General features: G+C 40.1%; 1 protein-coding gene across 3 annotated transcripts; it reads left to right on the top strand.

Moving 5' to 3' along the window:
- Positions 1–18,080: 18,080 nt before the first annotated feature.
- On the top strand, positions 18,081–65,164 carry Atl2 (atlastin GTPase 2). Of its 3 annotated transcripts, none has more exons than XM_052186432.1 (13): positions 18,081–18,225; positions 36,493–36,737; positions 46,233–46,367; positions 46,620–46,724; positions 49,939–49,989; positions 50,250–50,306; positions 51,782–51,874; positions 57,254–57,392; positions 58,234–58,361; positions 59,876–59,932; positions 60,667–60,738; positions 61,651–62,082; positions 64,353–65,164. In XM_052186432.1, the coding sequence occupies exons 1-13, from the start codon at positions 18,108–18,110 to the stop codon at positions 64,470–64,472; spliced, it is 1,752 nt and encodes a 583-aa protein (XP_052042392.1). In that variant the 5' UTR covers positions 18,081–18,107; the 3' UTR covers positions 64,473–65,164. The 3 variants fall into 3 exon arrangements, with proteins under 3 accessions (XP_052042392.1, XP_052042393.1, XP_052042394.1); XM_052186433.1 differs by lacking the exon at positions 64,353–65,164 and adding an exon at positions 63,849–64,346; XM_052186434.1 differs by lacking the exon at positions 36,493–36,737 and having other exon boundaries at positions 18,141–18,225.
- Positions 65,165–72,089: the final 6,925 nt, after the last annotated feature.

Below are 72,089 nucleotides of genomic sequence, written 5' to 3'. Positions count from 1 at the left end.
TTCAACAGATAAGTGTGTGTGTGCTGAATAAATAAGAGTGTAAGAAAGCGTGCAAATGGTATTTTCACAATGTGAACTCACTCCTCTGAGCAGCCTGGGTTTGTTGCCTTACCTTAATCCTCAACAGTACCCGGCAGCTTCCATTTGGCTTCAGTATAATGGCTAGCATTCCCAAGCAAAGGTAAGCATTCTGGATTTGCTCTCGGCACAGTGGATCAGCTTTCCTCACACCTGAGCTTTGTATGGACAGAACTGCCCAGAGCATGGCTACCTGCTCATCTGGCTTCTTCCAAGTTGCTCCGGTGAGGCCGCTCACTGTTAAGTCTGCTCATTGTCAGTGATCTGCAGTGTGCTAATGCTTGAGTATAAGGTATTACTTACATCTACTATTTGTGGTCATCTGCGTTGTTTCCTGCTAGGGGATATTATAAATAGTGCTTTGATGTCCATCCTTGTACGCAAGTTTTGATGAAAACACATGGATTTCTGATAGTTAGAAGAACAGATTGCAGGATCATAGAACATACAGGTACCTATTTGCATCCAAGGAGATTGGTTCCAGGACTCCGTGAGGAAACCCAAACCTAAAATGCTCAAAGTCCTTATATAATGTATGCAGGGCTTCTTATCCTTCACCTCCTTCCTCCCTCCCACCTTCCTCCTCTTCCTCCTGCCATTTCTTCTTTCATTTCAGATAGGGTTTCTCTTCGTAGCCTTGAGTAGCTTTAAAGTCACAACATAGCTCAGGATGGCCTTAAGTGCCCAGCCATATTCCTGCCTCGGCCTCCTGAGTGTTGGCATGGCAGGTGTGAGTTGCCTTTATACATTACTTAAATGCCTAATACGATGCAAATATTATGTATTGGAGATTATGTTGTTTGGGGAATAACATCAAGAAAGAAGGTCTGCAGCATGTTTGATACCAATGTAATAATTGGTCAATACCAATAAATGTTGGATACCAACACATTAATTGTTCAAAATGCTTTTCATCTGTGGTTGCCTGAATCTCCTAGTGCAGACCACACACATCTGAGAGCTGTCCATGTATTCATAAGTACTTCTGGCTGTCCCAAGTTAACTCATTGGTTTATCCTTCTGCCATTGGCACATGAAAGGTCTAGTTGTCCCACATCATTGTCAACACTTGGCATTATCTGTCTTCTCATTTTAGCTATAGTGGAATATAACCTATGCTAGGTTTGCATACTTAAATTATGATTAATTTGTTATAATTTAGTAGATGTATGTATGAGACGGTACATAAGCAAATTGGAATCACAGAGATACAAGACCAATTTCATATGCAGTACACTCCTGCAGTATGCTTTATTTTCTCCATATGGATGACATCAGCCAGCTATCATGATAGCAAGCTTCTTGAGGCAATGGTTTGCCATGGGCATAGCTGATAGTTCATACAGTCCTTAGCACAGTACCGGGCGTTTGTTTGCTGCCCAGTAACTTCCAGTTGAGTTGGGCTCACTTCAATGATGGAGGAAATAATTAAGATCTATGGAATATCTCAACGTTCCCAGTTCCATGCCCAACCCCCACTCCCACTTCAGGTGCTTCTTAGGGCGAGGATAAGACTGAGAGAGAGGTGTTCTAGACAATGCCCAGCTCCTCTGTGTTTCCTCAGAGCCTTCACTCCAAATGCTTAAGCTCTTGGTAGAACTGGCTCTTTTATTCAAGACTTTTCCTGGAGTATGTATGCCACACCACCAGGAAGTAGAGCAGACGACTGACTGTCACCTTGGCATTAGGAAGGAGCGTCATTCAGGTTTTGCATGCTTCAAGGGGTGCTTTGGACTCAAAACGTCTGATCTCATTACACTGACCTAATTTCCCTATGGCCAAATCCAGTTTGATAGAAATGTCTCCAAAGGCCCCAGTGATCTCTAGGATATGCAACTCCCCATTTTTCTGATCTGGAAAAAAAATTTGTCCTAATTTTAAAACACTATTTCGGTCATCTTATAAACGAAAGGATCTGTTCTCTGTCCGTGTTAACGTGCAACAGTGTGCAGTATATGGTATGGGGGAGTGTGTGTGCGTGCATGTACAGGCATGTATGTGTGTTCCTGTGTGTGAATGTGGGTGCACACATGGCACAGAATGCATGTGGTTGTCAGAGGACAACCTCAGGTGCCAGTCTTTACCTTTTAATTTGTTTGAGACAAGGTCTCTCTTGTTCTTTACTGAGCCTTAGAAGATAGTTGGCATGAAAGCTTCCAGAGTTTTCTGTCCCCACCTATCTCCCTTCGAGGACACTGGGGTTACAGATGTCCACTATCTTGCCTGGTTTTTAAATGGGTTCTGAAGATTCCAGCTCAGGCCAGGCTTTCGTGACAAGTGCTTTATTCAATGAGCCTTCTCCCCAGTCCTTATGCACAGTCTTATTTATTTTGAATATGAGATATTTCTGGATTGTGATACTGAGAACTTATCATTTTGGTTCTAATTTAGTTTGGAATTAGCCACCTACTGAAATATCCTTTCTGACCTTTCCTGCCTTCAGAAAGAAAGAAGAGTTTTAATGGGCATCATCACGAATGTGAGATTTACAAAAGGTAGGAAAAGTGGACTTTGAGAAAACTGAAAACCCTAATCTCTTTGAGACAGGGTTCAGACTCCTCTTGGGCCACCTGCCACCAGGCCTATCAAGATAGGGTAAGCGTGCCTGTGTTTAGGGGCTGGTCGACTGACTTAGGAATTCCTGAAAAGAATATTGTGGCAAGATCCATCAAGCACAGCAGATAGTAACTGTATACTGTCACTAGTGGGAACGGGCTTGTTCTACAAGCTGACGGCGTGATCAGCAGGTAATCAGATCCAGTGTTCGGGCCTCTTGTGACACAGGATTGTTGCAGACTAGACCAAGAAACAAGGGGAGGTTTCCTTTCCTCTTTCTCTCCCATCAGGGTTGGCTTGCTTCCCAAGGTGTGAGGAGAGAAGTAGCTGGTTGTGAATTTCAGGACGGTTTTCCTCGGGGAATGGCCTTTAGGCCTCAGATGGCTTGTTTTTTGTTTTTTTTTTTCCTCTTTCATCTATGTGTTGACTTTTTGAAATCAGACTGAGCTGCCTGGACCCTTGAGTGTATTATATTCAGGTCCACTGAGCAGCCCCATGGGTATTTTTGATTATTTGCCAACAACACTGAGCTGAAGAACTTCAGGGTGGCCCAGGCAAGCAGCAGAATTGAAAATGCGGTGTGTGGCAAGCTGACTATTGGAGGCCCCGCTACTCTGTTGCAGAGGGTGATCACTGTGTTGGTGCGGAGGCCCAGTAGGTGTTATCTGAATTTTCAAGAAAAGACAGACACCTGTATTTTTGTTTTAAATGTCTTTAGTTTTTCTGATTTTTAGCTGTTACTTCAAGTAATTAAAAGAGATTGTTTCACAAGCCAACTCTTTAAGCACAAAATAAAACAATTCTTGACTCACTTGGCATTTCCACCTTGGGCCTACGGACTAAACTGATTTTCTAAAGGAAGAAACCTACTGCTTATTCAAGTCCAGATGTGGGTGACTTTATATGAGGAGAAACTCAGGAACTCTCTAAACACTGAGATTGAGGGGAAACTTAGCATAGCCCATGGCTGGTATTGATGGCTAATTCACCACTGCTGTGAATTAGGCTTAGCATAACCAGAGAATGGCCATTTTGCTTGCCAACACTGAGCTAGGGATAGGCATGGACAACAGCTCTGAGCAACAAGATTGGGGGGAGCGCTAAGGAGTTATTTAGAAACCTTTTATTGTTCAGATGGCAAAAGTTTCAAAACAGAAAACAGATGTTCATCTGCTTGTTCTTTGTGTCTTTATGGGGTATTTAAGACTTTGGCTGCCACTTTTTACCTGCAGAGGACAACTGTGCAGACAAAAGTCAGCCCATGGAGGAATGGGAAACACAGAGTGGGAAGACACTGCTGCTTTCGTCACGTTGCCGAGCAGCCGTTGAGCAGTCGGAGTCCACTCACGCTTTGAACTTGCTGTTCTGTCTGAGCAGTTACAGCTCCTTTTTTGCCCATCCCTACTTATTTTTTATTGGATCTCTATTACTTTTGTCTTAAATAATACTAACTAAAACATGTATTATCAATTATTTTAGTTTAAACACTGAATAATCTAGGGTGTTCCTTAAGATTAGGTCACGTCCAACACAAGCCTTTTAGAAGTGCCTGGGAATGGTAATGCTGCTTCTGTGCCATTAGAAGCCTCTGTGGGTCATAACTGCCTTTGGATATATTCATTTCCTTTCTCCTACCATGGGGAACATGTGACAGAAGCCACTAATGGGAAGACGGCTTTATTTTGGCTCATGGTTTCAGGGACTGTAGTTCATCACAGGGAAAAGGCATAGTTCATGGTGGTGGGAAATTGTGGCTGGTTCTCAGTGCAGTGGATCAGGAAGCAAATAGACTTTAGGGTAGAAGGGGAGCTCAGATGTAAGCCTCAAAGGGCTGCTGTCCAGTGATCCACCTCTGTCACCTCCAAATCTTATCTCAAAAGTCCAACAACCTCTCCCCTGGCCTCGCCAGTTGGGGACCAAGTTCCCCCAAACACGTGCAGTGGAGGCCACTTCATATTCAAACCACACGGTAGAGGAGCCCTGCTCGAGGCCTGGAAGGGTGGACAGAGTTCTCACCAGCAGGAGAGAGAGTTCTCTGTGTGTATTTGTGCCTGAGTGTATGTGTACCAAATGTGTGCAGGGACCCGTGAAAATCAGAAGGGACCCCTACAACTGGAGTTATAGACCATCGTAAACTGACACCTGGATGCCAGGAACCAAACCTGCTCCTCCGGAAAAGCATCGGGTGCTCCCAGCTGCTGAGCCACCTCTCTAGCCTCTAGAGCAGTGGATCTTAACCTCTGGATGGGAGTCGAAGATATCCTGCATATCAGATATTTACATTAAGATACAGGAAAGTAGCAAGATTCCAGTTATGAAGTAGCAACAACAACACAATTTTGTGGTTGGAGGTCACCACAACATGAGGAGTTGTTTTAAAGGGTCACAGCATTAGGAAGGTTAAGAACCACTGATCCAGGATTTTAAAAAGGATACTGCAAGTTTTCTATTAAGAAATAACCCAACTTTCCCATAAAGAACAAGTTTTCTATTTACAGTCATGGGGAACTTCCAAAGTTTTCCTTCATTGGCCTGAATGGGCTAAAAGAAAACAAAAATGTGTGGGGAGAGCTCCAGTATCAGGTGCTGGTCTCGACTTTCAGATGTAAATATGGTCATGGCAGATGGTAAAACCACTGTTTTCCCATTATAGACACGGATACGTTTGTCCCTTCATAACGTAAGAATAAGAGGAAACGATTTTACCCACATTGAAATTCATATATATACATACATACATAGGTATATGTATGTATGTATATATATGCTATCTGGTTGGTACAATTTTGAATGAATAAGGTCCAAAATACATCTATATATCTAGTAAGTAAAGTATTTACTTCCAATTCCGTTTTGTCTTTGCTTGCCTCTTCTCCGTATTTATGTGCAGTCATTGTTGTCACGGATCTACAGTTTGGTGCTAAATTGATTAAACATCCAACAGCCTCAGGTAAGGACAGGTAGGATGAGTGACAGTGAGTGGAGAAGAGACTCAGTCTCTCTAATGCTCCCTCGCAAGGAGTGAGAGCCCTCTGCTTACAGGAATTGGCTTCTGAGACTTCCGGGCACTCCCAGCTAGGAGTTTGGAATAAAAAAGCTATGTATCTAATCATGAGAATGGGCGTCCTTAGACACAAACAGAACTGCTTAGGAACAAACTGTAGCTCTGGATATAGCTCTTATCAGCTGTGGTACACGGTGGACCAGAGGCTTGAAGGACATCAACTCCTGCCTGCTCCGCACAGCTGCTACCTCACTCAGCATTTAAATTATGGCTCTGTCTGGAGAACTGGGTCTGCAAAGAGTAGTGGAGCGGCTTCCCTGAAGAGACAGAGCACATTTAACAAGAGCGCTTTCTCAAAAACCATGCTCGAACCGTCTACACCAATGAGAGCGGATAGAAGTTTTCCCAACTTTGGCAGTAACCCTGAACATTTTTCTTTTTTTGAAAATACATTCTTTTCTCACATAATATAGCCTAATTGTGGTTCCTTCCGACTCCTCCTGCTTCCTCCACACCTCCCCTCCCATCTGGATTCACTCTTTCCCTGTCTCTCATTAGAAAAGAACAGGCTTCTAAGAGATAATAATAAAATATAACAAAATAAAATATAATAAGACATGCAAAAACTATCACATCGAAGTTGGAAAAGGCAAACAGAAAAAAAAAAGATCCTGAGAGAAGGTACAGTAGTCAAAGAACCACTTGCTCAAGCACCCAGGAATCCCATGAAAATATTAAACCAGAAACCGCAATTGATATTAGGAGGACCTGCCGCAGACACCGTGCATGCCCTGCGTACCCTGCCTCAGTCTCTGTGAGTTCACATGACTCTTGATCGTGTTGACTTAAAGGGCCTTATTTTGTTAGCATCCTCCACCCTCTGGCTCTTTTATTCTTTCGTCGTCGTCCTCTTCTACAGGGAGTAACCAAGACATTTTATATAATAATACGACGTAGTGAGCCTATGTGTGATGGCTGCACCTCCTTTAGTCTTATAGAAATGAAAGGGATGTGAGCAGTCTGTGTAGTTTTACAAGTTCTCATCATAAACCTGAGAATGGACTCTGGAGGCCTTGCACTGCTAGCTAGTTCCTGGGTTTCCTACCTAATGGCTTTCCATGAATTAGAATGTGTAACGCAGTCGTGCTGGGAGAGAACCGGCCTTGAGATCCATCACAGGTTTCTTTAAGGGAGCAGAGGGGATGGGGCGGCTCCTGGCAGCCTGGCCCCGGTGTGGGGTCCACAGAATCATGACAGACACTCATTGCTAATCCAGAAAGCATCCCTCTCTGAAACAGTGTGAGCTCTGTCTTGTGAGAAGCTGGCTAGGTTGACTACACTGGAGGAGCAAGGAATTTTTCTTACGGATCTGTTACTAACATCATAAGCTGACCATGGCGGCAAAACAAACAAAAACAAACCTAAGGGAAACTCTCTAGGTGTTCAGCCATGGTCTTTGACGCCACGGTGGAATGAAGGCAAGCCTTAATTGCATGTTTATTTGGACGGGTCGTTTATCCTAAAGGGCACTAAGTCCTAACTCGGAGAGAGGGTTTTCTATGGAGAATAGTCAACCCAGATAGATGGGACTACTGGTGTTAGACACCCAGAGTTCTTCAGGCTGCTTCAGGGTAATTGAGTTTGAGCGTGAGCTCCTGAATTCTACTCTTAGCTTCTTCTCGGCAGGACGGCCTTGGAAAGCACTTAATTTTCCCTTGCTTTATGTTTCTCCATATAAAATGCAATAGAACCTCTGTTTTAGAGATATTGTGGGACATAATATGAAAAGCAAAGTATTGTTATGGTAATCTGCATTTTCTGGTGATCCTTAGATGTAAGTAAAAGTATTAATGAAAGAGTCCAAGGAATTTTCCTTATGGTTCTGGTAACATTAAGACTCTTCCTGGAGCGACAGCTTTAGGAACATGGCCCCAGACAGTGATTGCTTCCTCTTGTGTCCACTTGGAAGGGGAGGACCTGAGAGATGGAGGTCTGGATCCTGAGCTTTTGTCTGGGCCTTGCTGGGCTTTGCTGTGACTTGTCTAGTTAGGCCTTGTATGCACCTAGGGAACTGGTGGGAGCTCTCCTGCCTTTGCTTTGGTCTTGGTGTTTCCTAGGATCTCCTTTCCTCTCACGGAGGTCAGGGCTGGAGCTCACTCTGGTTCTTGGCTTTGATTAGACACTATTAGCAGCATCATGACCTCTGATTCTTAATTCTGCTACCTTCCTGGTCCCTTGATAGCACTCTGACCTCTGGACCCCACACAAGGCATGCTCAGGAGTGATAACTGAGGGCCATTTCATTAACTACCATTCACTGCCTCTTTTAATCTGCTGCATTTTCCTTTTTTTTTTTTTTTAACCAGAATAAGACTATGTCTTGCAGAGCATAAGTTCCTTCCTCAAGTTCCACACAGAAGAAAGGCTCACAAATTCCCATTTATTTCTATTTTCTCCCCAGTCTATTTAATAACATCTTCTAGGATATAAGCCCAGAAAAGGAAAAACCAGAACACAATGTCCTTTGTTCTTGGGTTCAAAGGTGATATGCACACCTGTCAGGTCAGAGGTTAAAAGTATCTTACAGTGCCCAGGTGCAGAGTTATGAATGTGGGGAGTGGAAAATAATATTTTAAAGACATGATACAAAAACCAGTACATAAGAAATCCTCTCCGTCACTGTATGAGTCAAGTTGTAAAAAGGATCTTGTCTTCATCGATGACTAAAAATGAAAATTCTCTCCCATCGGTATTGGTAAATTATAGTATTGACAACTATGACTACCTCATAAATCTCAACCCCAGATGTATTCCAGCTTGTCACTAAAAAGGAAATTTGTTATGTCCAGATATCTGAAACTTCTACAGGAAAGAGACCCTGGTGAGAGAGGTCTCCCCAACTTTGACAGTAGTTCTAAAAAAATATACCATACAAATAATAAAACATTATGAAGTCCAGGCTTCCAAGGAGCAATAAGCAAAAACTCACAGGTTATGCCATAGGATAAAATAACCTCTTTCTACCTTCTTTTCAGAGAACTGATATCCCCAAATTGATACAGTCTGAGGAACTACCTGGAGCTTCTGTGGTTAAGAAATCAGGAAAATGTTTAAGAAAATATTTCAAAAGTGAATCAGCTGAAAAATTACTTTTCTGCATGTATAATTGTGATATTTGTGGTATGTGTTGGCTGTATGAAATGCGGGGTGGGTTTTACTTTTTTAAAAAAGCCTGAACATTAAATTTCATAATTTTACTTAAAGAAGTGCTTCATGTGTTTATAGATACAAATTCTGAATCTGTTCCTAATGGGAGCTGCCTGACCCATAATCCACTGACAATGGTCACTTGTGGTTATTAGGGCACACCTGTGGGGACATGTCATGCAGGTGAATGCTACATATTACTACTGTCTTCAAAGAGAATGTAATTAAGGAGTGTTTTGCTTTGTTGTCTTTTGACACAGTATTTCCCTTTGTAGCCTAGATTGGCTTTGTAGATGCTCCTGTCTCTGCTTTCTGAGCTCTGTGATTCCAGGCAGACACCACCACCATGCCTGGCAGAACCATGGCTTTGGACAGCAGATGCCGTCGCCTGAACCCAGTGTTTCTTGTTAGGATGCATCTACTTGCTTGTTTACATCATATTATTTATAGAGTGGCATTAAGCTATGTGTTTGTTATCTTTTGCTGTATGGAAAACTACAACTAGCATTTATATTTTACTAAATATCCCCTTGGACAGTGGTCAGGACAAGACTGAGAGGTAACTATTTGCTGAATCTCTCAGCAGGCAGTGGCATTACATGGCACTGTCTTTGGTTAATCAAAAAACTGTTACACGGAATGGAAAGAAGGTATGTATATTCTAATTGACTATAGTAGAAGACAGATTTCAAAGATGCCAGGCAAGGAGAGACATGCCATTAAACTGGCACAAAGTCCTGAGGTTAGGTGAGATTTAACCACCAAAGCACAGTGATGAAACGTCTTTAGTTGGAGCAAAACCAGGATTCAAACAGGGCTGCGAGGGCAATGGATTCTAAGGACATCGTGGCTATAGAACAGTTCTGTAAACAACCAGCCAAGAAGTCCTTAAGAGTTAATTACGCTTGGGTATGAGACAGGAAGATTTGACTGTCCTGCAGTTGTGAATGGAGTATGTTGATGATAATGATATGAATGTAGACATTATCTTAACGATAAGAGATACAGATCTACAGTTTCTCTGTGAAGTCTGAGTTTCCCACCAACTTCAAAAGCATCCCCTAGTGTGGACAGGCAGGCCATGGAAGCACAGTAGGCATTGTCAGCACTGGCTGTCTGAAGTAGAGACCCGTTCAGTATCCTGTTCTCAGAGCATTTGAAAGCACAAGACCATGTTTGCTTCACGTCGTAAGCACCATTTTCTCTGTCGTGGTGGTTATTTGCACTCGTTCATCACTTTTGAGAAAAGTGCTAGAGAGTGTAATGTAGCTCTTAGAAAGCTCTGCCAGGCATTATTTTGTATGAAGATCATGATGTAAAAACCACTGTTATGTGCCCTTCCAAAAAATATTCAGGCAGTTCCAGTTGATGGATTTGATTTTGGCTGTTCTCTACACTGAACTGTAATACTTAAAGATTTAAAATATCAATTATGTGTTTGTGTGTCCCACGGCACACATGTGGAGGTTGGCAACAACTTCAGAGAGTGGGGTGCATTCTCTCCTTTTACCGTGGGTTTTTGAGGTTGAACTTAAGTGTTCATGTTTGTGTGGCAAGGGTCTTTAACCCTTGAGCCATCCTGCTAGCCCTAAATTGTTAATACTCTAGTGACTACGAGATCCTTTGGTATCCTGTGGAAGTCATTTGTTGGAGAGAAGATCCCTGGTTCATCCAGGAGAGTGCTAATGGATGCCGTCACTCTGGGCTTCATTTGCCCCCACTGAAACAGTCCTGTAGGCATCCAGAACCCATGCCATTGGTGACTGGATCAGTAGAGTTCTTCAATGTCATGATAATCTGTTTAAAAACATGGGTAATCCTAACAGATAGACACAGGTTGGGTCTCAGCTCTTTGGCTTACTGGTCATGTAAACCTGAACAAGTTCTGTAACCTTTTAAGCTTCAGAGTCTTCTTTTGTGAAAGGCTGAGTTTGATGTCAGTGGTTCTTGCCTCATGGGATGATTCTATAGGAAAAACAATAGAGATATCTCTCATTTATTGACATGAATCACCAGCGGGGCGAATGCATTATGTTACCTGTGATCACGGTGAAGACCTTCACAGCAGAGGACCTGAAGTCAGAGAGCTTAGTTATCTTTTCAGGTGCAGAAAGTCCAGAGGCAGAGCTGATGTTCTTCTCATTGTGTCTAATGGCTAGATCTCCATTTATTGCTGTGAAACTGATGTGTCCTAGTTTAAGGCATTAGACCTCTAGATGAATATGGGCTGGAGGAATCATTGGCTTTCTCTTGCATTCACAAAGGACAGAAGTCCCTTGTTCTGGACAAAAATGGACTTCTAAATCTTAGAAGCAAGCACAGGTAGAAAATGCCCTATTTGGGAGCTGAAGGGATGGTTTAGTGGTTAAGAGCACACAGTGCTTTTTCAGAGGATCCCGGTTCAATTCCCACCACCCACACGGCATCTCACAATGACTATCTGTAACTCTAGTTCCAGGGAGTCTAATGCCTTCACACAGACAAATGTGTAGGCAAGACACCAATGCACAGAAAATAAAAATAAATAAAAAAAGAGTAAATGAACAATAAAAGTTACAAAGAAGAGAAAAGCATGCCTAGCTTCCAGTCCCAAGAGGATCAGCCTCAAGAAGAATAGATCCCCAGGGTGGTGCTATAGAGGGCTGGGGGCATTTAAGAGATGGAGCTTGGTGTGTGTCCAGGGGGGTGAAGTGGGGTTAAAGGCCCCCAAAGAGGCCTTTGGGACTGGCCCGTAAAGGGGATGTAGAATTCTGGTCCTTCCCTCTCCATAATGAAGTGAATGGTCTTGCCCAGTCACACACTCCGTAAAATTGCCACAGGCCCCCCACTAGCTCTCTGGAAGCAGCAAGTCGGCCTGATCATGAACTAGAATCTCCAAATCTTTGAGCCCAAATAACCTTTTGTCTTCATACATAGATTAATTTAGTTATCTGTTATAGTAACAAAACAACTAAGAAACACATATGCTTGATGTTTATTCACATCTGCTACAGCAGGAAATCCAGTTTCTGTCGCCCCTATGAAAAATTTCCTGTCTGGCCACTCCATGAAATGTTTAATCCCAAAGGAAGCCTTTTGTGAAGCTAATCATCTTATTAGGAACAGTCATTGTTCATTTTCTGGAATTATTCAGTGACTGCTAGCCCCTGAGGTCAAGGGAAGTCTCTTGAAGAGTCCATCTTGGTTGGCCAAGTTCATGGTCTCCCCAATGATCCCCCAATGGTCCTCCATGCTTCGAATGCTACCTGTCCCCAAGGCCATTCCTTACCAGCATGGTATTGCTTTCATCTTTTGGACCGTGAAGTGACTCTGCCAATATGCAGAGCTCCACATATTCAGGGAATCAGCAAGCCCATTTCCTATAAGCTACATATCTTCAGGAGCACCAGTTTGTAAGTGTGTGTGGCTGAGGGTCCTCCAGCAAGCATGTCACAGAAAAGGTCACCAGGTCTACAGAGAATTCAGTTGTTCCCAATGCAGGCAGTCTTTTATTCTGAGAGAGAGAGAGAGAGAGAGAGAGAGAGAGAGAGAGAGAGAGAGAGAGAGAGAGAGATCAATTTAATTTCAATTTAATTTATTTGAATAACAACAATATCTAATACTTTTTCTATCCTGGCCATTGCTTTATATTTTTTCTGTCAATTCCCCCAGCCTAACCCTACCTCATGTCTCTGATATCAAGGGAATGATTTCCACTAATGCTGTTCAGATCTGTACATCTTACAGGGAGAACCTTTCCTTCTCCACCTTTCCGGTTTCTTTTCCTATGTACTTCCTCCCTCCCCTCCTTTCTTTCTTTCCCTAGGGTCTCGAGCAGCCCAGACCGATCCTAAGTAGCTAGTAATTACCTTGGATTTTGGATCCCTCATCTCCTCCTGAGTACTAAGACTGCAGGGTATATGCCACCATGCTTGGTTTATGTGGTCCTAGGGTTGGAGCCTAAGGCTTCGTTCCCTGTCCAGGAAGTTTACAAGACAGCAGGTTAAAGCCACATCAGGTCTTTAGTCTCTTCTCCCTAAGAAGTGAAGGGGAAAGTTTTCTTTAGGAATCATGGCCCCTTTTGGTAGGCATTTCATACATAAAAAACAATACAGGTTGGCTGGTTTATTATTTAGAGACAGGGTATATCATGCAATCCGGGCTGATCTTGAACTACTGATCTTCCTGCCTTCCAAGTGTTCGGATTATAGATTGAGATGCCATGCCTAGTTCTGTATATGCATATTTATTTATATTTACTTTGTGTGTATGTGTGTGTGCCTTAATGTATGTAAGAGCACTACATGTGGATAGCTACCTAAGGACATTGTATTCTTTAGTACTGGAGTTACAAGAAGTTGAGAGCCATCTGATGTAGGAACAGAACCTGGGTCCTCTGTAAAATAGCAAGTACTCTTGACCATCTCTCTAACCCCATATATATTTATATATAGAAATATATTATATTTAATATATTTATATTATATTTAACATATATTTAATATAGTTATATAATTATATTTATAGATTTAATTTATATTTTATTAATATAAAATTTATACTTTATTGATATTAGTTTATAAACTTACTATATTGCAATCTAATTGTAATAAATTAATACTATATTTAATATTGTATATTAAATGTATTTAAAAAATAAAAGTTTGACTCATCTTGATTCAGGCGTAGTGACTGAAGACAATAAAGGGGGTAAGTTTGGGGCTCTAGGTAAGTGGAATAGCAAAAAGGGGTTTTCTTAAACAAAAAGAATGGGGAAGGAAAAAGAAAAAAAGAGAGATGCAGGGGGTGGTGTGGAGGGGTGGAGGGGAGAAAGTGAAAAAAAGAGAGAAAGAGGGAGGGAAGAAAAATACAAGGGCTAGCAGAAGCCTGGACTAGTAGATCCCTTAGAACGAGTGAGGGAAGAGGCCATGCAGCCTCTCGCTATATTGGATGTCTGTATCATTCGAGAATGATTACTCTGCACAGCAGAGGGTGAGCTGACACGGGAGAGAACTCAGGTCAGAATGCTCTCAGGTAGCCACGTGCGGTTAACTGTATCAACTTTAATCTTGCAAAAGCAATGCTTTTATTTTGACAGTAGAAGTGACTTCCTGAAGGCTTGAATTCTTAACTAGCCTGTGAATTAACAGCTTCTTCAGTCTCTGTGCCTCTCATCTGATGGGTAATTGACAGTAGATAGGCCATTTTGGAACTATCCTTTCAAGGCTTTCCCCCCTCTCTTTGTCTAATCTCTTTGAAAAAGCATTGTGTTCTTGGGGATAATAACGTCTTGATAAGAGGAGCTTTCCAAACTGTACATCACAAAGACAGAGCAATGGAGCTCCGCAAGTTGCTCGAAGAGTCTGCCACAGAGGGGCGGAGGGTGCCAGTTACCCTTTGGGTTGTGTTGCTGGTTCAGAGTTCAGAATTAGAACATGAGTCCTCAAACAGAGCCAGGAGTATGAGGATATCCCCGTGTCACCTTATTCCCTTTTCTCTTTACCATCTCTTTCCATGTTTTTCTGTCTACAAACATGTTTTACATGGCTGGATCTTTTATTATTTTGCATTAACCCAACATTATGAATGTTTTCTCTAGTGCTAAGTTTTGTGTGTGACAGTGATTCTTCATAATGTTGTAATAATATATGGAATGTATATTTGTATTAATCCTTAATTTGTTAGAAAGATACTATTTTACTCTGTAAAATGAATATTCATTTTGTTTGTCCTTTGAATAGCTCAGGTGTGCTCACCTATGGGGATGTGTGGAGGTCAGAGGGGGGATACTGTGTGTCTTTCTTAATTGATCCAGCATCTTATTTTTGGAGACAGTATCTCACTGACCCTGGAGCTCACTAATTGGCTAGACTACTTGGTCAGAAGGTTCCAGTATCTGCCTGTCCCTGCTAATTTTTCAGATCAGCTGGCAAGTTTATGTAATACATGTGTGCACTGTAACACACAACTTATTTCTGTGGGCGCTGGGGAGCTGAACCCAGGTGCTCATGCTTGTGCATGAGTATATATGTATATTTGTATATGTGTATGTATACCTGTGTGTGTATATATATATATATATATATATATATACACTTCTGTGCACATTAGAAATCCTGAACCTATATCAACTCTTCACCACGAGAAGACATTTTTAACTCATTTGCTTTATCCTGTAATAAATCTAAAATAAATTCAGTTTTAATCATTGGTGTAGTCAGGCTTTCCAGTGCTGTGACAAAACACTGACCAAAAACAACTTGAGGAAGAAATGGTTTGTTTCAGTTTACAGTTTAACTATCTGACAGATAGGGAAGTCGGGGGAGGATCTCAAAGCAGGAGTTGAGGCAGGGACCAAGGAAGAGTTACTGGACGCTAGCTACTGGCTGGCTCCCTATGGCTTGCTCAGCTGGTCTTCTTCTTCTCCTCCTTCTTCTTCTTCTCCTCCTCCTCCTCCTATTTATTTATTTATTTATTTATTTATTTATTTATTTATTTATTTATTATAAGAAAGTAGACTGTCAGACAGCCCAGAAGAGGGTGTCAGATCTCATTATGGATGGTTGTAAGCCATCATGTGGTTGCTGGGATTTGAACTCATGACCTTCGGAAGAGCAGTCGTCATTCTTAACTGCCAAGTCATCTCTCCAGCCCCTAAGCTGGCTTTCTTCCTTTCCAGGGGTGGTACCCGGGGCCTGGGTCCTTCAATCATTAATCAGGAGAATGTTCTACGTACTTGCTTACAGGTCTCACATATGGAGACATTTTCTCAGTTAAAAGTTAATCCAAGATGCCAAGTTGTGTGTCAAGTTGACATAAAAACTAGCCAGCACAATTGCACTGAGGCCGGCCAGGTCACCCATGTAGTACAGCAAGCACACGGCAGTGATAGCAGTAATTTACAGATAGATTATTTACAAGTTCAACCACTTAACACGTAAAGTACTTTAAGCAGTGCCCAGAACAGGAAGTAGTCCTTAGATAGAAGATCGTAGTCTCAGAATGCTGATTTGATCCCATGAAAATGCTTTAGCCTGGCACTGTGGAACCTGAAAGTTTAGCAGCATTAGGTGAGTCAGTAGGAGACTCAGAATTTTAACTCATCTGTTCACCAATTTACCCATCCTTGAACACTCCACAGGGGAACGAACCCGTTTCGTTTGTTTTATCATTTGCATCTTTGGTATCCCAGAACAAGATGACTGTGTGGAATCAAAGAATGAAGGAACGAATGACTGGAGAACAAGGCAGAGAAACGGAAAGAAAAATGGCAGACTTTATGTTGTAAAAGCCTTTGTCCACACAGTTTGGACTTTACCCTGAGCAGAGCAACCAGGGTATTTGTATGTAATCTTATTTGTATGTAAGAAATCTCAATCCTGCGGCTGGATGAAGAATCTACAGGAGAAGGAAAATGGCTGTTACAGGGAACTGGGGGAGATAAGGGACTGAATGAAGGTGCCGGCTAGGGTGGTGCTGGAGAGGAAGTGAGTTAGGGAGAGATTCAGTGGTCACAATGACAATAGAAGACTTGTTGAGTGGAAAGAGGAGAAAGAATCCTGGGCTGTGTCTGGTTTGAAATCAGAGAGGTGGCTTTTTAAACGTGGACTTGAGGTGACCATGGGTCAGTGTTCCTTCTGTGACCACCTGAGTTAGGTTTCCCTATATTTACTGGAGCCAGGAGGTGTGGATCTGTCTTGGGCTGAGCCGTGGAGATGTCTGTGTCTGGGAGTCGCCCCCCCCCCCCCCCAAGGCTAGTTGGCCAGCAGCACAGCTTTGGGAATGACTAACTTTCCCAGGATATCTGACAGGCTGCACGCAGTGCCACGTAACTGCTAACAGTAAATGGGAGCTTGGTCTTTGCAGGCAACAATCCTCATCTTGGCATCTTTTTTCATGCCCAAGGTAGTACCTGCTCACTGCAGAGTGTACAACAATATCCAATAGTTATCAAGGAGGGAAATTATGAAAGAAAATCTAAGGTCAGGTGCGGAGGTCTATGCCTTTAATCCCAGCACTCAAGAGATAGGCAAACTCCGAATTCGAGGCCAGCCTTGTCTGTAAAGTGGATTCTAGGATAGCCAGGGCTGTTGCACAGAGAAACCATGTCTTGAAAAACCACCACCACCACCACCACCACCACCACCACCACTGCCACTACCATCACCACCACCATCACCACCACCACACCAAACAAAAAGCAAAGCGAAGCAAAGCAAGCAAGCACTTAGGTTGCTCAGGAAAACATAGAACCAGCACACCGAGAACTAGTACAGAAGGAGCTCACAATCTGTGTCACCAAAGACAGAGGTAACAAGACAGTCCAACAAAAGCCCATCTGGAATGACACCCTCCAAAGTTTGATGACACTAACGTTTTTTCCTAGAGATTTTGTGGAATTAAAGGTTGCAAAGTTTAGGCTTAAGAGACAAGAGTTCAGGACAAGACAGTCTTTTGGATACCTGGTCTCCCTCTTTTACCAGAGCAAAGCAATTTTTCATGCAGCTGTGGTTGTGGAACAAATTCATGAGACTAGGAACTGTGTTCCACAGATGCCTCCACAGGTTGACATTTCTGTTATAAAGTTTCTCGAACTTTATACGTGATGTCACTGGATCCCAGAAGACGGATCATCACAGTTTGGAAAGGATGTGTTAGAATTCCTTCTCTGATCAGTGCGGTTTTTTTTTTTTCAATTTTTTCAATTTTTAATTTTTTTGTTTTAGATATGCATAGTTGAGAGGGTAAAGTGGCCTCAGAAGCCGATGGGGAGCTAATGCAAATAAATTGTAGGATAGTGGTGGAAAGAGAAATCCTTTCTGTGCTGGGCAAAGAAAATATCAAGAGAAGCCAGGCACTGGCTTCTCAGGGAGAGGGTTGGGGATAAGAAAGCTGGGAGGGAAAGGATGCGAATGTAACCTCACGTGCAGAGTCAACGTTAGAGATGCGAAGAGAATTGGGAAAGGAGGGACTTGGTTTTCGGGAGAAGCCCTCTCCGCCCTGCGGCAAGGGGGTGTGGCACCATGAAGGTAGGGGCGGGATGGCACAAGCCGCAGTGGGGTCCCCCAATTCTTCCTAGAAGTTTGAGAGCTGCGGAGCCCCGCGGCAGGGTGACGGGGCGGAGGCGGAGCGAGGGCGCGGATGGGCGTGGCCGGGCCGCGTTGGGCCGCGCAGTCAGAGGGCGGCGCTAGGACCCGCAGGCCGCCCCGCCGGCTCCCGGGAGGTTGATAAAGCGGCGGCGGCGTTTGACGTCAGTGGGGAGTTAATTTTAAATCGGTACAAGATGGCGGAGGGGGACGAGGCAGCGCGAAGGCAGCAGCCGCAGCAGGGGCTGAGGCGCCGGCGACAGACTAGCGACTCGAGCGTCGGGGTTAACCACGTCTCGTCTACGACCTCCCTAGGTACGGGCCGGCGGGGCCGGGAGTCGGGGAGGCTGCGGCCGCTCGGGCTGGCGGGCACCGGTCGCCCGGTGGGGTCGAAGACCGCGGCTGGCTGGGCTCGGTTCTCGCCGCCGCGGCCGCTCGCTCTCTCGCTCGCTCTCTCGCTAGCTCGCAGGGCCTAGCTTCAGCCGCGCCCCGCGCTCCACCGCGCGGCCTGAGAGGGCAGCCCGCGGGCCTCGGCTCTCACAGCTGGCGGGTGAACGGGCAGCCCGGCCCCCTGCCCGCCGCCGCCGCCGCCGCCGCGTGGCCGCCGCGGTGTCCGCCCCGACCCGAGGGGGCGGCCTTGAGCCGGGGCCGCGGGGCCGGGACGCGCGGAGGTCGGCGGGCGGTGCGGGGTCGGTCACCCGGCGGGCACTCGCTGCCCTCGGTGCCTAACGCGTGCCGGGAAGGGAGGGACGAGCGGGACGCGTTGGGCCCCGCAGCGGCGGCGGCAGAGGACGCGGGAACCGCTGGCACCTGGCTGCCAGGTCGCAGAGCTCTCTCCACACTCTCTCACACACACACCCTTCCCGATGGGAGCCGCAGTCCGCAGGCCTGGGCTGGGGCCCGGGCTCAGCTTCCCCAGCTCTGGGATCCGCCAGACCCATTCGCACGAGTTGTGCTTGGATTGGCCAGGGTTGCAAGGCTTGGCTTCGGTTGTCAAACTGGGGTTAGGAGCTCTGGGGCTGCTCGTCCGTCATTCGCTTCAGGCTCAAAGTGTCTGGTTTGAAGTCACCTGATCCGTCGTTCCTGGGTTTTGCTGAATGTGAGCTCCTACTGTATGTGTACACGGCGCCCCTGCCCCCTCGAAGACGTAGTTGCGTTGGCAGCATGGTGTTGTGTGTTGCTCTCACTCACAGCACCCCTATTTTTAGGAGTTTAGCATTTGATCTTTCACCGTGGTGCGAATTGAACGCAGGAAGTCCTTATTGAGAGTTGTGATGGTTAAAGGCGTAAAGTTTGTTTCAAAGGCTTACGGTTAGATACATGAGGTCAAGATAAGCGTAGAGTAAACACACCGAGTATGATGTTGTTTTTGTATTTCCTTTTCCACAATCAGATAAAGGTTTTACTGGATGAAATTTTAAACATTTTGATTAAATAGTTACCACAGACACTTTATAGAAAACTTTAGACTACATTTTATCATTTATGGTAGCTCTTAGACATATGTTAGAGGTGAGGATAAATTAGAATTTTCCTACGAGAGAAAGAAAAGGAAATGAGGGTTGTTACCTGTCAACTACAAACTCTGGTTAGAACTGTTTACAATGGTAGCCCTCTGCCCTCTGTCCTTGGAAATAGTTCCAGAGAACCTTTTTTCAAACTTTAGGTGGCTGATTTGTTTTGGAATGCTTGTGTGTGTGCTTGTGTGTATGTGTGTTTGTGAAATTTGAGATGTAGTGTCAAAATACTTTATGTAAGCATAGGAAAAGCATACATTTGATTCAGTCATGGTTAAGATCATGTTTTTATGCAGTCGGGCACTGACATGTGATGAAAGTCTTGGGACTGTTGTTGCTACCTCTGGCTACTTTGTGGGTTCTTGCTTCCACACTTCGCTGAGCCATTTCTACAGATAAGAGAGAAAAGAGATCTCTGAATAGAGTCGGATGGGAAAGGGGCAACGTTATCGTTAGACCACTTCGGCTGATTGGGGTGTCCTTGGGGCAAGTTTGATCCTTGCTGTCCGGATATCTAATTTTTTCCTCCTGTTTCTTCTTTGTGACCAACTGTGTAACAAACTGCCACCAACAACAAACGACCAACAACCCACACTGCCTCGTGGGGCCCTGGCATTTATAGACATCCGAAACACTCCTCAGAATTCCAACCATCACACAATCACAGAAACTGTCTGCAGCTGGGAAATCCTAGTCAGCTGCTGTGGACAGTCTGAAAAAGCCCCATATCGCACACCTGGGATTAAAATGAAAACAGTCTTAAAGATTTTTGCGTTTCTTACAGAAAACAAAACTCCAAAATTGTCACTATCGACTGTTGATAAGTAGTGCTTGCCTAACATTTATTAACTATTCTGCTACTGCTCAGAGATACTGATCTTTCATTTGGTGGCCATGTGTGGAAGACTTTCACTTAATAGCCATTCCTATCAAATGACTTCTAAGGCAGGCCCTACACCTGCTAGTTTGCTTCTTAGTCACGCCTGCATTACAAACTAAATTGTATACTTGTGTGAACTCATGTAAAAAAGAAAACAACCCCAATGTGTGGAAAATCAAACCGGGGGTCTTCCAAAAACATTAGGGTGAGTGCTGTATGTTATGCCCATCTCCAGAGTGGATTTAGGATCCAACCCTCACTGGGAGAGTATGACCGCCCTTCTGAGTTGATGGGGTTCTAGCGTTCTTTCTGTAGGTGCTCAGTCTGTTGGGTAAAGAGCTTTTGAGATTCTGTGGAGGGGGAGAAGAAGCTACTATACAGTAAAGGGATATACAGTATAGGGAAATACTATAGCAGAGAAGATGAGACTGTAGCTGTAGGTGCGGCCCACAGAGCTGTAGAGGCTTGCAGGGGCTTTTGTTTGTTTGTTTTAAATATTTATTTTTAAAAATGTGTATGTGTGTGTGCATGTGCTCTTGTGTATGCTCTGAGTACAGGTGCTCACAAAGGCCAGAAGTGTCAGATCCCCTGGGGATGGAGTTATGGGTTATTATGAGCCATTTTATGTGGGCTTTGGGAACTGAGCATGGGGTCTCTGAAAGAGCAGTATGTTGTCTTCATTGAGCCATTTCTTCAGCCTTTCTTTTTTAGTGGGGCTTTTAACTTTATGGTAAAATTTCTGATTATTCCCTAAAATAAAATTGTCACACCTTTTCCTAGATCACACCTTTGCACAGCTGGAACTAGGCAGCTCTCTAGGGTGACTAAGGCCAGCCAGGGTGACGCTGCTGGAGTAGGGGACACTAACTGTGAGACACACAAACAGTTCTTGTTTATGTTCAGTTGGTACATAGGCTTGACTACACATGGGGGCAAAGGTCTTTCAGGTAAGCGCTCAAAAACCAGGAATGTTAGGCGCAGAAACAGAAATAGCTTTACAATGTTGATTTAAGGACTTTATAAGGAGGGTTTTCTCTGGGGAAAGTATAGAGAAACAATTTTTATTTCTTTTCCTACTCCTTAAATGCAGTGGTATTCTGATTTTTCTAGGCATTTGAGGGTTTTAGATTCCAGGTATGTTACTTCAGAGAAATCAGGCACAATGAATTCATTTCTGAAGTTTTGTTTCATCTTCTATTCTCTTTTGTCACCAAGATATGGAATCCTAACATTGGATGACAGGTACTATTTGGTACTTAACAAAGTACTTTAAAACACCCGTATTTTATTTCTTAAAGCTCTCTATTTTGGGGACGGAGTTCAGTCACTGTTCCCACTGAAGGGTGTTTCTGTTTCAGAAACTGAAGTACTGTTTCTCCAGTCACAAAAACTTCTCAGGTACTTGATCAGTTCTTACCAGGTTTAGAGTTGGTGAGGGCCCTTTAGTGGATTGCCACATATGGTTAGAGAGGACCGACTAAGGCTGCTGTGTAAGTAAGGTCAGTGGGCTGGACTTTCTCGTTGGCTCTCCGTGTGGTGCTAAAGATTGACCAGGACCTCTGCCCCCAGAGCCGAGTGATTTGTTCTAGAACTGTAGTAGTCATCCTTGAAATGAGAAGCAGACAGAGCCTGAGGTAGACAGCCCTCCTTGTTCAGGCTGTGAGGGCTGTGGGGCTCCCAGGTGCAAACTCAAATGGCTGTTCAGCAGTTTTCACTGTCTGTCTCTGTGTTTGTGTATGCACACATTAGATAGGATTTTGTAGTAAAGTATTGATTTTCATCACTCTAGGATAAATGGCTATACAATAGATGATTTTTATGGGCATATGACATTTAAGTCATGAAAGACTAATTAGTAATCTGTCACTTTTCCAGTTAGATAATACGCACTTTTGACTAACATGTTTTTCCATGTACTCATGGTTTTCTGGCCAGTACAAGTAGAATAAAAGGGATTTACTTTCTAACTTTAGTTTAATGGAGATTATTTCATAGAACTGCATCTCTGTGACTGAAACTAGTGTAATCAGTTAGTGGCTTCCCAGGTAGCTTACTGTAGACTCTAGGTACAAAGATGGCTATCTAGGAACTCTAGCTAGTCCTTTTTTGTTGTTGTTTTTGTTTTGTTTTGTTTTTGTGGCAAAATTTCCAATTGGAATGGTGGTCTTTAATTGTAGAGAGGGATAGTCATATAGAGGAGAGGAGTTACTATAAACTGTGACTGAAGCTCTCATCTGTAGTATTCATAAGCTCCATATAAGGAAGCAGATGATAGAGTATGTTTGCTACTTCTTTAAATTTTTTTTTTTTGTTTTGTTTTGTTTTTTGTTTTGTTTTTCAAGACAGGGTTTCTCTGTGTAGCCCTGGCTGTCCTGGAACTCACTCTGTAGACCAGGCTGGCCTCGAACTCAGAAATCACCTCCCTCTATCTCCCAAGTGCTGGGATTAAAGGCGTGTGCCACCACTGCCCGGCTTTTTTTTTTTTTTAAAAAACACTCCCTCCTAGTCCACCCTCTGACTTCCTCATCCTCCCACCCCACCAGACTTATAAACTCCCTGGGGCCTCCAGTCTCTTGAGGGTTAGGTGTATTTTCTCTGAATCCAGACCTGGCAGTCCTCTGCTGTATATGTGTTGGGGGCTTCATACCAGCTGGTGTATGCTGCCTGGTTGGTGGTCCAGTGTCTGAGAGATCTTGGGGATCCATGTTGAGACTGCTGGTTTTCCTACAAGGTTACCCTCCTCCTCAGCTTCTTCTAGCCTTTCCCTAATTCATTCACTGGGATTAGCAGCTTCTGTCCATTGGTTGGGTGCAAATATCTGCATCTGACTCTTTCAGCTGCTTGTTGAGTCTTTGAGAGGGCAGTCATGCTGGGTCCCTTTTTTGTGAGCGCTCCATAACCTCCGCAATAGTGTCAGGCCTTGGGGCCTCCCCTTGAGCTGGATCCCACTTTGGCCTGATTGCTGGAACTCGTTTTCCTCAGTCTCCTCTCCATTTTCCATGTTTGTTAGTTTTTAAGACTTGCTTGTGTGTGTCTTAGCTTGCTTCTATTGTATTAATACATAGATCAAAAGCAGTTAGGGGAGGAAAAGGCTTGTCTGGCTTACATGTCCTGTTCACAGTCCATCATTGAGGGAAGCCACAGCAGGAAGTCCAGCAGAGACCATGGAGGAAGACTGCCTATGGCTTAGGGCCGTGTTCTCCAGGGCTTGCTCAGCTTGGCTTTAATACCACCCAGGACCACTGTCCAGGGATGGCACCACCTCTAGTGGGCTGGGCCCTCCCACATCAGTCACTAATCAGGAAACTCCCACAGACATGCTTACAGGCAGTACGGATGTCTGTAGCTCCGCCAGGTCCCAGGATGAGCAGTGAGTGTGCCTGCCCTGGAGCACCACGTGCAGTGAGTGCTGGTCTCCGACTGTGGGGTCAGGATCGAACTCAAGCGCTTAGGTTGGCGGTAGGCACTCTTACTTGTGGCCCTTCCCAGTTTTAGTGTGGGTTTTATTAGGCTTTGAAGATTGTGAGGGTTTTAGCGAAATATATGGCATAGACCTTAATAGGCAGCAGGCTGTTTCTTTTACAAAACAAGCAGTCTAGAAATTTATAACATTCTTGAAATTCTAATTTCTAAGAATTTTAAATCTAAAAAGGCGTACAAGTATGTAAAAGCAAATGGAATCTACTGAAAAAATCCAGAGGTATTAATCATGTTAAACAAAGGAATATGGCTACTTTTGTGTAGTTAGGAGGAACAAAGATTGGCTTTTCATGCTGGGGTGGTAGACGAGGTGGTGCACATCTGTAATCCCAGCACTAGGGAGGCAGAGGCAGGTGGATCTTACTTAGAGTTTGAGGCCAGCCTGGTCTACTAATTGAGTTCCAGGACAGCCAGGGATACACAGAGAAACCTTGTCTTGGACCCCCCCCCCCCATACTCCCAAATTGGCCTTAAATGACTGAATAATTTTTGGAGAAACTTGGTTGCCCAAAATGTGGCTCAAAACCCTGGAGCTCTTGCTCTTTCCCTTGTTTTTGAGCAGATGTATTTATTTACCACAGAGATTCCTGTCGTGGACCCTACCATTGTCTTAGAAGGAATCTCTCTCTCTCTCTCTCTCTCTCTCTCTCTCTCTCTCCCTCCTCTCTCCCCTCTCTCTCTCTCCCTCTCTCTCTCTCTCTCTCCCTCCTCTCTCCCCCCCCCCTCTCTCTCTCTCTCTCTCTCTCTCTCATCTCTCTCATCTCTCTCATCTCTCCTGTGTTGAGACAAGTCTGAGGTTCTCTCTCTCTCTCTTTTTCTTTCTCTCTCTCTTTTTTTTTTGAGACAGGGTCTCTCTGTTTATTCCTGTCCATCCTGGACTCACTCTGTAGACTAGGCTAGCTTTGAATGCACAGAAATCCATTTGCCTCTGCCTCCAGAGTGCTGGAATGAAAGGGTGTGCTACCTGCCAGCTAAGGCAAAATTGACTTTTGAAATGTTTTGTTTTTTCAGATTAATTACATTTTATCTAGTTTGAAGGATAGTTTTTTTTTTGTTTTTTTAAGATTTATTTATTTGTGTGAGTACACTGTTGCTGTCTTCAGACACACCAGAAGAGGGTATAAGATTTCATTACTGATGGTTGTGAGCTACCATGTGGTTGCTGGGATTCGAACTCAGGACCTTGGGAAGAGCAGTCGGTGTTCTTAACCACTGAGCCATCTCTTCTCCAGCCCTGAAGGATAGTTATTTGTTGGGGGTGAGGGACCATTCTCTTTATAGCCAATTTCATACCAGACATTTTTTCCTGTGTTGAGACAAGTCTGAGTTTTTGAGGTACAGAGAGATAGGGCAAAATAGAATTTTGTGTCTTAAATTTCCTTATGTCTTGAGATTTGTCCTGTTAACTCCATTCTGAATTTAAGCCCATGTGTGCATGCATGATTCCCTTACTAGGTGGGTATTACAGATTTGTTATCCTTTAATTAAAGGCCACAAAGTTACTTTTTGGGCCAAGAAGGGAACTGTTATTTGTCCAAGTCAAGGAACCCTTTTTTTGGTTTTTGATTTATTCCTCCTGACTGTGTTATAAAACTTTGTTGTCATTGTGCAAGTATTAAATTTGGAAGTTCTTAGGATAGCATATTCCTGCCAAGTGGGCAGGACTAATGAAGAAAAGTCTATGCCATATAGTAAACACTTTCAAGAAAACATAGTACTCTTTATAAAAATACAGAATAATTTTAATGTTAGTCCATTGTCTAGGCCAAAGAAGAGCCTTGATGATCGAGCCCTCCACCCCCAACCCCCCAAGGTGTCTCTGTGTAGCTCTGGCTGTCCTGGAACTCACTGTGTAGACCAGGCAAGCCTAAACTCAGAAATCCGCCTGCCTCTGCCTCCCAAGTGCTGGGATTACAGGTGTGCGCCACCACCGCCTGGTGATGATCGAGCTCTTGTTGATGTCTTTGACATTTTCACTGTCCCCTTGGCATTGGGCTTCTGGTCCCTCTCAAGCTCTTCTGATGTTTTCTATGTGAGCTCCCTTTTTTAGATCCTTGACAGTTCTTACTCAGCCCCGCCACTCTATCCCAGCAGAGCATGCTGATCTTGTCAGTCCTCTGCTCCAGAATTTTTTTGTGGCTTTCCGTAGGGATAATGTCCTGTATTCTTAGCCTACAGTTTTAAAGGTAGCCTTGACTTGACCTCTTTGGGGGCAGAGAGATGTCCTTATTTCTAGGATGTCTTCATTGACAACCTGATTTTAAGTAATGACTAATGGGGAAAAGAGTGCTACCACAAGGTCCAGAAGCTTAATTTAAGTGGTTTTTAAAAAAATCCTAAAATGCATCTGGTACTCAAGTATATTGTTTAAAGAACTGGTCAGTACTTGATGGCAGTTTTTTGGAAAAAAAATTTGCATCCACACATAATATATTTTACATTTTCCCTCATCTAGTTCCATAAAATGCATAAAAGGATTTTATGCCATAGTGTTCTTTAAGTGGGAACAGCAAAAATGGTATGGCATCAGTGCTGGTTGCTATGGAAACAGGATAGAATTTAAATGGAAGATAGTATGTGAATCTTACAGGAAAAACAACTCTTTGTTTTCTGGTTTGAGTATAATGAAGAAGGAAATAAACTATTAAATACTCTCCAAAGCATTTTTAAGGTTCTCAGGGTAGCATTACTAATGGGGAAAAGTATATAGTAATTGACACTGTTAATACATCCTTTTCTGGAGTCTGAATCCTCCCTCTACCCCCATTTACATTATATTTTAGTTTTGTAGAGAAAAATGTAATGTTATAAATTCCTACTTGTATTTTTATTTTAGGAGCAAATTATGAATTAAACTGTTTTCCAGTGCCTGATTTGCTGATATTGCTTTCTCCTTCAATAAAACATTTAATTGAAGTTCAGGTCTCTTTTTTTGTCAGTGTTCCTGTCTTGAGTGTGTCAGTCTGGGAGGCAAGTGCCAGTTGTCTGCTGATCACTCTGGAGCAGTTGTTTTCAGTCCTGCTCTAGAACATGTTAATGTTTTAAAGCACTCGTTCATCTTTTCTTTATAAGTAGAATTTGTTTAGTTCTTTGTCTTTAGTGCTTCGTAGAGACTCAATACTTAAACTGACTTTGGTTATCCAAGAATATCAGCAGTCTCCAGGAAGGATAGCATATTATAGCATAGTCTGGAAACTTCTCCCTTTTTTGACCTTGTTTAAGTATTATTAGAGACTAGCTGTAGTAAGATTAAATGGGTGACATTTATATACAAAGCTTCAGTAAAATATTGTGACCTTTATTATTCCATATGTTTTTAGGACTGTGAGTTTTGGCATCTTGAAGCTAATTACAAACTCAGTTTTCAACTACCCCCTCCCCTTAGATATAAGGAATCAGAATATGCATTTTAACAAGATCCTTAGATTTGGAGTAACAGTTTGAGACTGACTGCTGTGGAAGACAAGTCATGATCTAGTTTCCTTCTCATGTAGCTTTAGAATAAGTGAATTAGATTACATGACCTATAAAGTCCTTGGCATTTAATTTTAAATGTTGAGGCTAGTTTTTAAGCACGTGTATTAGTAATTCAATGTCTGTATGAATTATCTTCTAGGGAGTATGTGTAGATTTATGTGTATTGATGCTTAAGATACTCTTAGGTCTAGAAAAATGCCCTTCTTTCCTCCCCTCTTCCCCCCCCCCCCCAGAAAAAAACCTTAACTGAAAGAGTTCTTTAAGAAATTGTGATGCCGGGCAGTGGTAGCACATGCTTTTCATCCAAGCACATGGGGGCAGGCTGATCTGAGTTTGAGGCCAGCCTGCTCTACAGAGCAAGTTCCAGCAGAGCTGTGGCTGTTATACAGAGAAACCCTGTTTCGATGAACAAAACAAACAACAAACAAGTTAGTATGAGTAGCTTAGAATTAAATAGGAGTTATTCTTTTTTAAAGTGAGCAAGAGATTTATTTGTCACCATCAGAAACCTTAAAATGATGTTTTTAGGATCCTATAATTAGTTCATGAGGACATATTTTAAATCAAAGAGTGTTAGAATTGGTGGACAGCTCCAGTTTTTATATATTTATTTTTTAAGCGCGCGCGCGCGCGCGTGTGTGTGTGTGTGTGTGTGTGTGTGTGCGCGCGCGCGTGTGCGCGCTTAAAAAATAAAGCGTCTGTCTCTCTCTGCCTGTGTGTGGTATGTTCAGGTGAGTGTAGGTGCCTGTGGAGGCACAGTGGCGTTGCCATTGGGGCCCAGTCCGCTCAGATCTTCAAGCTTTCAGCTTGTCCAGCTCCAGTTTAATCACATTGATTTGATTTTTCTGAACATTGTCATAGAAGTGAAAAATAGGATTAGAATGTTTTTGTTTTGCAAAATGATTTTTAAATTGTTTTTATTTAAATTTTAAATTTTAAGTAAAAGTATTGATTATATTAAGAAATGAAAATGAGGAATTAGGCACATCTGATTAAAAATCCACATATTTGGTGGTATATTTGATAAGTTTTGACAAATGTATAGTTTATAACCTAAAATGATATAGAATAATACCTCAAAAAGTTATTTTTAAGTCTTTTTGTATTCAACATATTCTTATCATTGTTATTATTATGTTATATATAAGTCATTATTATTATTAATTATTATTATTATTATTTAGTCAGTATGTTTATTCTCAGCTCCTGATAACTACTAATCTTTCTGTGATTGTAGTTTGGCTTAATTCAAGAATTTTATAAAATTAATTCATATAGTAATGTATGTGTGACATCTTTCACTTAGCATACAAAGTGACTGTTTAGAAGTGCCTGTGTTTTTATATATTTATACATATATATATATATATATATATATACACACACACACACACACACACATATCTGAATGTAAGTATATAACCCATTTCTTGCATTGCCAAGTAGCAGTTTGTTTTATAGATTTAACAGAATTTATTTACTTTCCAGTAAATGAACAAACATTTGGGTTATTTCCAGGTTTTGGGTATTGAGAATAAATCTGCTGTGAACATTTGTGTTTAAGTCTTTTGTTGTCGTATGTTCTTACCTGTCTAGCTACCTAGGAGTGTGGTTGCTGATAAGTATTTAGCTGTATTTAAGGTATTGCTGTTGGTCTGATGTTAATTTATATTTCTCTTAAGATCCAGTAGCATTGTGTGTTTCTTTTTGTTCTAGTTTACTTATTTATCTTTGCATTTTGTGTAGAAATGTCTAATTAAAAGTAGTTCTTATTTAAGTAAGACTTCCTGTTTATTCTGAGTATTAGAGTCTCATATTTGATTTATGAGAGATACTGATTAACAGTTTTGTCTTCTATCATTGTCTTTGGTTTTGATATTGGTAATAATTTTGGCTTCATAAAGTGAATAGTAAGGACTTGTCCTTTCTTCTCTCCTAGAAGAGACTATAGGATTGGGTTATTTTCCTAATGTTTGATATAATTAAATAGTGATGCTGTCTGTGCCTGTTGTTTTCCGTGAAGGCGTTCAGTGGATCTGATTTTAAAGATGATTCTGTTTAGTCTTTCAGACTAGTAAGCACCTTCTTTTAGTTCACCAGATGTTAGTGAACTTAATTTTTCTTAAAAAAAAATATTTTATGTGTGTGCCTGTTTTGTCTGAATGTATGCCCGTGTACCATTTGTGCCTGACATATGTGGAAACCAGAAGAAGGCGTTGGATCACCTGGAACTAGAGTTACCAAGGGTTGTGAGCCACCGTGCAAGTGCTGGGACTCTAACCTGCCTCCTGTAAGATCAGGCAGTATTCAGACCTGCAAGCCATCTCTCTACGCACTGAACTAACACTTTTAATTAGCAGGCTTAAGTTAGGTTATTAGTTCCTGTAAATGTATTGTTTTAGTTAGGATTCTTTTAGGAAGTCTGTTTCGTTGTGTGTTATATCATTTAGTCTGAAAATAAATGATGATTGGAAACATTTTGATAGGCCTTTATTTAGACGCTTATTGAATAGTGATTATGTTTTTAGTACTAATGCAGCTTCTTAAAGGAACTTTCTCAATGAGATTGGTTAAATTGATGAAGGTGTCATAAATTCTCTTTTAAAGTTATTCTAGGAATAGAATAAAACAAGCCTAGGATACCCTTTCCTTGGTAGATTATAGCAACTTAGGAGGACTTATATTATTCCAAACAATTTAGGAATATCTTAGTTATTATTAATTGGTTATTTTTCTTATTAATGTTCTAAAATGTCATATTAGATACCAGAGAACAAGTATTTTTAATGATTTCCCCCCCTTTTGCCCCACTTTTAAAGTGCTTTATTAGTGAATTTCTTTTATTGGGAGTCTAGTAATTCAGCTATTCTTTGAAACCATTTGTTACTTGTTTTTCTTGGCATTGTAGCTTAGCATAATGCATTCACTTGCTGAGAAATTCTTATTTTGTTGATATTCTCAAATAGTAATTCTCTTCTAATGTTCAGAAATATCACTGGGACACTCCTATAGCTTTAATGGCACGTGTTAATCATTTGTCTTCCCCAGTCTCTCTTACTTGGCACTAAAACTTCTTTGAGATCTTGCTTCCCAGTGTTCAAACATTTTATAGGTTGCCACTAAAGTCTGCCTGTAAACATTGCTTTGGTTCTCTGTGTGTGTGTGTTGCATTTGCTGACAGGCATGCTATCTTGTTTCCCACACCGTGGGCCAGCCTGTCAGCTCTAACGAACACTGACCTGGAGATGCACTCCTTCAGCAGGGCCGCCTTGTTCTTCACAGCTATGCTGTGCTGATATGATTGGCTAAGGCTGGAAGAGAACTTATGCTCTTTCACTTCTTGGTTTTCAAAGTTTAAAATAGCACTGTACATCTCCAGAGTGACAACTGGGTAACTTTTAAACAATTTGATATTTGACATTTACCTTTTTTTTTTTTTTAAATTGAGATGACAAAGTAAAAAAAAAATTAAAATTTGAAGAAAATTTGTACAAAGAAAGCAGCAATATATATTTGGGCTAAGTACGGCTTCAGGATTTTAAAAGTTAGTAATTTTTAATGTGTTAATAGTGTTTATGTTGAATATTGAGTTTGTAAGTCTCTAAAAACAAATACGGTAATGTTTTCATTTTCACTGTTTTGCTTAAACATATTCTTAGCTCTGTTTTTCTTATGGGACTCTTAGCTACATATGCATGTTGTGCCACACGTCTCTGAGACTTAGTTTTTTTCTTCATTCTTTTTACTCTTGCTACTTGGAGAATTTCCTTGGATGTTTTTAAGGTCATCAACTCTTCTGTGGCTTCCCACCTCCTTATGTCTAGTCAGTGAATATTTTATTTATCCTTTTATTTCTGTTGGTGATTCATATTCTCTCTCTCTCTCTCTCTCTCTCTCTCTCTCTCTCTCTCTCTCTCTCTCTCTCTGTGTGTGTGTGCGCGCGCTTTTACCTCATTTTTGAGTTGGGGGGTCTCTTACTGGACTCTGAGCTCACCAGTTCATCTAGGCTGCCTGGGATCTTGCTATTTGAAAGGACTTTTTGGCAGCAAGATGAAGGGGCTTAAAAGGGGGGAGTATAGGGGGTTAGGTGAGTGTGGCTAGGCGGCGTGGGGGAAGGTGCCCAGGCGGGCCCTTGCCTGGGCACCTCTGCCCCTGAGGGACCACACACACACACAGACATGGTATAGAATAGAGTTTATTCAGGGTAGGGGATGGGAGTTAGTGGTAGAGAGAGGTAGAGAGAGAGAAAGAGAGAGAGGGGGGGGGGGAGAGGGAGGGAGGGAGGAGGCCGGCCATGACCACGTGGAGGGGGGAAGAGCCCCAGGGGCAGAGAGGTGAGAGAGTGTGGGAGAGCAGAGAGCAAAGAGGGAGAGGAGGAGCAAGTAGCCCCTCTTATAGTGGGACAGATCTCTGGGGCCGGGCATACCTGGCTATTGCCAGGTAGGTGTGGGGTGGAGCTTAGACAAAACCCCAACACTATTGCTTCCCCAGTGCTGGGATTGCAGATGTGAGCCTGGTGGTTTTTGTGGGTGCCAGAGTTCCAGACTAATTTTTTTGATGCTTGAGTGGCAAGCAATTTGTGTTTATACTAAATTTTTTTTTTGTGTGTTAAGTATGTATGGGGTGTAGGTGCATATGTGTTTACATACATATTTAGAAACCAGGGGTTGCTGTTGGGTGTTTTCCTTAATTTTTGAGACAGGATACCTCTTTGATGATATTGTTATGCATTTTTAGAATCTGCATTTTTACGCAGTTTTTGTTGTGATAAAATGATACTTTATGATCATTCAGAATTGACAAATTAGGGTTCACCCTTGGGGTATCTATTCAGAAACCTGAGAAGAAACTTCTCATTGTTTGTACTAAATTTCCTCTGTATTATGTGTGAGCATATATGTGTGAACCCGGACCTCACTTATTTGACTAGTCCCACTGGGCAGCCAGCGCCAGGAGCTTTCTGGTTCCCACTCTTCTGGTTAGGGTTATATAGGTGTGTATCGTCTTAGGGCTTTTTACACTGATGCAATGGATTTGAAATCTGGTCCTATTCTTTTATGAAAAAAACTTAAGCTGACTGAGCTGATTCCCCAGCCCAGGGGAATCAAAACTGCATCCTACAGACCTTTTTAAGTCCTAGCTTTAGACTTTGTTTGGACATCTTAGATGGGATCTTTTTGAGGACAAGATCCTTAATTCTGACTCGGATTTTTCTTTTTTATTGGATTTGGTTTTTTCGAGACAGGGTTTCTCTATATAGCCCTGGTTGTCCTGGAACTCACTCTGTAGACCAGGCTGGCCTTGAACTCAGAAATCCACCTGCCTCTGCCTCCCAGAGTGCTGGGATTACAGGCGTGCGCCACCACCGCCTGGTGACTTGGGATTTTTCTAGTGTTTTAGTTTGAGGTTTGATGTATGAGATCTTCCCAGTCTGTCACAGCCACAACTCTAAAATAAAGCACCTGCTCTGAGATGCTGCTCTCCCTTCCAACCTGGAATAGCAGACCTTCACTGAGTCTTCCATAGCGTAGTGTTCCCGCACTGTGAGGTTTGTTGCCCTTGCCCCAGGGCTGCTGGCTGCTCTTCCCCCACCCCCCACCCCCCAGCATCACAGTTCCTGCTGTGTCAGTATTTGTGAACTTCGCCTGTTAACTTAGTTCTTCACACTGTAGTTAGGAAATGGCTCCCTCCCAAGGGATTGGAAATGAACATAGTGCTCCCTTTATGATTTCCTTTTCAGGGGTTATGGTTGTATGCTACAGGCTGGCCAGGGTTTGGAAAAAATGCCTTATATGTTTTGTTTGTAGCAGAGTGCCTGTCTTATGATCTCCTGTCTCCAATTTCTCATGTGCCGGATTACTTATATTTTTAAAAAGCCAAGCAAAAGAAAACAAATCAAAAGCAGAACTGGGACTGGTTCGTACTACTTTAACTGCTTTTTTCCCCTCAGCTAACTTTGTGCTGCTTTACAAATCATTGTTAGGGGTTGGAGAGAAGTTCATCAATTAAAATGCTCAGGTTCCCAGTACCTATTCCACGGGTCCCAGAAACACTCATACTGCAGGCATGAGTACTTATGGGCACATACCTACATACTGCTAACGCACAGAAGAAACACACACACACACACACACACACACACACACACACACACAAGATCTTAAAAACAAGTTTTAATTCTTAAGAGTGTTTATTTTAAGCTGTCTAATTTATCAGTTATGGCTAAAACTTGGTTCATTTTCCAGTCTTAAGATACTCAGGTTTAATTTTTCACTACTAGAAATAACAGTGGGAAACAAACTTGTACATGTTTGTCACCACTCTTGTTTATTCCCTTATGACAGGTTCCTAGAAATAGGGGTCCCAAGGTATAGTTGCTTCAAGGCTTTAAAAATCACGTGGTACAGTGAGCTTGTGTATACTTAGGTATATTTGAGCATAGACCGTGTAAATGTTAAGGTCCTAGGACCAGTCTTTAAAGTACTTGTTTTTGTCAGATAACTATTTTTTTTAAATGAACTAAGTAGAGTTAATCAACCTTCCTTTTATAAAAGTTTTAAGTTTGTGTTTACAATTTGAATATTCCAAAAGATACTTTTACTGTCTCTGAAAGGAAATTACTCTTTGTTCTTTTTCTGTAAGTTTAGGTTTGGGTTGGTGTAATATGGCTAGAATTAGAGGTGTATGCAGATTGGAAGCATCTTTATTGTCTTATTAAATTTATAGTTAGGTGATAGAGCTAGATCCATCTCTGAACTGATTAAATTTTGCTATTGGAATCCACAATGAATATATGCATTTAGTAGACTTAAGATAAAGTATGATTAAATAGAAAAAAGATAAGTATTCTTTAAAAGTAGATTTTATTTCTTAGAGCAATTTTCAGTTCAAGCAAGAATAAGCAGAAAGTCCAGTTCCCAAGTGTCTCTCCTCATCACCGATGCCCTGTACAGTTCCCAAGTGTCCCTCCTCATCACCGCTGCCCTGCATTAGAGCAGTTCATTTATAACGCTAGTCTTTGATGTGCTATCCAAAATGGGTACTTCACAGTGAAAGTCACTCTTAGAGCTGTATATTTTGTTTTTCTAAATTTAGTTAATTGTGTAAGGAGTGGTATTCACAACACTGCCCCAAACATTTTATTTCTCTTCTCTGCCTATTTCTTTACGTGCTCTGAATCTCTGGCAACCATAGGCTTTTTTTTTTTTTTAAAGTAAGACAGGTCCGTGTGTGTGTGTGTGTGTGTGTGTGTGTGTGTGTGTGTGTTAGTTGCCCCTTGGAGGTTGGATTGGTTTGGGGAGGAGAGCAAGTGTATTGATGAAGGCCAATATAACATAAATATATGAGATACAAGGTAGTTAGAGGGGTCAGTGTGATTAAAGGATAGGGAAGGGGGGAGACATGTGTTAAGGATGGCCCTGATTTGTGCCTTAGCAACGAGTGTGTGGTGATGTTAGTCTATAGTTACATGAGTGAAAGTCACAATAGTATTTGGCATTTCAAAGTATAAAAGTTCCTATTGAACTTTTAAAAACTTATTTTTACTTTAGTAGCAAACACCCATAGTGCTTGCTGTGTGCTACACTATTTAATACTGATGGTGACCATTAGCTGGGCAGTTATTACTGTTTACAGGTCAGAACAGGCTCAGAGAGGTTCTGGGAATTTTATCTTCTTCTGGTGTTAACCACTGATTAATCTTGGAAAGTTTTAATCGTACAATTTGCATACTGTTTTATCACTTATCTGGTTTGGTCTTTCCTAATGATTTCTCAACTTGGGGTTTTTAACTGTGTGTACCTGTCCTGCAAAACCAACTTTTGTGAATTCAGATATTGTGATAGGTTGCAGCCAAATGTTATTGAAAAAGGAAATGAAAATGCCCTCTCTAATTAAATGGTGATTGCTTTTACTTTCAAAAATTCTCCTTCAGACTTGCTTGCTCTCTGTAATCTATTATCACTCAAAGCACATTTTGAAATACTGTTGTTCATTTGGCTGTGCACCGTTAAAGGTGCCTTGTGATGTGGCAGGAGAGGCAAATCAGGTGGGCAAAGTTAGGTGTTGTCTCTCACCTGTTAAAACCCTTACTGTGGGTAGACGTGCTGCTTTGTGGATAGTGTTTATGTGGATAATGATTGTTTCATTGCTGACTAATGTCATAACTAAGTAGATTGACCCTTCTCGTGGGAGAATAGAGTTCTTGCATGGGACGCAGTAGCTATCAGAGGTCTTCTTGGAGTGGAGATGACACTTAGTGGACAGGTTCAAGGGAGTGTGGCTTACCATTTTTGATGTAGAAACATTGATAAAGTCCCCAGTATTAACTTAATTGCTCCGTGGGACCAGGAGATTGGTAGGAGAAACTGAACAAGGTACGTATCAACAGTTATTAGACACTTAAGATTTTTTTAAAGAATAGAAAACTAAACCTTGGGCAGTGTCTGTTTACATTTTCCGTAGTTATTTTGCCATTATTTTTCAATAAAGTTCTTTCTGCAAAAGTTACCTCATTGTCCTGTGTGGTGGTGAACAGAGAAACGGTCTGGTTGTTTATAGAAGAAGCTACATATTCTTAAAGTTGTACCCGTGGTGTTTGAGAAAAAGCCCTGGTGGACACTGGCTGGTGAATCGCCATTTTTCTCCACAACAGAAACTTGTAGAGTCTGTTGTGGAGAACACTTGCCTGTGTACCTTACTTTGGCAAGGGAGCTGTAAGTCTTACTTGAAAAATTTGGGAGTTGTTAACTTTATTGGGTCATATTTGGACACCCTTAGAAAACCCTAATTTTACTTTGTAAATTCCAGAATGAAAATCAATATATTCTGATTTAATCTTTGTGCTGTGGAATAATTTTCTAGGTGATGAATACAAGGACAGTTGGTCTCTATCTGGTGAAGTTGATTTTGTCTGTGTATATGCCTAGATGTTCCTGAAGTACCAGAAGTTGTTTGTGGAGTGCTGGAGAACAGCTCTGGCTCACAGCTGCTCAATTTGCTTGACTGAAATAAAGGACCCAGTGCAGTTGTTTCTCTATGTATATAGTGTTTGTCCTCTTATAGAAGGATTGAAAATCCAAGGAACTTGAATATCCCTTTTTTATAACTATTCTCAAATGTTCTTTAGAGAGGGAATATTTCAAATTTTGCTTTAGGTGTGGTCCTTAAGGAGAAGTTAGTAATGTAGGGACGAAAGTAACCTGTTTCTTTTTTCTTTTTATATTCTAGGTGAGGATTATGAAGATGATGACCTAGTAAACTCAGATGAGGTTATGAAGAAACCATGCCCAGTACAGATTGTTCTTGCCCATGAAGATGACCATAACTTTGAGCTTGATGAAGAGGCTTTGGAGCAGATATTGCTGCAGGAGCACATACGGGATCTTAACATAGTCGTGGTATCTGTGGCAGGAGCTTTTCGTAAAGGGAAATCATTTCTCCTGGACTTCATGCTTAGATATATGTATAACAAGGTGAATAGTGTCTTCTAATTGACTCCAACTGAGACAAAAATTGCCAAACAACTTAAAAAGACAGAGGCACAATTTTAATTTTATATTTTATATAATTTTATATTTTTAATTTTTAGCTGATTATACCTTGAAAGATCACTGAGATACATATACCGGTCACAGTTTTTTTACAGTTCAGTTTTTTTAGACTGGCTTCCATGTTGTCTGAGCCTTATCCCTTCCTGTAGGTTAAAGATACTATAGTTTTTTTGTTTATCTTTGAAAGAATATGCTGCGCTGTTTCTTGAGTCTTGCCCTGTTTGTGGCTGGCCTTTTCTTAAGAGGCCCTCCTATACTGTGAGGCTGTTATATGCCCTTCTCTACTTTCACGGTTCAGGTGTATTAATTATTTAGTGATGTGTTTTAGTTATTTTTTTTTCTAGCTTGTTTAGTCTATTAGGAAAGTCCTTTTCTTGATTACTTAACTCTAGCTTCTTCCAAACATGTTTGACTACGCATGCTTTGCCTGTTTTGATAGGTGTATGTCGCTTTCTCTACATATTCTTACTTTTAGATGGTATGAGAAGTTTTATTTATTTATTTTTCCCTACGGAAAAGTGGAGGGAAGTGATTCATTTTAATTAGAGTACTTTTTTAATAGTTAAAAGTCGATCAGAGGAAACGGGAATTTGACAGGGACCAAGAGGAAGGTATTAGGAAATTTTAAAGTGGGACATTAAGGTGGAATTGCTTTACAGGGATCTTTGACATTCAGAAGGTACATGAAGACACTAAAGTAACATTTAGCTGAATTATGTAATTATCTAAACACCTGTCTGACTCCTTTCTTTTATAGTATATCTGTCTTGAAATAAGAAAGAAGGTAAACATTCTCATTGGTTCTTCCAGGAAGCACTGCAGAAAATTCTTTTAATAGAACTCTCCTCAGGCATTTCTTAAATGTACCTTAGTATTAAGAATGTAGTTCATATTAGTGAACAATATTTTATGGGTTTAGACAATTAAAGCTTGTTATTTTAAAATTTTCCACTTAAAACTTATTTCTGAAATACTGAAATGTGTGAATAGTGCCATATTACTTTTCTTTTTAAATCTGTGCACTTCGGGACAATAATGATCCTCTGTATTTTGAGGCTCTCTAATTTCTTAACTTTTTAAATAATATACCATTGTGAGCTGTGAGCTGCAAATACCTTTGATTCTAAATAGGTCAAAGGTAGAGTGTTGGGAGGGGAAGGAAACTTCCCTTGTCTAGATCACTTGTCTAGGAATAATAGGTAAGTTTCTCCTCAAGTGACCCTTTACCTCCACTGGTCAGTGACTGTCCAGAGGGGAGAACTCTCTCACTCAGTGTTAAGAATCTCAGGACTAAACAAACGCTCCCTCTGCTGTAGGAGGTCCTGCACTCACAGAATGGCTGAGTAAAGTTATATACTTTTAAGTTGAGATATCCTTACCTGCCAATCAGACTATTTCTATATGTAATAGAATGCCTTATTTTGTTAATTAGAAATTGCATTAGACAGTGTCCGACTTTTGATTTTGTTGATAACATACTGATTTCCTGGTGGGTCATACTTTTCCTATGAGATATAGGTAAAGGAGAAATGACAGTCACTTCATGTGAGTTATAGAAGGGAAATTAAATCGTGCAACCAGAGAAAGAATTTGGTGGTAATGAGAAATGATTGATTTTCTTTCAAAGTATGTGCATACTCTCAAGAGTTCTGTAGAATACTAAGTTGTTTCTACTGATAGTTCAGATACATATATTTTTCCTTAAAACAAGTATAATTTACAAACTGAAAGATACATAAATCTTTGTATTGCTTGATGAAACTTTATACATATATGTATGCCTTCTTGATCACCATCAAAATAACTGCTGTTGTGAGCCTCCTTCCTGGGTTGTGAGCCTCCTTCCTGGGTTGTGAGCTCTAGTGAGTGAAGCTATGCTATAGAGAAGTATTGCCTTATTTCAGTAATTTTGTAATGCTCGGGTTTACTGATGCTTCTGCACGCAGCAATATAACTCTTCCTTGTTTTACTACATGATTAAAATGTATTTACTTAATAATCTGTTGATGGATATTTGATTTGTCTTGACTAATAAATTTTAGTGTGATGCTTGTATGAATCACATTCTTTGAAAATGAAGTAGGTTATCTTAGAGTTGGTAGGAATTGTTAGAGCAATGCTCATTAAGTTTCAGTTCTAGGAGTCAGTTTTAAAGGGAAAATGATTTAGAATTAAATTACATACTATGTGGACAACTTAATACAATACTTAGAATCCTGATACTAGGTAATACTAATGACAGTATACATGCGATTCTTAAGTCTATATACAGTTGTTTCTAACTTATCTCATTTGTAATCTTTTCTCTTGAAACTTTTTATGATAAAAATTTAAGCATATTAAAAGTAGTAATATGTGCCCATTGTTTTAATTTTTTGTGGTCATGAGTTCTGTTGGTTGTCTTTCCTCTATAATCTGACTATCCCATACCTTACTTGGTGTTTAGAAGTAAACTCTGACATAGGAATTAATTGCACCAGTAACTATTGCAGGGTCATTTTCCTATATAGCCCTCCCTAGCAGTGTTTTCTAAGGTTTTACAGTATCTTCTAGTTGATCCATTTTTCAGTTGCTTCAAATGTTTTGTTCCAGTTGAGGCACACATTGTGAAAGCCTGTGTTTAACGTCTTCTTAACCCTCCATCTTTCTGTTTTCTGGCAGTTTATTTGTTGGTTCTGCAGTTTCTTGCTCTGGACTTACTAGCTTTACTGTAGTGGTGTACTTGATGTTTCTTTGTCCTGTGAATTTTCTGTAAATTGTTAATTAATTGAGTCTAGACACTAGATCAGTCTCAGGTTTTACTTCAGTTGTTTATTTTTCTTTTGCCAGAGATACTTTCTAGATGATTTTTTGTTGTTGTTGGAGGCAGGGTTTCTCCATAGAGCCCTGGCTGTCCTGGAACTCATTTGTAGGCCAGGCTGGCCCACTCTCAGAGATCTGCTTGCCTCTGAGTCCCAAGTGTTGTGGTTAAAGGCATGCACCACCATGCCTTTTAATAACACTTTTTTTTGAGTCTTTCCTAAATTCTGGGTACTCTTGATTATTTTTTGCTCTTCATAGATTTTTGCTATTTTACTCATTATAAGTTAAACATAGCTTTACTATGACAGGTTGCCTAAAATTTAATTTTCATTATTTTTGCTAATGTGAGAAGCAAATACAGCTTGATCTGAATTTTCAGAATTTTGAATCAGTGAAGAAAATAAAAAAAATTAGTTTTTCTTCTTTTTCTCCCAAATACAAACTAAGACTAGATGCTGTTGTTTAGTGGCTTCTGGACTATTCCCTTCCTTCTCTGAGACTTTGATTTTGGAACTAGAAATTTTCAGTCTTTATGTTTTCATGTGTAGAGCCTATTAATCAGTGTGAATGATTTAGGTAGAACATTTTTGTTATATATTGTTGAATCTATAGATGTTAGGAATTGATGAGATGGAGAAGTTTGCAGACATTGATGTCCTTCGTGCACTGCTTCAAGGGCCTTTTTTGATTGGAAAATTAGAATTTTTGGAACATGTTCTTGTGTTGTAGCATTTCAAATACTTTTTCATTTTTTGCCCTTAAGCTTCAGAATATATGTACTGCATTTTTGGGTATTATAAAAAATTATGTTACCCTTGTCATGTAGTATTTTAGTTTTGGATGTCTGACAGTCAGGTGTGAAATACCAGATTATTGGAATTTAAGAGATAGAGGATTTTAATGTGAGATTTTTCTCCAGCTAGAGAGCATTTGTCTAATGCTCTCAATTGTGGGCTGCGTGCTTTCCTCTCTCTCTTCCATTTCCTGGGTTTCCTTAAAACTCCAGTTTTTGTTGTAGAGAACTTCACTGCTTTCTTTGTGGTCCAGAATCTTTTTAATTTCACATAGTTCCATTGTCTGTCCTTAGTATTATTTACCATTGTTAGAATTTTTATGATGATTATTTTGTATCTGATTATATTTAAGTTTTGCTACTATTCTGTTAATCCATGGGCAGAGTTTTCCTATCTCTTAATGCCTTTTTAATTTTGTTCAGTGGTGTTTAAAAGGAGAAGTATTTTACTGCTTTGGTTAGATTTGTTCTTAAGTCTTTTATTTTTTTAAAATTATTGTCTTCCTGGTTTTTTCTTAGCACACTTGTCATTGTATGGAAAAGCTGCCGAGTTCCAAGTTGATTTTGTGTCAGGCTACATTGCTGAAGGCTTCCATCAGTACTGATAGTTCTCTGGGGGAGTCTTCAGGCTCTTGTATGTGTAAGATCAGAGTGGTTGCCTCTTGCTTTTTCCTGTGTCCCTTTCCGTTACTTAGTTAAGGGCGCAGTGAGGAAGAGTGGAACCCAGGATGCACACTTGTCTGGATTTGATTTTAGAAGAAAGGCTTTGGTTTTTTTCAGTTTAATATAATATTGGCTATATGTTTATGTGATCATAATTACACTGGAGTTTTTCTATTTCTGGCTTCTTTGAGCCTCTTATCGGGATGTGGGGCTTTGTCAAAGCCTTCTGAAATGATGCTGGTGACAACTGGCTCTGACCTCCACTAATTGTTTTTCCTTTTGTTTAAGTTTTTCAGATAGGGTCTTGATTTATAGCCTAGCTTAGTCTTGAAGGTATATGGCTTCCCTACTCAGCCTCCTCAGTGCTAGGATTACAGTGCTGATCCCTCAGTGCTGATTCCCCTCCACTCCTTATCCTAGACAAGGTACAGGGGCTGAAAGTGGCTAAGTGTGTCTTTGCAACTCTCCATAAATCTCTGTCGGGCTAGTTTGAACAGCAGGATAGGCCTCTGTTGCAAGGCCTCTTCTGGGTGTATATAATTGAAAATAGTCATTTTATTCAAGTGAGTTTTAAAATGGCTGTTTCCTTCTAGCTTTGGAGTTCTGTGAGGAATGCCTACAAGTACTGTGGGCCTCTAGGTGTCCTGTTTACCTCCTTCTGGCAGTTTGAAATTGTATAATTGTATTTGTGCACTACTGCCAGTTAGCCAGCTAGTGCTGCTCCTCACTTTGTGCACTTCTTGGCCTCTCAGGGTTTGTTTTTTGTTTTGTTTTGCTTTGTTTTGTTTTGTTCAAGGAAAGAAAGTCATAATTTTGAATTTGCTAACCTTTTTCCTTTTCAGAACCTGGAAAGACTTAAGCTTTTACAAATGAGGCTGAAACTAGTGGAAGGTGCAAGTTAGCAGCCTTTGGGCATTTTTGTTTTTTAAAGTGATATCCACAGTATAAGATTCAGCGTATTAACCATTTTCGAGTGTACAGTCCAGTGGTATTAAGTTCAATTACATTGTTTCTAGCAGATTCTAGTTAGGAAGCTTTCATTCATAATTTTCTTTTGTCTTTCTGGTTTGAAGCTTAGACATTTTCGGATCCTAAGCATGTCCCAGGCTCTGGAAGCCAGCTTGCTGCTTTGTTTTCTTGACCCCTCTGTGCACACCTTTTAGGAGTAGAGACCGTGCAGTGTCTGTCTTTTTTCTATCTGGTTTATTTGTCTTACCAAGTACTTCACGGTCAAGAATACTATTCCAAGATGAGCTTTTGGCTCAGTGGTTAAGAGTACTGACTGCTCTTCCAAAGGTCCTGAGTTCAAATCCCAGCAACCACATGGTGGCTCACAGCCATCTATAATGAGCTCTGTCTGAAGACAGCTGCAGTGTACTTAGAGATAATAATAAATAAATCTTTGGGCCAGAGTGAGCAGGACTGGAGTGAGCAGAGGTCCTAAATTCAGTTTCCAGCAACCACCTGATAGCTCACAACCATTTGTACAGCTACAGTGTACTCATATACATAAAAATAAACAAATCTTAAAAAAAAAAAAGAAAAGAACAGAGTGACTTAAGTTCTATTTAGAATGTAGTCAAGTTGTTAGAATTGTCTGGTGTGTCTGAGTTTGTGATCTGGGTCATTCATAATTTCTATTTAACCCCTGATTAGAGGAGTTAGACATGGGACAGTTTGGGTGCATGGGTAATAAGTAATTTTAACTGTTTGGAATGTTTATAATTTGTTCCAGAACTTTATGCTCTCACGTAGGCACTGGAAAATACTAAACTGCAGTCGGTGGTTAAAGTGTCAGAAAACTACTTGTTCTATCTGCTAATTTGGGTTTTTATATAGATTGAGATTGGGAATGCCTTGAAATGAGGGAGTATTTCCTTCTTTAATTTGGGGGCTTAATTCCACGTGGTCCTTTGATCTCTTTACTGCTGTGATGAGTTACAGCTTTTAGATTCGTCTGGCCTCACCATTATGAAGGGGCAATCTGGCTGGTAAGGGTGCTGGAACGGTTACCTAGCGTTATGCTTGGCTGTGAGGGACAGTTCCTTTTCGTAGAAGTATGGGCTTCATACTTCAGAGGTAGATCCGCGATATTGCTCATATCAGACATTGCTGATAATTGTGTTATGTAGGTGAGTCTTCGGGCAAGAGCAGCATTTATCGTTTGGCATCACTTTGAAAGTGTAGATTGCCTTTAAAGATCTTGTGCTTTCTACTATGAGGAACATTGGGTTTCTACTATGAGGAACATGGGTTTTGAGACATTTTTGTCTTTACAGTGGCAAATGGTACCAGATTAGTGCTTTTTGAATTCTTAAGTTTGCTTTTAATAAATTCTGGGAGGAAATAGGGTCTGTTAGAAGCAAGACAGTTTCTAGAACCAACTAGAATGCTCCTTGAGGGCAAGAATGTTTTTGTTCATTTAGAGAACTCTAGATTTTTAACAGTGTTCAGAATTTGGTAGAAGGTCACTAACTAATTTGTTATTATTTGGAAAATTATTTTTTCAAAGCCTTCTGTGTTCATTCACTAGAGGATAATAGGTTTTATTTTGTTTGAGAATTTGGTTATCTAGAATTCTTTATATTTTTTAACTAGACATAGAGTGAACTGAGATTATACATAGTGATAAATTTCTGTGAGACACCAATTCTTTTTAGTTTCTTTGAACATGGGCGTTTATGAGCATGTTATAGGTCTATGACTTTTGTCATGCTTTAATTTTTTTTTTTACTGTTCTTATTTCTAGGACTAGAGCAATCATATTTCTTTTATGCCTGACACCTATATATTCTAAAGAAAGCATATTGAATTTTATAAGTAAAATTTTTATTCATTTAATACCCATTTAATTCTAATTCATTTAATGCTTCCTTAAAAGCCATGCAGAATGAAGAGAATGAAGTAAAACTTCAGTTTTCATGAACTTACATTCTCAATACGAGACAGAGAAGCAAGGTAACATTGGGTAAAAACAGCTCTGAGAACAGATTCTTATTCATGTAGGTTAAACTGGAAAAAAAGAACTTTTGCAGTAGCAGAATTTTTCACATTGTGGGGGAATGAATAATAGTTTCTTACATGTAACATTTCATCCCTCCGGTGCCAAGAGTTTTTCAGTCTAGGCAAAAGCTAAACAATGTATAATGTAGGGTTGATTTGATCCTTCAGGCATGTTAGAAACAGGACGGTGTCTGTTTGCCTGTGGTGGGATCTCTATGGAATATTGGGAACAGAGATTGGAAAGGTAAAAGATGTACTGTTGTGACCAACAGGTCTCCAGATGGCCTCACAGGTTGTGTGGAAGCCATAGGTAGCATTTGACAAGATAGAGAGGCTTCTTGTGTAAAGTAGGTGCCATGGAAAAGTGGGGCTAGACCACTTGTTCTTGTCTAGGGTATCACTGATTTTCTAACACTATGAAGGGTACTTTGTGAAACACATGTAGAAAACACTGAATGGAGTTGTATGGTGTGATTTTCTTGTAACCAGCAGAAATGAAGGCTTAATAGGTCAAAGTGTTGACAACCAAGGACAGTAAGTGAGTGCAAGAGAATGTTGTAATGCACAGCATTGTAGTCTCTTGGCAGCGGAGTTCTGTGGTTAGGAATAGATGAGTCAAGGTCAGGGCTGTATTTTCACAGTAAATGATGTCTGAGTCTGGCTCTGTTCTGTCTTTCTACCTTGTGTGTGTTCTTGTGTGTGTCAGTCACATCATCCCTACTGCTTGTCTTAAATATCTCTCTGCCCCTAATTTGGGTTTTGAAATTTGTTTTGGATTAGATTCAAGTTTATTAGAAATTTCTGAAACAAAGAAAAGTTTTCTTTTGAGATGGTTTAAATAGAGGATATGTAGACTTTATAAAGTGTAGGCATCTTGGTGTATGGCAGTTGTCGTTGACATCACATATTTAGTATTCTAGACAAATTACATTGTGGCATTTAACTGTATTCATAAATATTTATGGTGGTGGGCATTGAATGTAAACCTTATGTGTATAGGCGAGTGCTCTCCCACTGGACTATACCCCAGCTCCATACTATATAATTATAGTAGTTGCAGCTCTGGGACTTGAGGTAAAAGATAGACCCTGCCCTTCTTTTCTTGGTGATGAGGACCAAACCCAGGGCTTTGGGCTTGTTAAATAGGCCCAACCCCCAAAGATTTTATTACAGAAAAATCTCAAACATACTTCAAAATAAAGAGAATAGTATTATGAACTGCCATGTGCCTGTAGATGTGTGGTCTTGTTTTATCTATTTCTTTGGTATGTGTTTCATGGACTGTTTTAAAGCAGTTTCCAGGAAGATACATCATTTTCATTGTAACTATTTAGACATTTAGTAGCTAAAGGCTCAGTTCTATTTCTTTTGCACAAAAAAGTGTAGTTTTGTGTGCTTTTTCTGTTTTTTTGTTTTCTTTTTTAAATTTTACTTTGTTTTTATTTGCTTGCTTGTTTTCTAGAGAGGGAGAAGCTGTGGAGTTTGATGGGTGGGGTGGCGAAGCAGCTCTGGGAGAGAAACTCTGATCAGAATATAGTGTATGAAAATATATTTTAAATAAAAAATGTTTATATCCATTTAACATTATCTCTTAGGGAGTACGGTTTGAGTACAGATATCTGTTTGTTTCATAAAAAGCCATCCCCCCCACCCCACCCCTTAATGCAGTTTGCTTGAATCAGGTTACAAACAAGTTCTAGTTGTTCTTTAAATTGACAGTCCCAGCAGTGTGAAGTGTTTTTGAATATACTATTCTAGGAGAGGGCTACTGTTTTCACAGTCATGCTGTTTGCAACTTGGTTTTACTGTTCTGTAAAACAAGATATTAAAATAGTTAGTTCCCATATTCTGTGATCTTTAAACATAGAAAAGCTTGCCCAAAGAGGAAGAGTGGGTGTGCATAATCCCATTTACCTAGATGTCTCGAGTAAGTGGAAGCTGGGATCTGACAAAGGCTGATTTGAGGAGACTGCTCCTCTAGCACTCCGCGCAGGACTTGAACTGTTGTCAGGACTGTTTGCATAATGCTAGACTAGGTGTTGTCTCTCTTTGGGTATTGGCTTCTCCTTTACAAGATATGGAGTAGGTGAGTTAAAGTTTTTATATAGTTCCTAATTTTGGTGTGTTTGTTTTACATTTCTCTTTAATTTTAACAGGATTCTCAAAGCTGGATTGGTGGAAACAATGAACCATTGACTGGCTTTACGTGGCGAGGTGGCTGTGAAAGAGAAACGACAGGCATCCAAGTTTGGAATGAAGTGTTTGTGATTGACAGACCTAATGGGACAAAAGTAAAAGTCTACTTACACTTTGCTATTTTCTTCTGTATTTTTTCTTGAGCAATTTTCTGGTGTTAAAATTTAAAAGAACACAAAACTATTAATGTCAGTAAATTTAATGGCTAGTATATTAAAATGTACAGTGGTACATAAATATTTTTCTTGATTTAATTACTGCTTTGAATGGTATCATTTAATGTATGATTTTTGTAGGCATTTTTGGTGATTCTTTTACTAAGTATTTTAAACTTGACAAATCCCTAGGTGGCTGTGCTGCTGATGGATACCCAGGGTGCTTTTGACAGCCAGTCAACCATTAAAGACTGTGCCACGGTGTTTGCTCTGAGTACTATGACGAGTTCTGTCCAGGTGAGCCTGTGCATTGTGTCAGTTCATAAAATCCTACCTTTGTGCAACCTCAGGAAAACACTTTTGATTGAAGGAAAATGGGTTAGATGTTAGAGAGAGCTAGTTGTATTTCTTACTACTTATGTAATAAGCTGTAAAATTATATTCTTTGAATTAGATATAAAGGATGAAGTTACACCAAGCCACCTTTGCTTTAATCACACACAGAACAGGATTTTCATTAGTTCTTGAAGGAATTCTTTCAGTGTTTTGACCACATTTTTCCCTCAACCCTGTCCAGACCCACCCCTTTCCTACCACCTAGATTTGGGGTCTCACTTCTTCTTTTTCTCTGATAACTTTTTTTCTTTTTTTTAAAAAAATAAATAAATTTTAACAGATGCTTTTTACAGATGTTAATAGAGTTGAGCATTGTCTGCAAGATTCTCTTACAATTCAAAGTCTTTTCATATATTAAAAACTCAATTTAATCAGTATACTTGCTGTGTTAATATGAAAACCTTACAACAAAATGCAGCATCGGTGTGTGTGAAGTCAGTTTCTACACACGTATGGCTGCTACCTGTATGTCTGGCATCTTCAGAAAACTGAAGAATATAAATGAACAGTAAAAGATGACTTAAGGTACCTAACATGTTTATGATTACAAATCTTGCAAAAAACAAGAGAGCGGTTAAGTGGAGGATTCACATTTTTTCATACAATATATTTTGATCATATTTTCTACCTCCCTCCGTACGCACTCTGTCTTCATTTTAAAAATACCAACAAACTATTAAGTCCAATTTGTGCTGCTGGTGTGCATGTGGTGAGTATATGCACATTCAGGCAAACATTCATACAAATTAAATAGAAATTAAGAAATCTTTAGAGGAAAGTTATTAAATAATGTTGATAATTAAAATCAATCACTGGACTGCTTAACCAAAATCAAAACAAAAATACCAAATAATTAAACAGCAACCTAGTTTTCTATTTGGTTTCTTTGGTAGTTCTTGATTATTTGAACTGAAAATAAGAATTAGTTAATTACTTAATTATGTCAGTTGACATAGCCATTTTGTATTCCTTTCCTTTTTTGGGATCACTTGTATGGATTTCTCCCTGGCTCAAAAATTAATGCTAGGAGGATGGTCTCCTCGATCCTGCTGGTGATAGATAATACATGAGAAAGGATATTTGAACATTCTAATTCAGTAGAAACTGTATCAGTGGTCGTTAAGTAATCCTTCAGAATGTCTTGTGACTTTGTGATGATTTCTAATTATGTCAGAAACACAAGCCGTCTCATTTAGCACCCTATCTTCTTCTTCCATAACTTGAAGCACCTGACTGGAAGAAGTCTGGATATTAGGTGTGCAAAGAGGAGTTCTTGTCAGCTTACTTTCTGTTCCCGGCCAAGGATACCTGTCACTACTCACTCAGAGATGCTCCTGGCAAAATAGCATGACTGTAGATCCTGAGAGGCAGCAGAGGCCTCCTTTACTGTTTTTCACATTTTAGCTCTTCTGGTTAGCTGATGCTACAGTTTGAGGCTTGCCTCTCAGATTACAATAACGGAGCTCTATCCTAAACTTTGTTTGCTGCTATTCTTTTGCTTATATAACTACTTGATGGTAGGAGATTTGGTTTTGGACCACTTATACCACGCAGACACTTTCTTATCTATAAACTGTGGATTTTACTTATCCTGCCTATCTCAAATGTAGTTGTGTATTGTGAAAGATGAAATCTAAGTGAGATAATGCTTATAATATTAATATATAATTAATGTATAGTTTATAGACTTGCTTTGTGAGGATTGGTAATAAGGATTGACATGTAGTGTCATGGATGCAGCTGTGTGCCACTGAGCTGCAGTCCCAGCCTCAGAAGGACTTTGTACAGGGCGTTTTCTTCCTTGAGTTGTGGTTTCCCTGCAGGGCAGTGCACTTGTGTTGAGGTTGAGGTAGGCGGATGAGTTCCATGGCCAGCGCTAGTTAGAGGCCGGGCACATAAGGCTGTATAGCAAGAGGTGACATAGCTTTTCTTCTGGGCTGGGAGACAGATGACACATTCTTGATACTTTCAGTAGACTCTTAGGACTTACTGAGTCCAAGGCAGTGTGCTGGGATCCAGTGATTTAAAAGACCATCTCTCTTTACCTGTGTTCTAAAAGTTTAGGCCCACACAGATAAGAATAGATTTGTTATGCTGTTGGCCTTTTATATTTTAGGTACCTTGTTTGCCATTAATCAGTGACTAAGCATCCCCTTTTGGTGTTTATACTCATAAATAAACTCTCGAGTTTATTTTGATTATCACCCGGTTGTTCTGTCATAGAGGTTGTGTCTGTAGGTGTCACTGTAGCTCCTTCTTTTCGAATGCTCTGTCATGGAAGGACTAGACCTGACAAACCCTAAGAACAGAGAACAACCATTATCAGTTCTGCTCTGTGTTTGGGAAAGCCTTCAGAACATCCTAAAAAGGGTGATAGTGCCACCTACTGCTACGTTACTAGTTTCTATGGCCTGGTAAACACCTCATGCTGCTTAGGCTCATCACCTCAAGCAAAAAGACCAGGCGTGCGTGACAATGCGTGCCAGTCATTGCAATGCTCTGAAATCTTAGCACATGGGAGGCAGAGGCAGAAGCAGGAGAATTGTTAATGTTTGAGGCCAGTCTGGACTAAGTAGGGAAATCATTTCTAAAAATCTAGAACAAAACCAAACAACCAAAAAGCCCAGACCCTACTGAATGAACATATATCCTGTCCCAAGAAGAAACTTATTTTTCTGAACCTTGCTCCTTACATTCTTCACCTTACACAAGGAGTGAGACAGCCTTTGCTTCTCCCTGGCCTGGCGCTCACTGTGTCGTCTAGGGCGGCCTTGACTCCATCCAACTCGTCTGCCCCGCTCCTCAGTACTGGGCTCTCAGGAGTGTATCTTCACACCTGGCTTCAGTTCATCTTTTCTTGTCTTTTAAAAATGACATAATAGGAAAGAGACCGAGAAACAGGAAGAGACAGTACATGATACTGTGGGGCCATGAGTATGTGTGCTTTCATGAATTTTACTGCTTCTCTTTTAATAAGCAAATGCTTTCCATATATTACTGGTTAATATAGTGGCTAAGTGATTAATTTGTGATGAGGTCTAAAGTAACCTTACTTACTAAAAGGGAATTACTCATTAAAACACTAATAAAATCAAAATAAATTTTGTTTTAACAGGTATATAATTTATCTCAGAATATTCAAGAAGATGATCTTCAACACCTACAAGTATGTCTTAGAGAATATATATATTTATACCAAAGTATTAAAACAATTCATTTTTATTGTAAATTCATGTTTAGAAGCCTTTAAAATATTTGAATTTTGTATGGCTTTAAAGAAATGGTTGATGGGTTAACTAGAGGATGTTTCTGATATACCTAGTTTATTAGCCAGTGAAATGCCTGAGATTCAGATAAGACTGACTTCTACTCTGTGACTTCTTTGTGTCTCCTTGATGGCATTATCTTAACTAACATGGTTTATAGTTATTTACAGAGTATGGAAGACTTGCAATGGAAGAGATCTACCAGAAGCCATTTCAGGTAAGTAAGTGTTGTAGCACTTTAAAAACGGACCTGTGAGAAGCTTTAACCACAAGGACATTATAAACTCATTTGGCACTAGGATCAAAACAACCTGTTGGTGTATCACCATCAGCTTACTACTAGTTGAAGCCCAGCAGTATATGAAACAAGGAAATGACTCTCGATTCTTCTGCAGTACTTTACTTGTGGAGGGTACTTCTCTTAATTGGATGTTATTTCATTCTAGAACTTAAGACAGTAGCAAATTGAAGACAGTATGTCAGATTTATCTTACACATGGTAAAGTTATAAATGATCTTTCAGGCTTCCTTTTTTGTGATGTATTACAGTTGCAGTCATTCTCCTGCTCCTCTTCATTCATGTAGACAGGTTGAGGGTCGCAAGCTGCTGCTCACACTGCTCTTGCTTGCAGGGACCAGGGAGGAACAATCGCTGTGTGCCTGTTGGCATGTGGAGAGCTTCCTGTGTGTTGGCTTCCTAGTGATCTTAATAGCAGTGGACTTACATTAATTTTTGCCTCATTTTTATCTGACACATCTGTTTTAGGCAATCACTTTTATGAAACAATTGGCTTCCTTTTGTATATATGGGTAAAATACTCTATATTTGGTTTATATCAGTTTTTCTAATCTAGAATGATTTATCCACTTGCCAGTGCCTGGTATTTTTGATTGTCACAGTTTTGTGGGGTGGTTAATACTACTGGCATGTAATGTAGAGGCCAGAAACATTCCATATTGCAAAGGGCAGCCACGTACAGTAATTACCTGCTTCAAAATATCAGTAGTGCTGAGAAATCAAATATAGTATGGATAAGACATTTATAAGAACAGTCTCTTTAATACCATAACTATAACAAGTGTGGAATTAGCCATCTAAAAGTGTAGTTGTTCTAGTTATATAGGTTGATTTAAAATGATGATCCCCATATACCTTTTGTTCAGTTTTGGCTTTGGGTGTTATTACTCCATTGACTGTAGTGACAATTTTAAGCAGAGCTTAGCAGCTGATGCCAGGGCTGGGCAGTTGCTTTAAGTGACATTGATGGTAACCATGGAGAGTATACTCACTATTTGGTTACTGGAACCATTTTTATTTTAAAATTTTTGGTGGCCGGGCGGTGGTGGCGCATGCCTGTAATCCCAGCACTCTGGGAGGCAGAGGCAGGTGGATTTCTGAGTTCAAGGCCAGCCTGGTCTACAGAGTGAGTTCCAGGACAGCCAGGGCTATACAGAGAAACCCTGTTTCGAAAAAACCAAATCCAAAAAACCAAAAAACCAAAAAAAAAAAAAAAAAAAAAAAAAATTGGTGCTGAGAATTGGACCCAGGACCTCATCAAGAATGACAGTCATATATGTTCTGCCCACCAAGCTGCTACTCATTATAGTCTTGATTAAAGTTGTTTATAGGAGGGCCTTTTCAGTAACCTGAGGATTTTGTAACAAGTGATTTGCATTTTTTTCTGTATGTAGACGTTAATGTTTTTGATTCGAGATTGGAGTTATCCTTATGAACATTCATATGGCTTGGAAGGCGGAAAGCAGTTCCTTGAAAAGAGATTGCAGGTAAGCTCCAATTCCTGGAGAGGAAAGCATGTCTTAGGCTAGGTGAAGGTTGGCTTCCTGGACTATCTGACCTTACCCCCTCATGTCACGGGAGTAAATGATTTGTCCTAGTATAAGCAGATAATGCTGTGTAAGTGGTAGGCTCTTGCCAAAGAAGATAGTCTTAAATAAATATGAAAGAACAAATGTTCCTCTCTCGAGGGAACTACCTACCAGTATATATTCAAAGACTGATGTTTTTGAAAGTGACTGTTGTTATTTATTGCATTTATGTTTAGGTGTGTACATGTCACAGCGTATGTGTGTAGGTCAGACAACTTTTCGTAGTTGATTCTCTCCTTTTATCTTTACATGAATTCTTGATAGTGAACTGAGGTCACCAGCCACTTTGCATCTTTACACTTTACATCTAGGCTTTTTAAAAGAACCAGATATTTTCACTCCTATGCAGTATGCATCAAAAAGCATTCCTGGAAAATGACCTCATGAGCAAGGTCATAATTCTCTTAACTTTAGAGGCACTTCCTGCAAGAATACGCAAGTATTTCCAGATTACATTTCCACATTCAGAAGAGTGTGGATCTTTTGTTATGTGCTGGGTTCAGAAGATTTTTGTCTGTCTGTGGTATGGTACATTTCATTTCTCAACTGCATTCAAATACTTGGGGCATAGTATGACTTTCTTATTCTATTAATCTAATTTTAGATTAATTCTCAGGTTATTTGGAAGTCATTTTCAGACTGAGGTAATTTATCAGGTTTACTTGTTTGTTTGTTTTCTGGTTATTTAGAAGAAATCAACATAACATATTAGTCATAGCTGAACTCTGAATTATGTACTTGTTCAAAGACAAGGGAGTTATTACAGTGATGCATCTAGTCACACATTTTTAAGTGTGCAGCTTAATGAGTTTGTAAAATGATCATAGATATATAACTTGTGCCCAGAATCACCTAATTCCATGTGCTTGCTTTACTAAAACCTCTATCATTTTTAACAGATTTTGTTTTTGTATTTCATACAAAGTACAAACAGGATCACAGTGATCTACCTGCCTCTGCTTTTCTAATGCTGGGATTAGAGGTTTGCATCACTATGTTTACTCAGAATATATACTCTTACTATGTATAGTATTGTACTGATAAATAACTACCTTTCATTGTGTTGATGGAGATGTAGGTAGTTTATAGGTCTTAGTTATGAACAGTGCATGTTTTGTTAGAATGACCTTTGGAAGAAATGGCCTTTCGAAGAATGCATGAGTTAACCCCTGGATGCAGGCGTGGAGCAGTGACACTTGAACACACCTTTAATCCCATCACTGGAAGTCACAGGCAGGAGGCTCACTCATGAGCAGGAGGGCTGCCTGGCCTCCACAGAAGGTTCCATCTAGGCCAGCCACGGTATAGAGTGATACCCTGTCTGAAAAAACACCTCCTAATGTAGACATGCTAGTAATTATTTTTTAAATGTTTTTTAAGTGTTGACATGCTAGTATTATTTATATTTATTTATTTATAGTTTAAGTTTATTTCATTGGCTGATGAGATTGTTTAGCAGGTAGACACTTGCTTCTAAGCCCAATGACAGTAGTTCCGTCTCCCAGGACCCACGTGGTAGGAGGAGAGGACAATTGTTAAAGGTTGATCTCTGCATGTGTGCCATATTGTAGCACACATACGCCCTCCTCACACTTACATGCACATGCATACACACAAAAAGAAATACATAAAGTGTGATAAAAGTTCTTAAAATACATAGCAGTCTCTTCTTTCTCAAAGATCAGTGATTGGCATAAATAATAGATAATTGAGAGCACTGAAGTTCTTACTCTGTTTGGTCTACACTGAGCTCTTTTAAAACATTATGTTTGTGTGTCTATTGATATGTGCATGTGAGTGAGGTGCATTTGGAGGCCAGAGTGTGGTGTCCTAGATGGGTGACAGGCAGCTTGCTGGGAACCAAGTTGGTTCTCTGCAAGAGTAGTTCATGCTCATAACCACTGAACCACCAGCCCCTGCGCCCCAACTCTTCACTGGACTTTATACTTTGCTCAGAGCTGTCTTAATCTTAGGAAAATCTGCTTTTTTCTTATTTCAGTTTGTTTAGTATGATTTTGACATAAGTGCTTTAAAGGCAAATTCTATATTAGTTTCTAAGTCACAATCTCAGCTTGTTATTCAGGTATCAGGTAATTAGTTGTTCATTTGTTTTGGAATTTCAGACAGCTTTCTCTAAGGAAAAACATGCTTTTAAGTTGATTGAAGTGACCAGAAATAACCTAAGTAATAGTAAAGAAAACTGTAGCGTAGTCTGCGTTTAGTGTGCATGTGTGTGGGTATGGCATGTATGTGTCCTTTTTCATTATTTTAAGGAAAGGAAGGGCAGCCTGGGAATTGGGCGACAGCAGGAGTCTCCAACGTGTCCCCTCTTTCTGCTTCTGGAATTAGAGTTCCAGGAAGCAAACTGGGAGAAAGAGGCGATTTCCTTCCCACTTTTTCTGGGTGTAAAGTCAAGACACTTAGCCTCCTCCTTCCGGGAGAGTCAGTTCTCGAAATTAGTTCAAGACCAGCCACATGCACGGTTTTCTTTCTTTCTTTCTTTCTTTCTTTCTTTCTTTCTTTCTTTCTTTCTTTCTTTCTTTCTTTCTTTCTTTCTTTCTTTCTTTCTTTCTTTCTTTCTTTCTTTTCTTTCTTTCTTTCTTTCTTTCTTTCTTTCTTTCTTTCTTTCTTTCTCTCTCTCCTCTCTCTCTTTCTCTCTCTCTTTCTCTCTCTCTCTTTCTTTCTCTCTTTCTTTCTCTCTTTCTTTCTCTCTTTCTTTCTCTTCTCTCTTTCTTTCTCTTTTTCTTTCTCTCTTTCTTTCTCTCTCTCTCTCTCTCTCTCTCTCTCTCTCTCCCTCCCTCCCTCCCTCCCTCCCTCCCTCCCTCCCTCCCTCCCTCCCTCCTCCCTCCTTCCCTCCTTCCCTCCTTCCCTCCTTCCCTCCTTCCTTCCCTCCTTCCTTCCTTCCTTCCTTCCTTCCTTCTTGAAAAAAAAGTAAAAACATGATAAAATTGAAGATTTACATGGAAAATATTTCTGACAAAATTGAAGAAATATATAGAAAAACACATTAAAATTGACAATTTTCATAGAATATTAAAGAGTAAAATGATAGCCATAAAAACATTGCTAAATTAATTGAAAAGGGAAGTAGAAACATTTTATGATAGAATTGAAGATTTACATGAAAAATATTTCTGATAAAATTGTAGAAAAATATAGAATAACATGTTAAAATTGATGATTATCATGGAAAATTACACAGATAAAATGGTAGGCATAAAAATTTCTAAGTTGATTGAAAGTGGAATTATAAATATTTTCTGATAAAATTGAAGATTTACATGAAAAAATAATCTCTGATAAAATTAAAGAAATATATAGAAAAACATGTTAAAATTGACTATTTCATGGAAAAATTATACAGATAAAATGGTAGGCATAAAAATATTTCTAAGTTGATTTTTAAGTGGAATTATAAACATTTTCTGATAAAATTGAAGATTTACATGGAAAATATTTCTGATAAAATTGAAGAATATATGTAGAAAAGCCTGTTAAAAATTGAAGATTATCATGGAAAATAATACACATAAAATGGTAGGCATAAAAACATTACTAAATTAATTGAAAGAGGAATTACAAACATTTTCTGGTAAAATTGAAGATTTACATGAAAAATATTTCTGTTAGTCTATGTCTTTTTATTGAGGAATTGAGTCCATTGATGTTAAGAGATATTAAGGACTAGTGATTGTTGCTTCCTGTTATTTTTGATGTTATTTTTATGTTTGTGTGGTTACTTTTCTTTTGGGTTTGTTGGAAGAAGATTACTTTCTTGCTTTTTCTAGGGTGTAGTTTCTCTCCTTGTATTGGCGTTTTCTATCTGTTATCCTTTGAAGGGCTGGATTTGTGGAAAGATTGTGTAAATTTGGTTTTATCATGGAATATCTTGGTTTTTCATCTATGGTGATTGAGAGTTTTGCTGGATATAGTAGTCTGGGCTGGCATTTGTGTTCTCTTAGAGTCTGTATGAGATCTACCCAGGATCTTCTAGCTTTCATCATCTCTGGTGAAAAGACTGGTGTAATTTTACTTTATAAGTCTGCCTTTATAAGTTACTGACCTTTTTCCCTTACTGCTTTTAATATTCTTTCTTTGTTTAATGCATTTGGTGTTTTGATTATTACATGCCAGGAGGACTTTCTGTTCTGGTCCAGTCTGTTTGGAGTTCTATAGACTTCTTTTATCATGGGCATCTCTTTCTTTAGGTTAGGGAAGTTTTCTTCTATAATTTTGTTGAAGATATTTTTTAGCCCTTAAAATCTTCGCTCTCTTCTATACGTATAATCCTTAGGCTTGGTCTTCTCATTGTGTCCTGGAGTTCCTGATGTTTTGGCTTATAAGTTTTTTGCATTTTGCATTTTCTTTGACTGTTGAGTCAATGTTTTCTATGGTATCTTCAGCACCTGAAATTCTCTCTTCTATCTCTTGTATTCTGTTGTTGATACTTGCATCTATGACTCCTGATTTCTTTCCAAGGTTTTCTATCTCCAGCGTTGTCTCGCTTTGTGATTTCTTCATTGATTCTACTTCCATTTTTAGATCCTGGATGGTTTTGTTCAGTTTCTTCACTTGTTTGTATTTTCCTGTAATTCTTTAAGGGATGTTTGTGTTTCCTCTTTAAGGGCTTCTGCCTGTTGACCTATGTTCTCCTATATTTCTTTAAGGGAGTTATTTATGTCCATCTTGAAGTAGTCTATCAGCATCATGAGATGCAATTTTAAATCCAACTCTTGCTTTTCTGGTGTGTTGGGGTATCCAGGACTTGCTGTAGTGGGAGAACTGGGTTTTGATGTTGCCAAGTAGCCTTGGTTTCTGTTGATAGGGTTCTTGTGCTTGCCTTTCACCATTTGTTTATCTTTGGTGTTAGTTGGTCTTGCTGTCTCTGGCTGGAGCCTGTCCCTCCTGTGGGCCTGTAAGCCTGTGTCTGTACTCCTGGGACACCAACTCTCTTCTGGCAGGGTCTGTGCACAGAAGGCTGTGGAGCCACCTGGTTCCCTGGTACAAATGGCACCTGGAAGGCTCCTGTCCCAGCTGCTCCACTAATCGTATGCCCATGCACTCCTAGCTGTTCCTGTCCAGAGAGATATTGGAGAAAAGGTAGAGATCTCACCTCCATGCTCAGAAGTGGAGGAACTGCTAGGAGGTCACTCTTTTCTGGCGGACTGTGCACAGAAGGCTGTGGTGCTACCTGACTCCCTGGTATAAAAACATCTGTGTCCTTTTTAAAATTTAAAAACAAATCTTTTTACAACTTTACTCTATTTCTTCTTTTAGGTAAAACAAAACCAGCATGAGGAGCTGCAGAATGTCAGGAAGCACATTCACAATTGCTTCTCAAACCTGGGCTGCTTCCTTCTACCACATCCTGGTCTTAAAGTTGCCACGAACCCTAGTTTTGATGGACGACTGAAAGGTGGGCATCCCATGCTTCCTGAAGCTACTAGGTAGCAGTTGAACGTTTGTATTGTATTTCATTTTCATTTTTGATATTATAAATGTAGTTATAACATTTATCCTTCCAAGCCCTCCCACACAGCCCTCCTTGCTCTTTTTCAAATTCATGGCCTCTCTTTTTCACTAATTGTTCTGACATACATATATATTTGTGTATATACATATCTGTTTCTAACTATAACTGCTCAGTTTGTATAATGTTACTCATATATATTATATGTTTCAGGGCTAACTAACAACTGCTTGGTTTGGTCCTCCTTGAGGAAGACTACTTTCCCCACTCTGCGTTGCTTAGTTGCCTGTAAATGTCTCCTAACTTTCCATTGCAGTGATGACTGTGACAGCTGAGTGCTCCCCTGTGTCGGCTCTACCTTGCCTTTGGCTGCTTTGCCACTCTTTAGCATACCATTTTATTTTATTTAAAAAAATTTTAAGAGGTTTATTTATTTTACATATATAAATGTTCTGTCTGCATGTACATCTAAAAAAACAGCCTAATACTGGAATTTAATACAGTACCCTGTATGATTTGCTTTTTAAACAAAGGTGTTTTAGTTACTCTAGAATTTGTTTTGAAAGTTCATCATTTGAGCTGAAAGACTGATGGGGGAAATGATATAGAAGAGTTTCTTTCCTGTAGGGGCCATGGCATAGTTAGATGAACTTTTTTAGAAAAAAGAATCTTCACTAATAGAATCCACTTCACTGTGTGTTTTTCAAAAACAAAATCTCATGAGTTCATGTCATTGAGAACTTGTTGTGTTTTGGATTAATATGGTGGCTAACTTCATGTCCATCAGATATCGATGAAGACTTTAAACGGGAGCTTCGAAATCTGGTTCCATTGCTGCTTGCTCCTGAAAATCTTGTTGAGAAAGAGATAAGTGGATCTAAAGTCACTTGTAGAGATCTTGTAGAGTATTTTAAGGTAGGTGAACTCTAAGCTAAATGGCTGTCTCAAAAAGAAATGTTAACTTTTTAATACATCTTTATGGACAAGAAATTTACTTTCTAGCAAATAAAACAATGTATATTTTTTTGCCTTGAATTCATTATATCAACATTAAGGATATGGAAGGATCAGTTGCTAAAAGTACTTGCACAATCATGAGGACCCAAATTCGATCCAAGATACCATATAACAAGCTGGGTTTCTCACATAGTTAGGACTCGCTTTAAAGGATAGGAAAGCCTTTGAATAGGGCTTTCGCTTCCCAGCTCATTGACAAAATATGAGGCCCAAGTTTAGAGAAAGACCATGAATGTGAAAGGAGAACGTGTGACTCCTGTTCTCTGCATGGTAGCGTAGGGTGGGCCCAGACACACGTGCATATAAACACAGAGGGCCATGCCTGTACGTGGGACGTACACACACAGGGAAACAGACAAATCTTTTTAAAGAGATGACAGACATGGTGTCTTCTACTCAGTTGACACTATTTGTTCTCAGAATACCCTTCATTTTCTGCATATCTGTTGTGGAGAGAAGAGCCATTCATGACATTGTAACACAGCTCTGCCATTGTGTGTGATGCCTGGAATAGTTGTATAGCCCACCTTCTCCCAGAGTCTTCCCATAGAGTTCTGAGGACTCATAAGACTAGCTAGAACTTTCTTGTGTTTGAGTCTAGGTAAGTTACTTGTGGAGGTTTTGTTTTCCTGCTCTTTTTTAGCTTTCCTGTTGGAACAAGTTGACCATACAGAGTTGTATTAATAGCTAAGAGATAGGTGGGTGGGAGAGCCCAGCTGGGGAAGCTAACGGGCTCTGCCCTGTTGGATGCTCAGCACCGAGTGTCATACCTTTGCTGTGTAGTTATGCATTGAGTTTGAATCTGTAGAAAGCTGAGGTAAAACTTCCTGTTTGGATGCTGTGAACTTGTTCTCCTCTTCTTCCTTCCTCCTTTATCGTTTGAGGATTTCCTTTTTGTGTGTAGTGTGTGTTGATTAAATACACACTCTGTTCCCACGCTCACCTCATCCCTTAGCTCCTCGCCATTTGTTCCTTGAAACTTCATGTGCTTTTTAAAAACATAGTTTTATGCTTTGACTACAAGTTAGGGTTTCTTTTGAGTTAAAATATTTAAAGTAAAATGATGATTTAACATGTTTTCTAACATCTGTTTGAAACATTGAAAGTAGAAGAGAATTAAAGATTTCTTTTTATAAAATAGATGATACTTTACATATAAAACTTTAAAATGTGAAGTAAAATTTTAGATAAGTTGGAATTATGTTTAAAAAATTCTGTAGAGGATTTTATTTGGCCACATACCTATGTGTTAATATAGGACAGGATTGACTTTGTTGGACTTAGGAGTGTGAGTTTTAAGGCCTAGAACTTCATTTTTATGGTGTGAACTGTAATGTTTAAAGATATTTCTTTGGGGGACATTGTATCAAATTGTATTCTACACCAATACAGTGAATCTTCTGTCTTTTTAGGCATACATTAAAATATATCAAGGAGAAGAACTACCACATCCAAAGTCTATGCTTCAGGTAAGAGTAAGACAGTGTGCTGGGGGTGGAGAATTAAAATCATGGCTTTAGAGGGATACAGTCTAACTCAAATGCTTTTCGTATAAGGTGGTTTCATAGAGGCCTTTCTGAACTAAATGCTTTTGTACTTTGATGAAGGACTATTGCTTGAAATAAGAATTAGTTCCATTTACCAGTAACGAGCTGCCTAGTGCAGCTAGACTTTGTGTGTATGTTTCCTTTTGGGGGCGTTGTTATTTTTATACATTTCCCATAGTCTAAAATTTACCACTTTGGGCAATTTCTTAGTTTTATAGTGGATTAACAGTAATTGTAATTAATAGTATATAGTGGATTATTAGTAATAGTAGTAATAGTAATATATTTTGTTGCTTTGCAACAGAAGATAGTTTGTGTGTTTGAAAATGACTTTTGTGTGAATCTGGTTGTTCATACAAGGGATTCTTAATTCCCAGGATTTAGCACATTTTGGGATTACATGTTTTTATCTCTGTCCATTTCCTGAGTCTGTAAATCTGTTTTAGCACAAATCCCAACCAGACAGGGAGTCCTGTTAAGCCTGCGTCATACCCTTGATACTGATACACCCTTCCAAAAAGGAAAGGAAAACTAGGGAGTGATATTTTTTCTGTTCATTTCCATAATTATTTGTTGTATATAATTTATTATGTTAATAGGAATTTATAGTCATAGGGCTTTTTTCACAGTAATAGTAATTTTATTTTATGTTTTAGGCAACAGCTGAGGCTAATAATCTTGCAGCAGTAGCAGGAGCAAGAGATGTCTATTGTAAGAGTATGGAGCAGGTTTGTAACTAATGTTGAAGCTTTCTGCCACAATAGAGTAGAAGATGCTTTATATTTAAAGTAATTGAACTAATTTGCACTCCTTACATATTGTCATGCTATGTTGTTCTATAATTGTCTTTTTATGGTCTCTGCTGGAGTAAATTGTTAGTAAATAAGTTATATGGCTAGCATGCAGGGTATGTTTTCTGACTTTTAATTCAGAATTTTCAGCCTGGGATGGAAGTAACAGTAGCTTGAGTCCAGTGCAATTTTTGCACTAAGCGCGCTCTTCTTTGAAGTACTGTGTTATGTGTTCTTTAATTTATTCTTTTGCTAGTAATCTATTGTGCTGCTTCTGTTTACTCATGGGTAAAGAGACATCAGAGAGGGCAGCGTAAAAACTGCATTTTCAGTTTTCGTAGTTTAGTCACATTTGGAAAATTACTTGATTGACACAGTGTCTTAAGGTTTCTATTGATGCAATGAAACACCATGAGCAAAAGCAAGTTGGGGAGGAAAGGGTTTATTTGGCTACACTTCCATGTCACAGTTCATCACCCAAGGAAGTGAGGACAGGAACTCAAGCAGGGCAGGAGCCAGGTGACAGGAGCTGATGCAGAGGCCGTGGAGGGTGCTGCTTACTGACTTGCTTTTCCAGTTTACTCAGTCCTCTTTCTTACAGAGCACAGGACCACAATGGGCTGGACCCTCCCTCATCAATCACTACAAAAATGCCTTAGAGCCTGATGTTATGTCAAGTTGACATAAGACCAGCCAGCACAGACAGTTAATGTAATTACTTATAAGTTAAGCTCAAGTTTAAAGCAGCCATGTTAAGTAGTTTAATTTATGAGACTAAAATCTTGAGCAGGGCATACTTTCAAGTATTACGTCTAGCATGTAAGCTCTCGTTATAATTGGCTTATACAGGTATGCGGTGGTGATAAGCCGTACATTGCACCTTCAGATTTGGAGCGAAAACACCTGGATCTCAAGGAAGTGGCGCTCAAACAGTTTCGTTCTGTGAAAAAAATGGGTGGAGATGAATTCTGTCGCCGTTATCAGGACCAGCTTGAAGCTGAAATCGAAGAAACCTATGCAAATTTTATAAAGCACAATGATGGCAAAAATATCTTCTATGCTGCTCGCACCCCTGCCACACTATTTGCAGTCATGTTTGCTATGTATATAATCTCAGGACTGACTGGCTTCATTGGCCTAAACTCTATAGCTGTCTTATGCAACCTTGTCATGGGGCTGGCACTGACGTCCCTTTGTACTTGGGCGTATGTTAAGTACTCTGGGGAGTTCAGAGAAATTGGAACAATGATTGATCAGATTGCTGAAACACTATGGGAACAGGTTGGTATCTATTTTTTGATTTTGCAGTGACTAATCTGACTTTTATGTGATTTCCAGTTTGTACTTTCTATCTTATTTGTACACCTACTTTTTCCTTTTTCACATGAGGATGGGTTTGGTGTTTGTTTGTTTGTTTGTTTGTTTATTTTGTGGTGGTGGTGATGTTTTGATTTTTTTTTAAATGTAGAATCTAGTTTAGTTAAATCTTGTTTCCCTTTGTTCATAATTATAGTTAACTTTGACTAGTTTTAGTCTGTAATATCTTGGTTTGATTCTTACTTAGAAGCCTGATGATTAAGCCAGGCCGTGAGCAGGGCTAGATTTACTAATGATATTTTTCTCTGAGCAAAGAAAATACTGTGAACAAGCAATTTTAAAGGTAAGAAAAAAGTTTTGAAGTACAGTCAGTGCTTTGGGGAGGAAAATGAGCTTTTTTCCTAACCAATATTAACAAGACACGTAGGAGAAATATGTTAGGTCTTCCTGTCTTCTGTGAGGAGGGTGCAATGTATTGTAGTACTCTAAGGAATAATCCCACAGAGATTTTTTTTCCCAAAGGAAGATTGACATCTGTTCCGTGGAAGCACAGAGAAGGGCAGAGCAGCGGCACCTGTCCTCTCGGGTCAGGCCAGGGTCCGAGGCCGGCCTGGCTCTGGCTCAGCTGTCCCCTGTTACGGAAAGTTTGTTGTTAGATTTCTGCCTGGATGGCTTGAGTGTAGACGCTTCTCTTGTGGTTGTTAAAATGATCTTCATTAAGTACCCAGACTTCATCTCATCATGTGCAGGAACAGAATGGAAGCTGGAATTATTATAGATAAGCAGCGGTAGAGGCCTGGGCCGTGTCACCTCTAGGTCAGCGAGGCCTTACTAGAGATTTGCATGCACAGGTGCATGTTAGTTTTCGTTTTCAGTTTAAAGACTGAAGGAGTCACTGATTTTTTTTTTTCCCTGAAGACAATTGGTTAGGTATTATAACAACATCATTGTGACTGTATAAACTAGTGGTTCTCAACCTCCTAAGACTTTGACCCTTTAATTCAGTTTCTCATGTTGTGGTGACCCTCCAACCATAAAATTATCTTTGTTGCTCCTTCATAACTGTAATTTTGCTACTGTTATGAATTGTAATGTAAATATTTGGAATGGGTAGAGGGTTGTCACGGGTTGTGAGTCACTGGGGGAGAACCACTGGTACAGACTAAGCTGCTGTATGAACTTGAACTCTCTTTTCAAAGTACTCTTGTGTTTAAGATCTTCGGAGTTTATGTCAAGGTCAAAGTTTTGTCTCTTAAAATCAGTCTTACTGCTTTGCTGTCTTGATATTTTCAAATAGAAAAATAGAGTAAGAATCATTACCACATCAGATGCTTTAAAAATAATCTACTTTAAAAATTTGAATCATTACTATTCTTCTACCTTGATTTTAATAATTACACGGTGTCTTTTGAAATCCTTTCTGTTAGTATTGATTCTAGGGCTTTAGAGGTGCCATTATTATAGAAGAGTCTCACGGGACAATCTCGGCTGTCTAAGGTTATTTTTAGTGTAGTGCAGTGAGGTGAGAGCCACCAGTCCCGGTCCCTGTCAGAGAAGACTTGTGCTGTGTTCACCTAGTCTTGTCTAAAATTTCTTTGCATTTCTCTTTTCCTTTGCTTCAGAGGAGTCCCAGGAAGGTGAGAAACTACAAAGTCTGAAATTGTTCTAGTCTTTAACTGTAGCTTCGAGGCATCTGAGTCTCTGTCCTAACACATCACTCCGTGTTTTAGGTGTTTGCCAAACTGTTTGAAGTCAGTAGACGTCGGAGGGTCCACCGTGCTCTCTCGTCAGCACAGCGACAGAGACTGTCATCCAACAATAACAAGAAGAGAAATTAGACAGGATTTTTAACTTTTTTCTCTATCTGAAGTGTTCACACTTACACATGTAGGACAATAAGCAGGACCGTCTGGGCCGGTCTGCATAATGCTGTATACATACCAGATTTGATGCTGCACATAGGGTATGGATTGCACATCCGTCTCATAGGATTTGTAAATGGTTTGAATAAGAGGAAAGTAACTTTTGTTGCATTATAAAATGTCTTAACTGCATTGTTTGTAGCATCATAACTTTTTCTTTTTCTTTTTTCTTTTGGGAGAAGCATCTTTTTATTTCTCACATTCCTGATTATTTTTGTCATTGATTTAAATTGAATTTTTTATATCTGTTTTTATATGTCCTCTTTTTTTACCTCATGCTTTTGTTTGTTTTGCACATTTCTCATACCACAGGTATTGAAGCCCCTGGGTGATAATTTGATGGAGGAGAACATAAGGCAGTCTGTAACAAACTCTATCAAAGCAGGCCTGACTGACCAGGTGTCTCATCATGCCCGATTAAAGACAGACTGACAGTCATCTCCTCACGGACTCCACTCTCCCTTGTTCATGCTTGCTGTACAATGAGAACTCAGATAAATAAACCAAAGTTTACAATCAACTGTAGAAGTAGTTTAGTGTAACTGGCTTCCCAGATGGCTGCCACAGAGTGTGAACATGGTTGGTTGTTTTCAGCCTTCCTTTGCTGTCTCCTCAGACCTGGCGATTGGCTGAGGAGCCTTAGTTTATCATGCACATCTGTGCCATGTTTAATTCTTTTCTTTCTTTTTACCGAATTTAATGTTAGTGAAATTTGTCTTATGTAAAAGGATATTTCAGGGAAATATTTTAAGAAATCTATTTAGAGTCTCTTTAATATAGTGTCCCATTGAAATTTTAATTTTTAGAGAATTTATGAATCACTGTATCAAGAATCAGATGGGAATGACAATGAAGCCTTTATTGAGCCACTACATTAAAAGTGTATATTGCTTTACTGCCTTCAATGCCAGTATTACATAAATGCATGTATCAGACACGTCACACAAATCACATGACAACTCTTGTAGCTGAGAAGGTAACTCTGAGGTGTACATTTGTCTTGCCTTTTTAAATTTGTAAACCTGCCCTGAAAGGAGATGCATTATCTGGGAAACTGAACTGTTTTTTTTGCAGTTTAGCCTTCATGTACATAAAATATGCCATTAATTTTATTGGGGGAGAAATTCCATCCAAAAATGTTGCCTACAGATATGAGTTAAGAGTGTCTGTACAGTGTGTAACTTTTATTTTCTAAAAATTACAGGTAGGGCATGTATATGAATTATAAATATATAAATACAATTTTGTATTAAAAGTTTTGTAGTTTATGGCAAAATCTGGTTCTGTGGTAGGCTAATAAGTACAGTCCCGTGAAAGGAATGTTTGTGGCTCATATCCGTGTGTGAATGCATAGACAATTTGAAGTTTTGATATATTTGTGATATTTATCTTCTTGAGCACTGCAGTCTCACCCCCAAGAGAATTCAATGGGAATGTTTTATTGTGACTTGTCCTCTGTTGCATTTTAAAGTTATTTCCTGTAATTTATTTTCAGTACATAATTAAAAATTTGTTGTATATATAAAATGAAAGTTGTGATTCTTTTTGAAAGAATTTCTTCAAGTGTGTATCTCACCATATAACTCGTATTTGTTCATGCTGAAAAGAGTGTGGGTCAGGGTCACTGAGTTAGAGCTCAAGGTATTGTACTTAAAGCCAAGCTGTAAAACGTTATTTTTCTGTCTGTATATGTAAGGGATGTTTTTTGTGATAGCCTATCTGGGGATTTATTAATTTTAATCATCTCTCCATCTCTACCCTACTACCATTGTGTGTGTGTGTGTGTGTGTGTGTGTGTGTGTGTGTGTGTGTGTGAGAGAGAGAGAGAGAGAGAGAGAGAGAGAGAGAGAATATACGTGTGTGTGTGTGTGTGTGAGTGAGTGTGATATGTAAAGCTACCGTTTTCCAGTACTTAGAACCGTCTTTATAGATACCTATTCACTCCCGTTTGGTTTTTAAGAGCATCCATATGTTGAGTTGCACACACGCAGGTCTGCATTTGCTTTGGCTGCATAGCTTCCCTTCACTCCCACCCAGTCTGGCTTTAGATGGAGTGTATTTCTTTCCGTCTGTAGTAAACTGCCTTCTCATCTGTTCCTACACAGAAAGAATCCATCAAGAAAGTCTCTTACTTCTCTGACCACTTTGTTTTATGAGTGCTGTAAATTGTTTTTATGAATGAAAAATAAAAAGTTTGTTGTATACTAGCAATTGTTCTGAAATTGAAAACTTATACAGTTTATCCCCCACACCGTCTTTTTTTTTTTTTTTTTTTTTTTTTTAAAGTCTTAGACCTTGGGACACTATTGTATATCTTGATAAAAGCAGTGTTCTTCCTCTAGAATGCTCTTCAGGACTCCAAGAATGCACTTTAATTTAATTTAATTTAAAACTGGACATTTAACACCTGGCCATTGTTAATCTAGAGGCAGTGCAAATAAACGACAGAATGGGTCAGGGACCAACACTGAAATAACACTGTGGTGCGGGCACGTTTTCTGTGCTACAGTTTGGGGTAGTGGTACAAAATAGGCTTTTCTTTCTTTTAAAGATGGTTTTTCTCAGTGATAGAATTTATCATTTTAAGACACATATCAAATGGTTATTTGGGGCTCTGGTGTTGAGTCTCTTATTTTTCATGAATATAGATTGCTAGCCATTTTTGCTTCTATAAAACATAAAATTAAATAGTGCTATTTCACATTTGAGGCTTCTGTTTTCTTTTTAAAGGAAAGTCTTTTTAATTATGTATTTGTGTATCTGTCTCTGGGTATGCGCACCTGAGTGCAGGTGCCCACGGAGGCCAGAAGAGGACATCTGACTCTCTGAACTGGAGTGGTTGAGAGTTGTCCAGTGTGGGTGTTGGGAACAGAACTTGGATCCTCTGGAAGAGCAGCAGGTGCTCTTAACCACAGCTTATATTTTCACACACTGAGCAGGGCTTGCTTTTGCTTGTGGAACTGAACCAAGCAGGCTAGAGACTCACTTCTGGCATGAATGCTTGTTTTAGTTACATTCTTCATTATGTGCTTTTAAAAGTTTAGATTTAGTTAAGGACCTTTCAAGACACACTTTTAAAGTGTGGGTGTACGATCTTGGTTCCTGTGCCAATACCTGTAATGGGGCTTGGGAGATGGTTTAGTGCTTGCTATGTAATCATTAGGGTAGAGTCTGGATCATCAGAACCTACCAAAAACTCGAATCCCAGGGCTCCTATAGCAGGATGGGGAGCAGAGACAGGTGAACGCCTGGAAGTTGAGGCCAGGTAGCCCGGCATATGCAGTAGTATACAACAGACTGCCTCTCAGTAGAAGGTGAGGACCCATATCTGAGATTGTCATCTGACTGCTACATACCAGGGCCTGCATGCCAGCATTCACACGTGGAAGTACACACACTGCAGGTGTCATTTTCTCCCCCTCTCCCAAGTGGTCTTGTAGATGCAAATTTGTTTTAGCCAGGTAGGTAATAAGGCATTTTGATTAGCTCTTAAGGCTACTGCGGTGTGAATCTATTACACACTTAGGCTTTGGCTTGAAAATTCACAGTCCGAGTCCCTTCCTGCTAAGCCAAACGAGCTTATGTGTGCATACTGATGATTTTCGATTCCTGGGATAATGAAAATCATCTTGAGTTGGCAACTGTGTCCTGCCAGCCATCTTTGTTTCCCCTTGGCTGTAGCTTATAAATCAAATTACTGTCTTGCTTGGATTCTGTCTACAGATGACTTCCAGGAAAATTTTCAGATGTTAACTTGTAGTCAAAGCCAAATTGGAGCTTCCTGAAGCAGCACAGAATTGCTGCCGTATTAACTTTAGTCTGATATTGGGCCCTAGGAACTTCTTTGAATATATATTTTGCTGGATTTAGGCAGAGGAATTAAACTGTCCTTAATAATATTGCAACAAAATATGTTATGCAGGGTGACTTCAGGAGCTCCTCAGTCAAAGATCTTGATTAGAAGTCACCAAAGACATTTCTTAAAAAGGGTTTGGAGAAGGGGTAACATATTACTAGCTCAATAAAACATTTCCACAAGGCTCGTAAAACTAAAGGAGAATCCATCAAAAAAGTTTCAGTAGGGTATGGTGCCACACACCTTTAATCTTAGAGCTCTGAAGGCACAGGCAGAAGCAGGGGGATCTCTGAGCAGTAGGCCAGCACTCAGGCTTAAGGCAGGAAAAGAGAAATTCCAGACAAGCCTGGGCAACATAGTGGCATCCTGTCTCAAAAAAGGGAAAAAAAAGTCTGAATCAGGATGAAGCTTGAGACACAGAAGAGTAACAGCCTTGGGTTAGATATCTGCTGCTGGGCCTGCTGCATTCCCAAAGATTTTGCCAATACCAAAGCAAAGGTGTGTGTGTGTGTGTGCATGCGTGTTGGGGTTCATCTTACGTGTATGGGTGCTTTGTTGGCCTATATGTCTGCATCACCTGCTTCACTTAATTTTATTTGACATGAAAATGGGATTAGGCTGTATATGATAGATTTTCTTCTCTTTCCTTGTCTGTGTTTTACAAATTGAGACAGTCTCACTATGTAGTCTCACTGGCTTGGGATTAATTCACTGTGGAGATGAAGCTCGCTTTGGACTCAAGAGATATACCTACATCTCCTTCCTGGGGGTGCTGGGATTAAAGGCATGCACCACCACCACCACCACCACCACCACCACCACCACCTAGCTTTCCACTTTTAAGACTTGTAAATTTGCACGAATGCTATTGGACAGTTGCGCCTCAGCATCTTTACCTGTAAAGTGGAAACCAAAATTACATTTTATTTATCTTACAGTGTGGTGAAAATGTATCAAAACACTGAGTTTTTAAATCCTTCATGTAGAGATGCTTTTTAAAAAGCTACCAACCAAGTTAGGCCTATCTAAAATTTGGTATCTGTTTTGTAAGTAACTGACTTTAGGAGGAGGGTGATATTGATGTTTTGTCTGTGGAAGATACCATTCTAGATTAAGCTCTTTGGAAATGAGCACCCTTTATTGTCTTTTTATATTATCAAATACTTTATACATAGTAAATGCTCAGAGCATTTTGTTGATCCACTTTGTTTTCCATAACTCCATGCATATGTAATGCACTTTGGTCATAGCTCCCTAGTATCCTCCCCCTCTCCCACCCATTTTCTTCCCAACAAGTCTCCCATGCATTTTAATGCTCACAATATTTTTACGTGGGCTAAAATAGTCATTCCCCTGCCTATCTTCTTTTTCTTTATACCTGTAACAACTCTTGTTGAGCTAGATTTGGTAACTATTCACTCCTAGGTACCAGAGACCAGATCTTTCCCTTGGCATCAGTATGCTGAGGCATCCAGTAATTAACTAAAACCCGGTAACATACTGTGGAAGAGAGGTGAAAAGTCTTAAATATTTAGGTTACCTCTAGAGCGTTTGTATAGCAACATGATTTAATAAACTTCCTGAATGTCTGCCTCTACCTGGAGCCAGGCTTACAGTACTATCTGTTGGAATAAAGTCCTGGTTCTGTTAATCTTGTAGATGACAAAGAATGCTCACATTACTTAGCACAGAGCACTTTGTTCTTGGAAAGAGCAAAGGTTTAACATCCAAACTATGTCTATGTCTCTGCCAGTGCCACAGTCCAGGAGTGGACATGCTCATATTCACGTGTGTGTGTGTGTGTGTGTGTGTGACTGATTTGGGGTATCTTTTTCTATTCTCTTTGTTTTGGGACAGGGTCTTTCACTGAATCCGGAGCTCAGTGACTGGCCAGCATTTCACCCCTCCCCCACCTAGGATCCTCCAGTCTCTGGTGTGGCCTGAAAATGCACAGCTTTTTATGTGCGTGCTGGGGATCCGAACCCAGGCCCTGATGCTTATACAGTGAGCATTTAGCCCGTTGAGCTGTCTCTCCAACCCTTCACCATCATTTTTATCACTGCCTTGAGGCTCAAAGAGGTCACTTATATTTGTCAAGGCAGTCTGGGATGGAAAGCTAGATCTGTAGCCCCACAGACAAAGAGGAGAGAACCGTGCCACCATCAGGGAGAACCACACAGTGCAGTATTAAACAGCACAGTGTAAGGTGACTGCAGGGAAGGGCCAGGAGGGATGTAGCAGTGGAGGTGAAGTTACAGAGACCTGGACTTTGTGGGTCATGTGAGGGCTGTGATGATTGGATATTACAGATACGTGTATGGATTTTTTTCTCTCTCTGCCAGATGTCCTGCCTTCTGATTCTGCCTCAGCTTATTGGCTATCAGATTTTTATTTGATGGGTGTTGATGCTTTTACACAGTGCACAATACATTATCCCTACATAGTATGTGTGTGTCTGCTGTCGGTGGTTTGTGCGAACATATGCCATGCTGAATCCATGGAGGTCAAAGGGCAACCTGAGGAGTCAGTTCTCTTCTACCACATGGTTATGGGTAATTGAACCGAGGTCTTAAGCTTGTTGGCAAGCCCCTATATTTACTGAGCCATCTTGCCAACCCATAATACAATACTGTGGTCCTTACATTCTACACTCCCTCTGTGTGCAGTTACTATTATATCTCTTTGAGGATGCTGGCCTCTAAAAGGCAGGGCTTGTTTTGTTCACAGTCATATTTCTATTTCTTAGAGCAGTACCTGGCACAAGTGAGAACATATTGCACAAATATTAACTTCCTGAGTCTTTAAATTGTACCACGGTTTCAAAATACATTTCATCAGTAGAGGCTACTGGATGAAATAACTATCTGTCACAACAAACACATAAATTCCTTCTCACTAGACACCTAGAGAGGCCCTGAGAACTGAATGGAGTCATTTAATTGGCAATGTAAAAGAACTGCATGTATCCAAAAACATCTGATATATGCAACGGTTAAAAGATCCTGTCCATATGCTAAATGAAACTGCTAGAGTATGTTTATTATGTTTAAACTATGCATCTCTGTGTGGCTATAAGCACACGTGAGGTATCGAGGTCCTTTCGTTCACAGATAATCCCCAGGGGAACAAGGCACATTAAACACACAGTATTACCCCCTTCAAAGGGAGTGATATATAACCTGTTTTCCACCTAGAAGGTTGGGAACGAACGTGGTTAATAGTATGGTGACCTTTGAGCTCTCCGTGTGGCCAAGACCACAGAGGCTCCTCCAGACTCTTATGGTGAGCTTGTTAGCGACAGAACCGTCTATGGAAGACATTGCATCTACTCTACATAGTTCCAATGTGGTCACATCTTCACTTTTATTGTGCCACACAAGATTGAATTAATTATCAACAAGAAAATTTTTAGCAAATTGCACTGTGCTTGAATATGCCTAAAACAGACTACATGGGCTCAGACTTCTGAAGGTTGAACCAACACTAGCTACTTAGTTTTGTTGTTCCAAACTCCCGTGCATCATTACTGGCTGTGGTTGTTGTTAGGATTCTGTCTAAGCTCCACCCCACAGTTTACCTCCAGTGTCCATAAAAGATTTGAAAGAAAGGGCAGCTAAGATGGTTCAGCAGCTAAAGGAACACACTATTCTGGCAGAGGACCCAAGACTGGTTCCCAACAACACAGTAGCGGGTCCACAAGTGCCTGAAGTTGCAGCCCCAGGGAATCCTATGCCTCTGACCTTCATGGGCATCTACACACTCTCTGTGACAACTGTTGTGATCATAAAAAGAGAAAGTGGTATAAGAATATGTTCTATGGGCAAGTGGGGGAAGGGGTGTGTCAGCAGGCCCATGCTGAGGCATCCCTTTCCCTTGAGGAACCAGACACACGATGTATAGCATAGGATAGAGTTTATTTGGGGTATGGGAGGGGGAATTAAGAGGGTAGTAGAAGCAGAGAAAGGCAGAGAGGGAGAGAGTAGAGAAGCAGAGACCGGCCATGACCACGTGGAGTCAGGGGAGGGAATGGGGAGAGAGGAGAGCCCAAGAGGGCAAGAGGCTAGAGAGAGAGACTAGAGAGTAAGAGAGAGGGGAGGGGCAAGCAGCCCCTCTTATAGTGGGCCAGACCTACCTGGCAACAGGTAGGTTGGCAGCTCATGTTTTCAAGGCTGGCTCTTTGATGTGCAAACATA

This window comes from Apodemus sylvaticus, chromosome 6 (genome assembly GCF_947179515.1).
Source record: "Apodemus sylvaticus chromosome 6, mApoSyl1.1, whole genome shotgun sequence".
NCBI classification, from domain to species: Eukaryota; Metazoa; Chordata; class Mammalia; order Rodentia; family Muridae; genus Apodemus; species Apodemus sylvaticus.
The sequence above is the reverse complement of the archived record's forward strand: the minus strand, read 5'-3'. Positions and strand labels throughout refer to the sequence as shown.

Excerpts from the sequence above, each read along its gene's own strand:
- Atl2 (XM_052186432.1), top strand. The coding sequence starts at position 18,108 with ATGGCGGAGGGGGACGAGGCAGCGCGAAGGCAGCAGCCGCAGCAGGGG. Across the intron at positions 50,307-51,781 it reads TCTACCAGAAGCCATTTCAG|ACGTTAATGTTTTTGATTCG; the intron begins GTAAGTAAGTGT and ends TTCTGTATGTAG. Across the intron at positions 51,875-57,253 it reads TCCTTGAAAAGAGATTGCAG|GTAAAACAAAACCAGCATGA; the intron begins GTAAGCTCCAAT and ends TTCTTCTTTTAG.